This window comes from Molossus molossus, unplaced genomic scaffold, assembly GCF_014108415.1.
Source record: "Molossus molossus isolate mMolMol1 unplaced genomic scaffold, mMolMol1.p scaffold_m16_p_1, whole genome shotgun sequence".
NCBI lineage: Eukaryota > Metazoa > Chordata > Mammalia > Chiroptera > Molossidae > Molossus > Molossus molossus.
The window spans coordinates 67,276,258-67,348,346 of NW_023425344.1; the positions used below are offsets into that span (position 1 = coordinate 67,276,258).

The window sequence follows — 72,089 nt, forward strand, 5'->3', positions numbered from 1 at the left end:
ATGGAAGATCAATTTTTAATTTTTTGAGGTGACACGATATTGTTTTCCATAGTGGCTGCACCAGTCTGCATTCCCACCAGGAGTGTACTAGAGTCCCCTTTTCTCCACACCCTCGCCAACACTTGTTTGATGATTTGTTGATGGCGGCCATTCTGACAGGTGTGAGGTGATACCTCAGTGTTGTTTTGATTTGCATCTCTCTGATGATTAGTGATGATGAGCATTTCTTCATATGTTTCTTAGCCATTTGTATGTCCTGTTTGGAGAGGTGTCTATTTAGTTCCTCTGCCCATTTTTTAATTGGATTCTTTATCTTCTTTTTGTGGAGTAGTATGAGCACTCTCTATGTATTGGAAATTAACCCCTTATCTGATATATCATTGGCAATTATGCTCTCCCATACAGTGGGTAGCCTTTCTGTTTTGATGATTGTATCTTTCGCTGTGCAGAAGCTTTTGAGTTTGATGTAGTCCCATGTGTTCATTTTCTCCTTTGTTTCTATTGCCTTAGGTGATGTGTCAGTAAAAATTCTGCTGCGTATGATGTCTGAGATTTTGTTGCCCACAGTCTCCTCTAGGATTTTTATGGATTCATGAGTTACATTTAAGTCTTTTATCCATTTTGAGTTTATTTTGGTGTTGATGGTCTAGTTTCATTTTTCTGCAAGTAGCTGTCCAATTTTCCCAGCACCATTTATTAAAGAGGCTGTCCTTACTCCACTGAATGCTTTTGCCACCTTTGTCAAATATTAATTGAACATATTGCCTTGGGTCCATTTCTGGGTTCTCTATTCTGTTCCACTGGTCTATATTCCTGTTCTTGTGCCATTACCAGGCTGTTTTGATTATAGTGGCTTTGTAGTATAACCTGAAATCTGGTATTGTGATCCCTCCAACTTTGTTCTTCCTTTTCAAGATTGCTGTGGCTATTCGAGGCCTTTTTTGGTTCCATATGAACTTTTGAAGTAATTGTTCTAATTCTGTGAAGTATGCCGTTGGTATTTTGATGGGGATTGCGTTGAATCTATATATTGCTTTGGGTAATATGGACATTTTAATAATGTTAATTCTCCCAATCCATGAACAGGGTATGTGCTTCCACTTTTTTATATCTTGCTCTATTTCTTTTTTTATTCTATTTCTGCGAATAGGTCCTTTATTTCTTTGGTTAAGTTTATTCCTAGGTATCTTAATTTTTTTGCCACAATGGTAAATGGGATTGTTTGCTTAGTTTCTCTTTCTGTGAGTTCATCATTGGTGTATAAGAAATTTTTGCAAAATTTTACAGGTGAAATGAAAAGCAGTATAACAACTATCATAAAAGACTTTAGAAGCCATATTGAATGCATTTTAAAACTCCCTTAAAATGTTGTTTAAAATGAACATATTTGCTGGGTTAAAAGGTCAGTGCATACTATAAAATTTAGTAAGTAGCTCTTCCTAGATGAGTTGCAATATTATATTCAGTTGCATATAGTTGAGCCACATGGGAAAGAAATATATAGTAAGTCTTTGTACTAAACTAATTATTAGAAACAGTCAAACTAAGTGATAAGGCTCCTTCCAATTCTATGTTAAAATCAGAGATGACTTGCCCTGGCAAGCGTGGCTGAGTTGGTTGGGCAGTGTCCCATGCACCAAAAGGTTGCTGGGGGATTGATTCCCAGCTTTGGCTTGATCCTGGAAGGGGGTGTGTTGGAGGCAGCTGATCAATGATGTTTCTCTCTTCTCCCTTCCTCTCTCTCTAAAAATCAATGAACCATTCTTTAAAAAAGAAAAAAGATCAGAGATGTCATTTTAACTGATAATTGATCTTTGGTGGTTTCACAAAGCTCATTTTATTGAAAAATGATTACATTAAATAATTAATAGATTATTTAAATATGTTGTTGTTCAACTATACAGTAGAATTCCAAGCAAATACCAGAAATTATATTGTGAGCGAATATTTAATAAAGTAGTGATATTCACAATATATTTAGCAAACAAAGCAGTTAGAAAATAGTATCTTTACTTATGATCACAGTATTTGGCTTAAACCATATGTTATAGAAATAATTTAAAAATATAAATAGGAATCAATTGGGGCATTGATATCTTGCTTCCTGGCAATTGTCCTCAGTTTGGGCTCCAATAATCTCTTATAAAATTCTCTTTAAACAAAGGAGACAACTTCTGAAATGGTGGCCTCAGGACTCTGCAGGACCTCTCCCCAGTGAAACAACCGTTAACTCTTGAGAGTTATTTAAATTTTTTTTTTAATATCTGGAACGTTCCTAAGGGCATAGAGCAAATAAAGAAACATTTATTTAAGAAAATCCACTACACTTCAGTAAGAGTGAGAGTCTGTGACAGCTGAGCCTTCAGCTCCTCTCCTACTCTCAGCTCAGCGCAAGGGAAGCACCACTCAGGGCGGCTGGCAAACGGCTCCCTCAGCTCCCAGGGACGGGCAGGCTGCCAGCACTTCTCGTCCCTGTGCCTCCAGCCCAAATCCATGTTTCAGAGCCTCTAATCCAGGCAAGAGTGGCCGAGAGATATGAGGCTCTCTCCTCCCACCCAACTTCCAGTCGTAGGGTGGGGTGTTCATGCCACAAGAGAGAGGCTAAGGAGACCAAAGGCTGTCACCCCAGCCCAGTACCTTATTCATCAAGCAGAGCTGTCACTTTGAGAGAGATGGGCCACTGTCCTTGTCCCTAGCTCTGGAGCAGTGGCACAAACGTTTTGCCCAGGGGGAGTCTAGCTTCCCCCAAGTGAATTGGGTTTATTTGGGACAAAGTGCGGGGAAATTCAAGCCTAAGAGGTCTCCAGAAAACAATGCAGACGGTGGTGATAAGCAGTTAAGAGGAGGCTGGTGCCTCAGGAGATCAAGTGCAACTATTTATCAGCGAGAATCAGGGAAGAGAAGGCAGCTAAGAAGACAGGTCAAGATGGGCCTCAAGAGCGCCACCCAGCCCCCGTCGCCATGGAGACGCGTCCCCTGCGCACTGCCTGGCGGTCCGGGCGCGGAGGGCAGCGGGAGGCCGCGCGGACAGCTGGGGTCGCTCTCGGGTCCTCGAGGCGCCGCTCCGCCCAGCCCTGCTCCGCCCTGCAGCCCGACACCGCCTCCCGCGGGGCCGCCCGCCCGGGGCCGCCGGCCGTCCTCACCCGGACACGGAAGTGCGCGCGCGTCCTGAGGATGCGAACGAGAAACGGCTGCCCCGCTGCGCCAGGGGGTCCGCGCACCGGTCGTGCATCCGGGGACAGTTAGAAGGTGTGGGTGGGTTTCGGGGAGCCACAGGGGCTCTGCGGGAACCCTGGCCGATGACGTCGACAGGCTCCAAGGACGGGGGACGGGAGGTTCCGCACACTGGAAGGAGTCTATAGGGCACTGTGAGCTCTGGTGGAGGCATCGCCCGCCCAGGGGCCCAGCAGGAGCAGCGCCGAGAATAAATGCCTGGCCTCTCGGACCTCGGCCGGGGCTCTGGGCTGAGTTTGCCTCCCTTTGGCCCAGCGCGTTGCTGCGGTGGGAGGTGGAGAGGGTGGGAGGGGCCACTGGAGAGAGACCTGGACAGGGACAGAGAGGAGGGGCGGGGCGGGGGACGGACAGCAGAAGGGTCTCCTGACGCAGACGTCGTCAGCCCGCGAAAAGCAATGAAAATAATAAGCTCCGAAGTGTGCGAATGTGTAAAGGAAACTGTTCAGTGATGATCTCCAGGGGCGTATAATTGCAAACGATTTTTTTGGTTTGCTTTTACTTTGTGCTCTTCTGTGCATTCCACATATTTTCACTGATCTATGTAACTTTTGGAATGATCAAGTATAAACACTTTTACTGAGCTATGATTTATATTCAGTAAAAGGTACAGTTCAGCCTTGGGCCGTGTGTCTCGGTTGGGCGACCTCTCTTGCATCAAAAAGTCACCGGTTGGATTCTGCTCAGGACACATACTCAAGTTGCGAGTTCGATCCCCATTTGGGTGCATGTGGGAGACAGCTAAACGATGTTTCTCTCTCTCTCTCAAATCAATAAAAGCATATTTTAAAAAAGATTGTTTTTTAAATAAATAAATAAAAATAAAATGTATAGTTCCGTGCGTTTTGACAAATGCATATCCGACTGTAACCTCCACCAGAGGCAACCACTGCTCTCATTTCTATCCTCAGACCTCAGTTTTATCTGTTCTGGAACGTCATGAAAATGGAATCACCCCATACATGGCCTTCTGTGTGTGGCTCTTTCACTGAGCATCATGTTTCCAAGGCTCCTCTATGTTGCAGGACGAACCAGGGCTGTGCATCCCTTTTTATTGCTGACTATGATTCCATTAAATGAATATACCACTCTGTTCATCCATTGACATAATGGACACTGGAGTCATTTCTAAGTTATGGCGATTATGAATAAGCTGCCGAGAAACTAAAAAAAAAAAAAAAAGACTGGCCTCAAAACCTACCCCTTAAAGGGCCTGCATTAAATTGGATCAGACTGTAGAGAAATTTATATCTCAAGGCATTACTGAAAACAATAGGCCAGTCAACCAACAATTAGTGGAACCTCAAAGGTGGAAGAGGAGTGAACAGAGGCAGAGGTTTTACAGAATCAGACAAAGACCCCGAGAGCCCTGCTGGAACCACTGTCTTCAGGATGGCAGCCTGCAGGGCCTGCTCTGCCCTGGGAGAAGCAGCATCAGAGGCTTCACAAGGGAAAGAAGACAGGATGGCGTCACTACACATCAGACACACACACAGCAACAAAAACAAGAGGGGTGGGGTGGGGAAATGGAGAATTAGTTTCCAGAATTGCTATATTATTTAACATTTTCAGTTTTCAACAAAAAAATTATGAGACATGCAAATATGTCACAGGAAAATATGACTCACACACAAGGAAAAATTAAAAAGGGAACAGAAACTGCCTTTGACAAGGCCCAGAGAGACGTAGTAGACAGAGTTCAAAGTAGCTACTACACATGTATGCAAAAAAGTCAAGGGAATCATGCATAAAGAAATAAAGGATGGTACTGTGTCACTGTCTTACCAAATAGAGACTGTCAGTAAAGAGGTAGGGATTATGACTATAGCGGTGTTATTTAAATAAAATTGTGAAGCAGCTGCAGTTTGCCCTCTCCAGTTTCATTCATTTATTTATTTTTCAATTACACTTTACATTCAATATTATTCTGTATTAGTTTCAGGTGTACAGCAAAGTGGTTAGAAAGTCGTGTACCTTAGAGTGGTCCCAGCGCTCCTTCAAGCACTGTACCTGGCCCCTTTGCAGTTTCTTTCACCATCTCTTTTAGCATCAGCCCCATTTTCTCCTAGAGCACTTCCTGTGAGTAGCTTGCAGGCGGGGACCCTGCTTACTGAGTTTGAATCTCCATTGTTCAGCACCCTGCATAGAATCCGGAAGGTACTCAAGTGGACCCAACTGATCTTCACTGCCTACTCGTTCTCACCAAAGCTATTATAATTCATTTCTTGATTATCCTATAGCTGATTTAACAACATTATTAGTATATGGTATATGTTTCAATGAGTTATGAATCCTGCATGGATTTCAATTTTACATGAAATTCTAGTTTCAGTGTCCACCAATCATTTCATTGGAGCCCAGCCATGCTCATTTGTTTATGTTATGATGGCTGTTTTCTCTCTAAACTGGCAGTTTTCTCTCTAAACTGTGACAACCCAACACAAAGACCACATGGCAGCAAAGCCTAAAACATTCCCTATCTGGCCCTTTACAAGACAGGTTTGGCTGGAAGTGTATGGAAAAACCAAGCTAAACACCAACATCTGGTTTTCTTCTCCCACGGCCGAGGCACAGTCCTGGCAAAGTCTCACAGAACCCAGAATCAGGTTGACCTGATTCACAAAATCCACTCCAAAAGAATAAAAATTTACTCTTGGTTGATAGTACACAAAAGTGCTCATGTTCTGAAAGAAATGCCAAATAACAAGTACCAAAGATGTCTGGAGCAATTAGCAATACATCTCAAAGAGGGATCAAGACTCTCGGTATTTATACTCGGAAGGCCCAGTGCTGACTTACGACCATTATGGTGCAGGTGGTAAGAAGTCAGTGATGGTTCTTAGAGCCAACTACGTGCCATCTTTCAGCAGTCAGCAGAAATTCAATGATTGATAATACAACATAAATAGCCGTCTAAATTCGTTTTCTTAGAAAGAAACTGGAAAAATCAAAGGTTTTATAGGACAGAGAGCTTGAGAATAACAAAAAAAACCAGAAAGGAGCAATAACCAACAACTATCAAAGACAAAAAGAACGTTATTTCATCTCAATGAAGAGAAATTTAATAAGTCAGCCTTATTTAAGGACAGTCAAGCTTGCTTCCCACGTTTGTGCTCAGGGCAAATTGATCTAGGGGTCTAGTGCTCTCCTAGATTAGCATCCCTAGGGGCTGAAGGTCAATGATAAGGAACAGCATTTGCACACAGGCTCTTCCCTCAGTCAGCGGCCCCTCCCGCACTCAGGGGCACTCACTGACACCTAGGTGAAGGCTTCCCTGATCATCTGATGCAAATCAGCCCAGGCCAGTTTGGCTCAGAGGTTAGAGCATTGGCCAGTGGACCAGAGTCTCCTGGGTTTGGTTCCCGCTAAGGACATGTACCTCGTTTGCAAATTGTCCCTGTCCTGGTTGGGGTTGTGTGGGTGGCAACCAGTTGATGCATCTCTCTCACATCGATGTTTCTTTCTCTCTCTCTCTCTCTCTTTGGATTAAAAAAAAAAAAATTAAAGTGCAAATCAGAGCACATCAGTCCATCTGTGGGTGAGAAAGCTGCCTCTCCAGCTCCCTCTCTGACGGCAAACAATTCAGTTCTTTCCGTATGTCTCTGGTGCCTTTCAATCTGCTTCCCCCATGCTGGAGCCCAGAAGGAGCGAGTCCAGTGGATGTATCAGTAAATTCTGCTACCTGAGATGTCTGAGATTTTGCTGCCTCTGCACAGCAAAAGAAACCATGAACAAAATGAAAAGGGAACCTACTGTATTGGAGAATATATTTGCCATAATACATCTGATAAATGGTTAATTTCCAAAATATATAAAGTACTCATAGAACTCAATGAAAGACAAATAATCAGTTAAAAAATGGGTAGAGGACCTGAATAGACACTTCTCCAAACAGAACATATAAATGGCCAAGAGACATGAAAAAATGCTCAATGTCACTAATCATCAGAGAGATGCAAATTAAAACAACTATGAAGTATCACCTCACACCTGCCAGAATGGCTGCCATCAACAAATCATCAAACAACAAGTGCTGGCGAGGGTGTGGAGAAAAGGGGACTCTAGTACAGTGCTGGTGGGAATGCAGACTGGTGCAGCCACTGTGGAAAACAGTATGGTATTTCCTCAAAAAATTAGAAATGGAACTGCCATTTGACTTAGTTTTCCCACTTCTAGGAATATATCCTAAGACTTGAAACACCAATCAGAAAGACTTTCTGCACCTCTAAGCTCATAGCAGTGCTATTTGCAATAGCTAAGATCTGGAAAAGCCCAGGTGCCCATCAGTAGATGAGTGGATAAAAAGGCTGTAGTAGTCGCCCTGGCCGGTTTGGCTCAGCAGTTAGAGCGTCGACCTGCGGTCCTGAGAGACCCGGGTTCGGTTCCCGCTAAGGGCGCGTACCTCAGTTGCAGTTTGTCCCCGGCCCTGGTCGGTTGTGTGGGTGGCAGCCACTCGATGTGTTCCTTTCACATCGATGTTTCTCTCTCTCTCTCTGTTCCTCTCCCTCCCACTCTACCTGAACAAAAAATGGAAAAATGTCCTCTGGTGAGGATAAAAAAAAAAAAAAAGGCTGTAGTACATATACACAATGGAATACTATGCAGCTGTAAGGAAGAAAGATCTCTCACCCTCTGAGAGGACATGGAGGGACCTGGAAACCATTATGCTACACAAAATAAGCTGGTCAGAGAAAGACATATATCACATGATCTCACTTATATGTGGAATCTAATGAACAAATTAAACTGACAAACAAAATATATCCAGAGTCATGGAAGCAGGGAACAGATTGGTGAACCTCAGAGGAAAGGGGAAAGGGAGGGGGCGCGAAAAGATAAACCAAAAACTTGAATGCATATATGCAAAACCAATGGACACAAACAATAGTATGGTGAAGGCATGGGGTGGCGGGTCAGGAGAGGAGGCGGTCAATGGGGGAGAAATGGGGGAACATCAACAATAAAGATAAATTTTTTAAAAATTAAAAATAAGCCCTGGCCGGTTTGGCTCAGCAGTTAGAGAGTCGGCCTGCGGTCCAGAGAGACCTGGGTTCGGTTCCCCCTAAGGGTATGTACCTCGGTTGCAGTTTGTCCCCGGCCCTGAATGGGTCGTGCAGGTGGCAACCACTCGATGTGTCCCTTTCACGTCGATGTTTCTCTCTCTCTCTCTCTCTCTCTCTCTCTCTCCCTCCCTCCCACTCTATCTGAACAACAACAACAAAAATTTAAAAATAAAATGCAAACCAACCTCACTCTCCTCTCTCCCTCCTTTCCTCTTTTCTTTCCTTCTCTCCCCCCTTTTCCACTTCCCCGCTTAAACTTTCTCCATGGCCCATTTTTCCTTCTGCCACACCATATATGTTCATTTCTGTATGAATTTATCAGTCATCTCTCCTCAAAAGAAAGGATGCTCCAGGAGAGCAGGGATTTTTTTGTTTTATCCATTTTGTTCACTGCTCTGTACAAGCTCCCAAACACAGTGCACGATCAATAGGAATTTGGTGAATATTCCAGGACATGTTCCCAGAAGACCACAAATGTGACTAAATGATTCCTTTACTTCACCATTTTTTGAAAAAGAATTTTCTCTACAAACACGATCTATTACAGCTTGTCTAAATCAATAAAAATTCTGAATTAGGTAGTCCAAAAAACCACTTTCAACAGTTTTCTATCAGCAGAAACGTGATTGTGTTTAGCTTATAATACTGTGTTTCCATATGCCAAATGGAGTAAGGTGGAAGTGTGCACGGAGGATAACAGAGGCTTTATGAGAATCTATTGTCCCCACGTGAGTGTTTCACAGCAGAATTAGAAGAATCCATCAGGCTACCTCAGCTGTAGAAGCCTGGGGATTACCCAGTACGTTTTTGTTCTTTATCTTTTTTTATCCTCACCGAGGACATTTTTCCATTTTTTGTTCAGGTAGAGTGGGAGGGAGAGAGAGAGAGAGAAACATCGATGTGAAAGGAACACATCGAGTGGCTGCCACCCGCATAACCGACCAGGGCCAGGGACAAACTGCAACTGAGGTACGTGCCCTTAGCGGGAACCGAAGCCGGGTCTCTCAGGACCGCAGGCCGACGCTCTACCGCTGAGCCAAACTGTCCAGGGCCCCGGTACGTTTTTGAAGGAGCGCTTGGCAGTCCATCTGAGTTGATGACAGAAGGAGGTGGTATAGGTGATCTCCTTGAAGACTGAGCTCTTCTTCCTTTTATGAACCCCTAAGAGTTGATCCAACTCAACTTTCGTTTCTCTGAAGAAAGTGGAGTTGACATAAAACTCAGCTAATTTTTCTAGGAGTGGCTCATCTCTCTTGGGAGGCTCTTCAGTCTCCTTGGCTTTGGAATCAAAGTGGACAGTGAGAAACATTAACAAAATAACAGATTTAGCCCATTTTTCTGGAACCCCTTTCTTGGATTTTTCCCTAACACTTAATTCTAAGCTTGAATATAAAAAAAATTCTTAGATCTGTTGTTGCTTTACACATTAGAAAAATATAGATAATTGGCCTGACTACTTCCATAAATGTATAATACAGCAAAACCACTCACCATTTCCTAGCGATAATATTTGTACCCTGATTTTTTAAAAATAAACTTCTTTAAAAAAAAATATTTTTTCTCTATTGATTTTAGAGAGAGAGGAAGGGAGAGAGAGAGAGAAACATCGATGAGAGAGAACATCAATTGGCTGCCTCCTGCATGCCCCCCACTGGGGATTGGGCCCACAAACTGGGCATGTGCCTGACCTTAAATCAAACTGGTAACCTCTTGGTGCACGAGTTGATGGTTAGCCACTGAGCCACACCGGTAAAATAAACTTCTTACCTTAGTGAGTTGCAATTCTTCATAGAAAAATCTGCCTTTCTTTCTATTATGTACAAATGCATACATTGTAAAGTTTCTTATTTTATGATACGATATAAAAACAAGAATTTTTAAAAGGAGAACTCCCTTCAGAACTGACAGTATCCTGTAAATGATCATTTACTAATTAAAAATACAGCACTAATGGACAACAAAATCTGTACTGACTGATGCTATAAACTGAATGTTCATCCCCACTCCCCCCCCAAAAATTCATATGCTGCAAACCAATCCCCAGTGTAAAGATATTTGAAGGTGGGGTATTTGAGGAGTGATTAGGTCATGAGGTGGAGCCCACATGAATGGGATTTACCACCTTATAAAAGAGGCTCCAAGAGCCCCCCCCCCCCCACTGTCTTTCATGTGAAGAGGTGATGCGAAGATGGTGGTCCACCTATGAACCAGGAACCTCACAAACACCGATTGCTTGTGCCCTGGTCTTGGACTTCCCAGTCTCTAGAACTGAGAGAAATAAATGTTTGTTGTTTAAGCCACCTAGCCTATGGTATTCTTGTTATATCATCCTGAACAAACTAAGGCAACTGGTATCAGAGGGCAGCATTAGTAATATAAATTCACAAAGCCACATTTCATTGAGCTATCACACTGCTCAACAATTCAGGCAATTCAATTGGGTGATAATTTGTAACTCTCAACAGATTCACATACCTTCCCCATCTCTGTTCTCTCTGTTTAATACCACGGCAGAGGAGTCTCCATTGATAACATCCAGGAAGAAGTCTGCAGGGTTATTACAGGGTTCACAGTGGTGACCTACGAAAGAAGGCAACTCAGGTACGCAATCTTGATGGTCATGAAAAATAAAGACTTATTAGGGAATGAGGGAGTTGAAGCTGAAGAAGAAAAAATATAATGACTTCTCTTTCATCTTTCTGTCTTCTATCACTAAGTTATCTTTCCTTTTTATATATTTAATCACACAATATGTCAATGATTCTTTGTCTCCTGGCACAAAACCTACTCCGAATCAACTTGGGACTCCCAGACACCCTGAATATTTGTAATTCTTGACACCTGAAACACCCACCTAAAAATATGCTCGGTTCTTATCAGTGCTTTTTTAAAACACTCAATATAGGCCCAAAGGGGTGGGGGGAGAGAGAGACAGACAGAGAGAGAGAGCGCGCTACATCTAAGACTTATGATCAGCAAATCAAGGCAACAGGCAAAGCCAGCTAAGGCACAGCAGGACTGTATTTAGGAGAAGCCCAGGGTGCACTGTTCTCTGGGTTCACCTAGGGACTGCCAGAATGGTAGTCCTCAGTTTAGCAATGGTTCTTTCTCCACCTAGTAAGTTCAGGTGTAAATCATCATCTATTACGCCACTGTAAATCCAATATAGAGAACAAGTCGCCAGTCCAGCATTCTCAAGAAGACATTACCAGCACAGCACACCTGAACTCTTCCTTGACTTTTTGTACCTAATCCTCTGAACTCAACTTGGCCTGGAGTGTAATCTTAGAGTCATCTTTGCTATACACCCAGGCCTATGTATGCCTGGTGATTTTAATAAAAATTCAACAAAATCAATTTTTTTTTATCCTCACCAGAGGACATTTTTGCATTTATCTTCAGATAGAGCGGGAGGGAGCGAGGAGGGAAGAGAGAGAGAGAAACATCCATGTCAGAGAGACACATTGACTGGTTGCTACGCGCACGACCCAACCAGGGCCAGGGACAAACTGCAGCTGAGGTACATGCCGTTAATGGGAACCGAACCCGGGTCTCTGTGGACCGCAGGCTGACGCTCGACCCGCTTAGCCAAACCGGCCAGGGCCAGGATTCTATTAATGAAGGATCTCAGTGCATGAAAAGGTGACCATACCAGATGATGCAAAGTATTTCAAGGCCTCCTGAGCAGGCCCATGGACCATTAGTCTTCCTGAGGCCAGAAAGGTAAGGCTATCAACCAACTTGAAGATGAAATAACGAGGCTGATGAATAGAGAAGATGATGGTTCGTCCCTCTTTAGACATCCTAAGGTAAAAGTGAGAAAATGAGGAGTCATTCAACATCTGAACTTCGCACTTCCTGGCAAAAATCTTTATCCGTGCTTTTAGTTTGTTTTTTTCCCGGTTCAACTTGATTTTCCCTTACTAATATCATATCTCATATTATCTCGTTGGTAGTTAAGAGACCTAAACTCAACACTGTTATGAAAGTCTAAAGTTTCTTCAAGTATGTCCCATGAACAGTCTAGAATCCACTAGAACGTTAATTAAAAACTGCACATTGAATGACTGGAGAAAGTGATTGGTTACACTGAATGATTTAGTTGACTGGCCAAGTAAGCAAATATATTCAAATAATGGGAGCCAAGTTTCTGTCTGTCTAAAAAGTCCCTTACAAACATGGGAGGAGAAAGACTGAAAAAAACACTCAGGCTCCAGCCAGTTTGGCTCAGCAGTTAGAGCATCAGCCTGCAGACCTAAGGGTGACAGGTTTGATTCCCAATCAAGGGAATAACCCAATCATACCTGGGTTATAGGTTCAATCCCAGGCCCTGGTCTGCAGGAGGCAACCAGTCAATGTGTCTCTCTCACATGGATGTTCCTCTCTCTCTCTCCCCCCCCTCCCACCCTCCCTCCCACTCTATCTTAAATTAATGAAAAAATATCCTTGGTGAGGATTAACAACAACAACAAAAAAACCAAAAACATTCAGGTGTTACTTTAGAATTGAAAATATTATTATGGGACTTCCGGTCAAGATGGCGGCGTAGGTAAACACGGTATCACGTCCTCCCACAGCCACATCAAAGTTACAACTACACTACAGAAGAACCATCATTCAAAACCGCCTGAAATCAAGCTGAATGGAAGTCCTACAACTACGGAATGAAAGAAGCAGCCACACTGAGACTGGTAGGAGGGGCGGAGGGGATGGGCTGGTCCCACACACACGTGTGGAGGATATAAATCAGGAGGACACCTCGGCTGGGAAGGTCCTCCTTGAGGACTGAGGGGTCCCCGTCCCACACCAAGAGCCACGAACAGGGTTCCAGTGTCAGAAAAAGAATCCCTGTAACTTCTGGCTGGAAAAACCAGCGGGAACTGAGGCTCAGGGAGGCTGAGGCGGCTGGAGTCCCATGCAGCTCGGCTTCTTTTTTTTTTTTTTTTTAAATTAATTAATTAATTAATTTTTGTTACAGATGTTTCTCCCTTTCCCCCCACTGATTTCCCCCCTCCCCACACTCCTCGCTCTGTACCCAGCTTTGTTATCCATGTCCATTCTTCATAAATACATGCATATAAGTGCTGGGGTTTATCTCTCCCCCACCACCCCCTCTTCTGGGGATTGTCAGTCTGTACCCCACTTCCACGTCTCTGGGACTACCCCATTCCTCAGGCTGTTATGTTCATTTTATTCCACAAATAAGTGAGATCTAAGGGGTAGTTTGTGAGGCCAGTCTTTTTGTTTTGTTTTTGAGTTTCAGGGCAGCTTATTCTTCATTGCCAAAACTTAGAAATGACTCCAGTGTCCATTATGTGAATGGATGAACAGAGTGGTATATTCATTTAATGGAATCGTATTCAGCAATAAAAAGGGATGCACAGCCCTGGTTCGTGCTGCAACATAGAGGAGCCTTGGAAACATGATGCTCAGCGAAAGAGCCACACACAGAAGGCCCTGTATGGGGTGATTCCATTTCCATGAAGTTCCAGAACAGACAAAACTGAGGTATGAGGATAGAAATGAGAGCAGTGGTTGCCTCTGGTGGAGGTTACAGTGGGGTATGCATTTGTCAAACTCACTGAACTATACACTTTTTTTAAATCTATTTTTAAAACAATCTTTTTAAAAATTTTTTTTATTGATTTTAGAGAGAGAGAAACATCAATCGGCTGTCTCCCACATGGTCCCAACTGGGGATGGAACTCGCAACTTGGGTATGTGCCCTGAACAGAACCCAACCGGTGACCTTTCAGTGCACGAGAGGTCGCCCAACCTAGACATACCGGCAAGGGCTGAACTGTACCTTTTACTGAATATAAATCATAGCTCAGTAAAAGTGTTTGTACTTGATCATTCCAAAAGTTACATAGATCAGTGAAAATATGTGGAATGCACAGAAAAGCACAAAATAAAGGACACCAAAAAAATCGTTTGCAATTATACGCCCCTGGAGATCATCACTGAACAGTTTCCTTTACACGTTCGCACACTTCGGAGCTTATTATTTTCATTGCTTTTCGCGGGCTGACGACGTCTGCGTCAGGAGACCCTTCTGCTGTCCGTCCCCCGCCCCTCCTCTCTGTCCCTGTCCCGGTCTCTCTCCAGCGGCCCCTCACCCCTCCCCCCCTCTCCACCTCCCACCGCAGCAACGCGCTGGGCCAAAGGGAGGCAAACTCAGCCCAGAGCCCCGGCCGAGGTCAGAGAGGCCAGGCATTTATTCTCGGAGCTGCTCCTGCTGGGCCCCTGGGCGGGCGATGCCTCCACCAGAGCTCACAGTGCCCTACAGACTCCCTCCAGGGTGCGGAACCTCCCGTCCCCCGTCCTTGGAGCCTGTCGACGTCATCGGCCAGGGTTCCCGCAGAGCCCCTGTGGCTCCCCGACACCCACCCACACCTTCTAACTGTCCCCGGATGCACGACCGGTGCGCGGACCCCCTGACGCAGCGGGCCAGCCGTTTCTCGTTCGCATCCTCAGGACGCGCGCGCACTTCCGTGTCCGGGTGAGGACGGCGGGCGGCCCCGGGCGGGCGGCCCCGCGGGAGGCGGTGTCGGGCTGCAGGGCGGAGCAGGGCTGGACGGAGCGGCGCCTCGAGGACCCGAGAGCGACCCCAGCTGTCCGCGCGGCCTCCCGCTGCCCTCCGCGCCCGGACCGCCAGGCGTTGCGCAGGGGACGCGTCTCCATGGCGACGGGGGCTGGGCGGCGCTCTTGAGGCCCATCTTGACCTGTCTTCTTAGATTCTCGCTGTCTTTTCCCTGATTCTCGCTGGTAAATAGTTAAACTTGATGTCATGAGGCACCAGCCTCCTCCTAACTGCTTATCACCACCGTCTGCATTGTTTTCAGGAGCCCTGTTAGGCTTGAATTCCCCACACTTTGTCCCAAATAAACCCAATTCACTTGGGGGAAGCTAGACTCCCCCTGGGCAAAACGTTTGTGCCACTGCTCCAGAGCTAGGGACAAGGACAGTGGCCCATCTCTCTCAAAGTGACAGCTCTGCTTGATGAGTAAGGTACTGGGCTGGGGTGACAGCCTTTGGTCTCCTTAGCCTCTCTCTCGTGGCATCAACACCCCACCCTACAACTGGAAGTTGGGTGGGAGGAGAGCCTCATATCTCTCGGCCACTCTTGCCTGGATTAGAGGCTCTGAAAGGTGGATTTGGGGTGGAGGCACAGGGACGAGAAGTGCTGGCAGCCTGCCCGTCCCTGGGAGCTGAGGGAGCCGTTTGCCAGCCGCCCTGAGTGGTGCTTCCCTCGCACTGAGCTGGGAGTAGGAGAGGAGCTGAAGGTTCAGCTGTCACAGACTCTCACTCTTACTGAAGTGTAGTGGATTTTCTTAAATAAATGTTTCTTTATTTGCTCTATGCCCTTAGGAAAGTTCCAGATATTAAAAAAATTTTAAATAACTCTCAAGAGGTAACGATTGTTTCACTGGGGAGAGGTCCTGCAGAGTCCTGAGGCCACCATTTCAGAAGTTGTCTCCTTTGTTTAAAGAGAATTTTATAAGAGATTATTGGAGCCCAAACTGAGGACAGTTGCCAGGAAGCAAGATATCAATGCCCCAATTGATTCCTATTTATATTTTTAAATTATTTCTATAACATATGGTTTAAGCAAAATACTGTGATCATAAGTAAAGATACTATTTTCTAACTGCTTTGTTTGCTAAATATATTGTGAATATCACTACTTTATTAAATATTCGCTCACAATATAATTTCTGGTATTTGCTTGGAATTCTACTGTATAGTTGAACAACAACATATTTAAATAATCTATTAATTATTTAATGTAATCATTTTTCAATAAAATGAGCTTTGTGAAACCACCAAAGATCAGTTATCAGTTAAAATGACATCTCTGATCTTTTTTCTTTTTTAAAGAATGGTTCATTGATTTTTAGAGAGAGAGGAAGGGAGAAGAGAGAAACATCATTGATCAGCTGCCTCCAGCACACCCCCTACCAGGATCAAGCCAAAGCTGGGAATCAATCCCCCAGCAACCTTTTGGTGCATGGGACACTGCTCAACCAACTCAGCCACGCTTGCCAGGGCAAGTCATCTCTGATTTTAACATAGAATTGGAAGGAGCCTTATCACTCAGTTTGACTGTTTGTAATAATTAGTTTAGTATAAAGGCTTACTATATATTTCTTTCCCATGTGGCTCAACTATATGCAACTGAATATAATATTGCAACTTATCTAGGAAGAGCTACTTACTAAATTTTATAGTATGTACTGACCTTTTAACCCAGCAGATATGTTCATTTTAAACAAAATTTTAAGGGAGTTTTGAAATTCATTCAGTTATGGTTACTAAAGTCTTTTATGATATTTTTATTATACTGTTTTTTTTATTTCACCTGTCAGATTTAGCAAAATTGTTTTTTTACTCATAAATTACATTTTTGTTTCTTCTTTAGTCACAGAGAATTCCTTCCTCATTCCTCCCTTATCACTTTCCCCTCCCATATTAACATTATTAAAAAGATGTTACAGCCCTGGCCGGTTTGGCTCAGCGGTTAGAGCATCAGCCTGCAGTCCACAGAGACCCGGGTTCGGTTCCCGCTAAGGGCACGTACCTCGGTTACAGTTTGTCCCCGGCCCTGGTTGGTCGTGCGGGTGGCAGCCACTCGATGTGTCCCTTCACATCGATGTTTCTCTCTCTCTCTCTCTTCCTCTCTCTCCCTCCCGCTCTATCTGAACAAAAAATGGAAAAATGTCCTGGGTGAGGATAAAAAAAAAAGATGTTACAGCCCTGGCTCTTTTGGCTCAGCGGTTAGAGAGAGTCTCGGGTTCTGTTCCCGCTAAGGGCATGTACATTTGTTGCAGTTTGTCCCGGCCCTGGTTGAAGTTGTGTTGGTGGCAACCACTCAATGTGTCTCTGTCACGTTGATGTTTCTCTCTTTTCCTCCCTTTCTCCCTCCTGCTCTATCTGAAAATGAATGTGAAGAAATTTCCTTGGGTGAGGATAAAAAAAAAAAAATGTTACATAGCCCTAGCCTGTTTGGCTCAGTGGTAGAGTGTCGGCCCGAGGACCAAATAGTCGTGGGTTCGATTCCGGTCAAGGGCATGTACCTCGTTTGCAGTTCGGTCTGGGCCCTGGTCAGGGTCTTGCCGTAGGCAACCAATCGATGTGTCTCTCTCATGTTGATGTTTCTCTCTCTCTCTCCCCAACTCTATCTGAAGTTAAAAATGGAAAAAAGTATCCTCAGGTGAGGATTAAAGAAAAAAAGATGTTACATATGCAGGTATCTCTTAACCGTCAAAAATTTCATTAATCTGTAATACTGAGCACTTCCCTTCCTAATAAAGACTCGATATAAAAACAGATTTAAGACTTGTCAGATTTCTAAGAAGCAGCAGTTGGGTAATTTGCTTTGTATCATGAGCCTAGTAGTAAAGACTTAGACTTTGAAAAAGGCATTTTTTTTATCCTCACGGAGGATATTTTTCCATTTATCTTCAGAGAGTGGGAAGGGGGAGAGGGTGGGGGAGAGAGAGAGAGAGAGAGAGAGAGAGAGAGAGATCAATGAGAAAGAACATTGATTGGCTGCCTCCTGCATGCACCCCCCCAACACTGGGTTTCAGTCACACAACCTGGGCATGGGCCGTGACCGGGAATAGAACTGATGACCTCTTGGTGCATGGGTCAGTGCTCAACTACTGAGCCACACCGGCCGGGTGTCTTGTTTTATTATTTTTTGTTTCTGATCTTAATGGGAATGTGTTTTGTGTTTCTTTAAAAGAAAAGCCAAGGACTTGAGTTCAGGTAGTTTGTTTGGGAGGTGATACAAGGAATCTGGAATAGGAAACAGAGGCAGGACAGGGGGAAATGCCAACATACAGGTGTGTGATTTTAGTTGCCCTGTGGGCAACAAGAGCTCAGTTCTACCTCTGACAACACTATGAAATGCCTCCCATAATCTGTCGGAAGACCTAAGGTTGAGGCATTTGTCCATTGGCCTCAATCCCCACTAGTTGAGGGGTGTTCCTGGGGTGTTAACACCTGTACTTTCAGGTTATGCTTGCCCTCAGGCCGAGCAGGTTCTCCCAGTTTGGAGAAGGCCTTACAGCAGAAAAGTGAAGGGATTAATGTTGCTTGAGGTAGGCTGCTGTGAACATGATCTGAGCTCACATGGAACTTGACCACAGCTGCAGTCAAAGTCACAGGAGCTGAGGAGATATGACACAGAACACCAACAGTGTCTACTTCATTCACCCTTGCCCCACTCAGATCCACGCATACCCACAGTAAGTCCACTCTGGACTTTTGAGGGAGTCCAGCTACTCTAGAAAACTAGCTAGTACCATTGCCACTACTTGTCGCAAGGCCATAATTATATCACATCTCCCCTCTACCAGCCTTCCAGAGTTCCCCTGCTGTTGGCCACTACTGCAGCCTGGTGTGATCATTCACACCTGCTTAGCTGAGGGCTCAAAGTCCCTTGTCCTTTTCCCGGCCTGTGGTTGTGGGGATTGCCTGTTTAGTGTAAACTCAGGACAAGTTAACTCTGTGAATTCTGTCCCGGGCGCTGTAATGTCTACTTCTTGGCCTGGATTGGTGGATGCAGGAGTGTTTCTTTTATAATTCACTGAACTCTACGTTTCCCTACATTACCCTTTGATAAAAAAGAGGCTAAAAAACACTTCCCTATTACTAGTAAAGGTTAGAATGAAGAAACGATGTGTAAATAAATGAGATGTATATGAGGGAAGAAGAAAACCTGTACAGGACCAGTTAGAACTGTTATTGTATCATAAATCTACCATGTGCAGAGCTGGGATGGCTCTTGGAAGTTACGAATTCCTGGCATGGACAGTTCTTCATGGAGGTGCCCTGGAGGTACTGACGCGTCAGGGCTCACAGGACCGACACCTGTATTTCAGCAACGTTCCCAGGTGACATGCACATAACCGCTGAACGACCACAGGACGGGTGAGCCACCAGGTCCTGGTTCTCTGCACCTACAGCCCAAAGCCCAGCCAAGACGCCTGAGATATTCTGATTCCATCACAGAGAAATCTCAGTAAGTTGTACTAACCTTTCCAGACTTACCACAGCTTTCCCATCATAATGGCTTTTTTACCCAATAAATAACACTGGATTTTTCCAACAGTTTAGATTTCATATTACTACTAAAGCAGTAATGCATTTGTTTTTTAAATCCTCATCCCAGTACATTTTTTCATTTGTCTTCAGATAGAATAGGAGGGAGAAAGAGAGAAACATCGATTTGAGAGAAACTCATCGATTGGTTGCCTCCTGCACGACCCTGACCAGGGTTGAGGCCTGCAACCATGGTACATGCCCTTTTTGACAGGGATCAAATCCATGACTCTTCAGTCCATGAGCTGACACTCTAACCGTTGACCCAAACCGTCCAGGGCTGTTATTTCTTGTTTATTAGATAATGGCAGACCATAGGTTCATATCATATGGGAGCTGGAGGGCAACTGGCACATCTATTCCACTTAAAGATGAGGAAACTAACAGATGGTAGTGACTTGTCGTGAGTTTCTACAATCTGAATTTTTTAGGTCAATTAATTAACAAACAGTACATAATGTCACTAATTTACGACTTGGGTTCTTTCATAGTTCAGTTCATTGTGATTTCTACGAAGGGTTCTATTGAAAGAAGTTCTGGCTGAAAAATACGATGGCAAATTAAAAGAAGGCAACGAAATACTTCATTGAATACTGACTCAAGATGCTCCTTTTGTATTTTATTTTTATTGACTGATTTGAGAGAGAGAGGTCTATTGTTCCACTCATTTATACATTCAGTGGTTGCTTCTTGTATGTGCCCTGACCAGAGAGCAAACCTACAACCTTGGCGTATCAGAATGACACTCTAACCAACTGAGCCACCTGGCCGGGTGCTCCCTTTTTACTATGTAGATCAATCATGTACATTAAAGAGGAATTTAAGAATATTTGTTAAGAAATAACCATTTTAGGTCAGCACTGTAAGGAAGATAACAGTCATGCTTGCCAAGGCTATGTGATGCTGCCACAGGCCCCAGGTGAGAGATCGATGCCCTGGTCCATCAAGTATTCTTCTCCAGTGCATCTGAAATTCAACAGAAAGAGACTATGACTGCATTCTTCGCATCTGTCCAATTTTACTCAATATAGGCACTGTTCCTTAAAGAAGCCTATGGATTACTAAGACTGAAATAACTATCCCATCATATAGTAACACTTACAGTCAGTTAGTACTTACACTTCTGCTACAGGCCATGCTAAGCAACCTGCATATAACAGTTAACCCCTAAAACAACTCAGTGGGATACTGATTATACACATTTAAAAGATGAAGAGACTAAGGTTTAAGGAACTTGGCCAAGTTCACAGAGTCACACTTTGAACCAAGTTGCTCTCCTCTCCAGATCCATTTGGCTCCTAATCTATGAAGCTGCTCTCTTCAAAGGGCAGAAATGTTTGTCAAGGAAGTTTTCACTTACTCCTGAAGGGCCAAACCTCTGCTTTAACAGAAGACAGCTAGGCCCTTACCAACATGCTGAAAACTCTTTCTAGAACTCATTACCCCAAATCAGCCGTACAAAGAATGCAGGCAGAGAACTCTGAACCCAGGAGAGGGGTGCGGAAGGCCTTCCCGACAGTGGCACCCCGTCAGCTCTGGCACCAAGGCCGGAATGAGCGTGGCAGGTGCTGGGCTACGAGGCGTCACCAGCAGACCCAGTGACCAGGTGGAGCCTTGGGGGGAGCTGGGGTAGAGCAGGAGGAGCCCCGCCACGGGTTAGATTAGCACCCGGCACGGCCACAGTTGTTGTCTGGTACCACTGTCGCACGACGCTTGGGATTTAGCCGTCTCCCTGCCCCCACCTAAAATGTCATTCTCAGGTCAAAAAGAGGGGTAGTGGTCGGATAAGGAAACCTTCTCTTCCTAGAGGTTTCCTGACTGTACAGTTCACTCCTTTTCCAATGCTGCTGCCCTTTCAGCTCATAGTCCGGGCCATGGGTTGGACTCGCAGGAAGCTGTAAGGTTGGACCCATACTCGTCACGGACCCCACACAGGGCAGGCACTGTGAGGCCTTGCCGAAATAGCAAAGCAGCTCATTTCAAAAGCAAATGATCTGAAAATCAAATCTCACACTCACAGTCAAATCAGCAAAGAAAATCTTTTAAAAGGATCAAAGCGAATGGCACATAAAAAAAACAGTTCTCCAAACTAAATACAATTTTAGAATATCTCAGAGTTGCACCAAACGTTCATATGCATTAGTGGACAACAGCTCACTTTGCAGATAAGAAAACTTCGTCTCCAAGAAGTCAGTATCCCTGAAAGGCTCACACCAGCTAAACCAAGTCCCCCCCCCCCCCCCCCCCCCCCGGACAAACCCATTATGACACTGAATGCAGACTTACATTGCAAAGCTACAGGTAATGTTTGCTGTTACATTGAATCCCGGTAGAAGTTCTGTCCCAGAAATTCATTATGCTGCAAAGCCTACAACACAAGGGCAAGTGGGCAAGGTTGTGTGAAACTTCAGTTTCCATATAATTATCGCAGTCGCATCCTCCTAGTTTGATCTTTATTGTTATTTCTGAAAACAAACCAAGCCTCACATTCAGTCTTTCCCACAGGAGAGCAACTAAAATGACTGCTCCTGTTAATTAAGAGGCCTAAGGGTGAAATTTTGGCTTCTAATACAAAGGAAAAAAAGTATTTGGCCAAGCGACCACACCTCTGCTTATATGACCCCATAGCACAGTCTTCCTTCTCTCTCCAATGTTACAACCTCATAAACACTGTAATTAAAATGATACAGTGACACTAAATGGCTGTTTTTTATTTATGTAATAATCTTTTGCATTGTTCTTATTTTTTTGTTATCAAAATCAAGTACAATTCTTGGGAGTTAGAAACTCAGTTATACTATATTTGGACAGTTTTTTTTTTTGAGTTGATTAATTGGATTCTATAGGCAATAGTGGCTATGAACATTACATAGTCTTCATTTTTCTTCTAATTTCCCTTTCAATATAGAACTCATTCTAGCATCTCATCCTCTTAACTATTTCCTTATTTATAGAACTGAAATACAAGTACATTGTTTTTACATGAATTTGTCGATCTTTCTTCTTAACTCTGAGTGAGCCCCCCCCCTTCACCTCCCTCACACAACAGGGTGACCCAAGGCTCACGAGTAAATGCTCCCTCACTGCTCCTAAAAGAAAGTTCCTGGCAACCTCCACGGTGCACATCTGGGGACATGAAATAATCAGGCTTTATTCTGCTTCTTCTTAGCTTGGGAACAATCGACTAGTCACAGGGACAGAAGGGGAAAACTTACCGCACAGCCATACCGAGGGATGCTCCAGTACTGAAGCCATGACAGCCAAGGCACAACGGTCCTGAGATTGACCAACAGCCCTGAAAAAATCTACAGAGAACAAATCCCAACAGTCAGAACTGGTGAAGTGATTCCATGAGGAGTTCTAGACAACAACCTCTTTAAGTCTTCTATAACCTTGTGGACATTTCTGCTAAGACCAAGGCTTCTTGAAATTCCTTCCATTACTCACTTACCATGTCCTCTTTGCCTGTGTATTCCTCTCTTAGCTGAGGCTGTCTGTAGTTTTAAAGGAATGATAATGTATCTGTATTTCATTTAATTGGAAGATCCTTAATTGTCAAGGCTTTTACTTTCTCTGCAACTGCACACAATCGAAGGTATCGTCCTGACCTAATGATACAACCAGTGTATATTCCCACCAATAGAAACACCAGCACAGCCCGGTTGGTGTGGCTCAGTGGTTGAGCATTGACTCATGCACCAAAAGGCTGTGTGGGTTCTGTTCCTGGTCAGGGCACATGCCCAGGTTTTGTGCTAAATCCCTGGTGGGGGGCATGCAGGAGACAGCCAATCGATGTTCTCCCTCATTGATGTTTCCATCTCCCTCTCCTTCTCTCTTCTTCTCTCTCTAAAATAAAAAAAGAAACATTAGCACATATCCTGAGCACCTCATGCCTTTTATATTTCCTTAACACTGTAAGCTTTGTGATTTACAAGGGTATCCCCAAATGACTTTAGGAAATATTTGGGGTTCAAATGCATGCCTAACATAACCCAAGGCCTAGAACTAGTGCAGCATAATGTGAAGTGCAGCACAAAATGTAACCCATACCTTCATTCAAGCTACCAAAAAGCAGTATTGCCATGGAGACCCCAGACGGACCACTCCAGCAAGAGATGGCTACATAAAAAGTTCATACAAAACTTCTAACTGGCACTTCCCAGCGGGATGGGCATAACAAGGAGAGTCATGTTGGTGGGAATACATGTGTTTCAACTTGATTGAAGCAAGTGCTTAACATATAACATCTCTCAGTAAAATACAGTTGTGAGTGGTTTTTCAAATTCTTTATATAATCAACAACAATAATCATAATAAATCAATGTATCCTATATATAAAACAAACATTTTATATACTAAAGGGCATTTTATTTATTAGATGACACTATAGGAAATACACACAGTTTATTTGTTTTTAATTATATTTAGATTGATAGTTTTCAAACTCAGAAATGGAAAATTAAACTTTGGAAAGACTTTGGGCTAACTATAAAATTTAAATGACATCCACTCCTACTGCAGCAGAAAGGACACACGTATTCAGTAACTAGGCTTAGCGTTCCTGGTTACTTGATGCAGTACGGAGAAAGGTGCTAACAGTCCCCCTTCACCATCATCTATGTCTGTAAAAAATACAGGGGAATACAAATTTGTTTAAAAGGTATTATATAAAAGGATGTCAGGAACTCAGAATGGAGAAGAACTTGTACTGTATGGACTTTGGAATTATTCAATATTTTTAAAGCACACCTTTTCAAACTACAGGAGCAACCCAAGACAGACTGACTACCCATGCCATACCCTGTTCTGTTTTCATGGAGCTTAGCTGTTCCCTTGGAAACTATTTGATCCAAACAAACCATATGAGCTGCTGGAGAATACGCCAGCAGCTTTTTAACACCAGCACAGAGGTTTGGCAATGAACCTGACATTGTTTAGACAGACAGAGAGAGAGAAACATCTATGTGAGAGAAAAACATCAGTCGTTTGCCCCAAACCAGCAACTTTTTTTTTTTTTTTTATCCTCACCTGAGGACATTTTTCCATTTTTTGTACAGAGTGGGAGGGAGAGAGAGGAAGGGAGAGAGAGAGGGAAACATCGATGTGAAAGGGACACATCGAGTGGCCGCCACCCGCACGACCAACCAGGGCCGGGGACAAACTGCAACCGAGGTACATGCCCTTAGCGGGAATCGAACCCGGGTCTCTCAGGACCGCAGGCCGACGCTCTAACCGCTGAGCCAAACTGGCCAGGGCCCAAACCAGCAACATTTAGATGCACAGGATGATGCTCAACCAACTGATCCACTCTGTCTGGGTGCAAAAAGCATCTTTTAAACTCTCACTTGTAACAACATGCTAACTAAAATTATAGTAACTATATTAGATTAGCAGCAAAAAAAAAAAAAAAAGGCTAAATAAGCTGGTACATCCTCTAGTATAAGCCATATATTTTTAAAATGTGTTTTTTATTGATTTTTCAGAGAGAGAGAGGATGGGAGAGAGTGATAGAAATGACAATGTGAGAGAGAAACATTGACTGGCTGTCTCCTGCATGCCCCCCACTGGGGTTGGAGCCCACAGCCCAGGCCTGTGCCCTGACCAGGAATCCAACAGGCACCTCTCAGAGTGTGGGATGATGTTCAATCCACTGAGCCACACTGGCCGGGCTCTAGACTATATTTTGATATATGCCTTCCTGAAAGCTAAGAGTCCCATTGACAAACTCCTCAAAACATGTTTTCCAAGACAGGTAAATTTGAAGGAAGGAACGAGGAAAAATAACTAGTTCTCAAAGAAGCACCGTTCCTCCTCACCATCATAAATACAAAGGAGATATCCATGACAGGTGTTGCTATGGATACCACACTCTGACCTGCTGCTATGGCCAGTGCCATAGAACTGGCCGTGTACGCCACCATTATAAGGGTAAACATCATCATGAAGAAGGTCTTCACTGTTGGTTTCAATCCTTCAGAAGGAAAGATGGGGTTAGTCCAACCATCTAGGTCACTGTGTGTTCAGAATTGTTTATTATACAAACAACACTATAATATTTTGAGAACTGAACATCAGAATCCTCTATCCACCCACTCCGAGTGACCAATTTTATTGCCTCCTGTATAAGTGTACAAAATTATCATACAGTTTTTTGTTTTGTTTTTTAAATTCAGATAGAGCAGGAGGGAACGAGGGAGGAAGAGAGAGATAGAAACATCAATGTGAGGACACATCTACTGGCTGCCACCCACACAACCCCAATCTGGGCCGAAGACAAACTGCAACCAAGGTACATGCCCTTAGCAGGAACTGAACCCAGGACTCTTTGATCCATGGGCCGAAGCTCTAACTGCTGAGCCAAACCGGCCAGGGCATACAGCTTTGTTTTGTATACTATTGCATAAGCACTTTCATGTGGCACCTTTGCCCCTTCTTGTGTAATTAACAATTTCTGAGAGTCTATGGAGAGCTGGAGGCAGCACACCTGGCGAGGATTCTGCTGCCTCCTCTCTAGGAAGGAAGCTTGGCAAGAGCACACTCCTTCCACCCAGACATCACCTTACTCACTGCTGCAACTGTCAGTGAAGAAATGGGAAGATCTGTATCATGTGACCTCCCAGTGGTTTCACCATCTGAGGGGTGATCCCAGAACCCCAGTCTCTGAGACAAAGTACCACGGAGCTTGGGGTTGAGGATGGGTTAAATGAAGTGTCACAGATGACCTAATAAGCTATAATGGGGCAATATTGTGGGTCACATACTCTGAAGATTTTGGAGCAGCTGTAAGAACACAGTAAGGAGCTGAGGATCTAGGTTCTATTTCTAATTTTTGTTTTAAAGCTTATCTGAGGATATTTTTCCATTTATTTTCAGATAGAGTGTGAGGGAGAAGGGGGGGGGGGGGAGAGACATCGATTGGTTGCCTCCCACACAACCCCGACCAGGTCTGGGGATGAACTGCAGCTGAGGTATGTGCCTTTGACTTGAATCAAACCCATGACTCTTTAATCAACAGGCCAATGCTGTAACCGCTGAACCAAACTGGCCAGGCCCTACTTCTAATTCTTTTAGACACACCCCTTATTTATAAAATGAAAGTTTAAACTCAATCAGTGGATATTCTCCTATAGTGCTTTGTCAAAATATATGTAGATTTTTGCTGTGTGTATGTATATAGTGAAACGTGGATGTTCCAAGGCAATGAGCCAGGGGAGAAACCTAAACATGATACACAAGTGAATCTTTCAACATCTATTACCACCTCACAACAAAAGATTCACAGACCTGGCTGGTTTGGCTCAGCGTTTAGAGCGTTGGCCTGCTTGTCCCGAGAAACCCGGGTTCAGTTCCCGCTAAGAGCATGTACCTCAGTTGCAGTTTGTCCCTGACCCTGGTTGGGTTGTGCAGCTGGCAGGCACTCGATGTGTCCCTTTAACACTGATGTTTCTCTCTCTCTCTCTTTCTCTCTCTCTCTCTCTCTCGCTCTTTCTCCTCCTCCCACTCTATCTGAAAAAAAAAAAAAGGGATAAATGTCCTCAGGTAAGGATAAAAAGTAAAATAAAATTAAAAAGATTCACATAGGTTGAAAGTTAAGGGATGGAAAAAAAAAAAAAAATTCCAAGCAAAAGGAAAGGAAAAGAAAGCTGTGGTAGCAATACTCATATCCGATAAAACAGACTTCAAAACGAAGGCCATGAATAGAGACAAAGAAAGCCACTACATAATATTAAAAGGATCTAGCCAACAGGAGGATATAACCTTGGTAAACATATATGCACCCAATTAAAAATCCATTAAAAAACTTCTGGAGGGATCTTCTGTCTCTCTCCCATTATTTTGGGGGGAGGCAACCAAATTTTTGGTGGCCTTGTTTCAACAAGGCTGATTAAAAATAAAAAAAAGGGACAACATAACTCACGTGTATTTTGTTTGCAAGAGAATCATCTAGCAACAAAAAGCTCACAGATTGAAACTGAGTGGATAAAAAATATCTTCTCAAAACTAGAGACAGGGAAGGGCCATTACATAATATTGACAGGATTCATTTAACAAACAAATATAAGCTCCATAAACATGTGTGCAGTAAAATATAGGAACAATAAAATACATTTTAAAACTTCTGGAGGTTTGCAAAAGAGAAATCACAGCAATACAATCACAGCAGTGGACTTCAACATTCCACTGATATCACTGAACAAGATCCGGCAGACAAAAAGGAAACAGAGACTTTGAATAACGCACAGACAACCACCCCCAACAACTACAGATTTTACAGACACTATATGGAAATAGAATACCATGTTACTAAATTATAAATAGGTAACTCTTAAGATACAAAAGAGACTATATTCTTCCCTTAAGTGACTTCCCATACTGATATAGAAGATGAGTTTTTTTATCACTTACAAACGTAAGATAACAAAACCCTTAAAAATAACTTGATTAAAACCCAACCAAAACTACTGCAGCAGCGAAAGAACTCCTCAGTCTTTTTTTTTCACATTTATAATCTGCCTCGCCGAAGCAAGGCCACCAAAAATTTTTGGTTGCCTCCCACACGAAAAAAATGGGAGAGAGAGAGAACATACCAACTGATTGGCTTCGGCACTCCTCGGGTAAAAGCAACTTCTATTACATTTATGGTGGCTACGTCACGACAGATTTAGTGCTTGAGTATAAATTCACAGGTTATTCTTAAAATAAAAGTCTCACTTTCACAAAATATAAGGGGCAGGAATTTTACGTTTTTTCTTTTAAAACTTGGATTTGGTGCAGTGCATTGTGGGTATGCAAATGAAGACACGTACATGTTTACCAAGGTTTCATTCTCGTTTTAGTTAGATCCTTTCACTATTATCTTTCTCTCCAGATATGGCCTTTATTTTGACATCTATTTTATCGGATATGATTATTGCTACCCCAGCTTTTTTTCCTTTCCATTTGCTTGGAAATTTTTTCTTCTAGCCTTCACTTTCAACCTATGTGAGTCTTTTGTTCTGAGGTAGGTCTCTTGTAAGCAAGATATATATGAGTCCTGCTTTCTTATCAATCAGCTACTTTGTGACATTTGATTGGAGCATTTAAGCCATTTACATTTAAGGTTATTATTGATATGTACTTATTTATTTGACATTTTTATTTGTTGTGGTTATGTTTTTCTTCCTATTTCTTCTGCTTATTGCAGCAGTCCTTTTAACATTTCTTGCAGTGCTTGCTTGATGCTAATTTATTCCCTTAGTCTTTTTTTTCTTTTTATCTGGGAAGCTCTTTATTTCACCTTCTATTTTGAATGATAGCCTTGCTGGATAAAGTAGTCTTGGATTCACATCCTTGTTTCCATTACCTTGATTACTTCATGCCATTCCCTTCTGGTCTGTAATGTCTCTGTTGAGATGTCAGATGATGGCCTTATGAGGGTTCCTTTGTAGGTAACCTGTTGCTTATCTTTTGCTGCCTTTAGGATTCTCTTCTTGTCTTTAATTTTTTGCGTTGTAATTACTAGGTGTCTTGGTGTGGCCCTGTTTGGGTTCTTCTTACTTGGGGCTCTCTGTGCTTCTTCAACTTGAATACCTTTTTCCTTCACCATTTAGGGAAGTTTTCTGTCACTATTTCTTCAAATTTATTCTTTAATCCTTGCTCATTTTCTTCTTCTGGAACTCCTATGACACGAATGTTATGTTTCGTTTGTTCCACAGTTCTCTTACACTGTCTTTCTGTTTTTTCATAGTTTTTTTTCTGTTTGGTGCTCTGATTGGGCGATTTTTCTACCCTGTCTTCTAATCCACTGATCCTGTCCTCGGCCTCCTCTACTCTGCTGGTTATTCTTTCCAATGTGATCTTTATTTCTGCTGTGTCATTCTTCATTTTTGTTTGGTGGGTTTTCATTTCCAGTTGGTTGATTTTCAATGTTTCTGTATCTTTCCTCATGCTGTTGAGCTCTTTACACATGCTGTTGAGCTTCCTCATTATAATTACTCTGAACACATGTGATAACTTGCTTAATTGCATTTCACTGATTTCTTCTTTTGTAGAATTCTCTTGTTCTTTCATTTGGGATTTGTTTCTTTGTTTCACCATTTTGGCTGTCTCAGTGGGTTTTGGAGTCTGCCAAATTTTTCCTGTGGGTGTTGGTGTTATGCTGATTGTGGCTCCCTCTACTGGGTTTGTATGAATGAGGAAGGACCCATATTAAACACCACTGTCAAGTCTTACTTTCCTGGGTAGATTTGCAGGCCATCAAAGGTTCAGTTTCTCTCTAGCTTTTGCCTGCAGGCTATTGGTCTCAATTGTTTGATGAGCCTTGGGTTGTAGCCCTCAGTAAATGAAAAAATCCCTTAGGTGTTCAGGGTAAGAAGATTTCCAGAAGGTGGGACAGATGCTTGCTGGCAATCTCTTGCTGTTAATGAGCCTCAATTTGTATTTCTCTGGCCTGGCTGGGTGGTGTTAAATTCTTGAGGGAGGGGCTTTTGCTTCTGCCTGGGGGTCTGTGAGTAAATGGCTACTGTCTTATGAAAGAGCAATTAAGCATAAAAACCCCAGTGCCCTCTCGAAAAAAAAAAACTTCTGGAGGACTTCAAAGGAGAAATCAACAGCAATACAATCATAGCAGGGACTTCAACACCCTGCTAACATCACTGGATAGATCCTCTAGACAAAAAAAAAATTAACAAGGAAACAGAGACTCTAAATGATGCACTACATCAAATGGATTTAACAGATATCTACAAAGAATTACACCCCAAAACTGCAGAATTCACATTCTTCTCAAGTGCACGTGGGACAATCTTCAAGGTAGACCACATGTTAGGATACAAACTAAGTCTCCATAAGTTCAAAAAGACTGAAATCATATCAAGCATCGTCTCAGATCACAATGGCATGAAATTAGAAATCAATTACAACAGAAACACCCAAAGATATTTGAACACCTGGAGTCTAAATAGCATGTTATTAAACAATTAATGTATTACCACGGAAATCAAGAAAGAAATGCAAAACTTCCTGGAAACCCATCAAAATGAACACACAACAACACAAAATCTATAGGGCACAGCGAAAGCAGGCCTGAGAGGGAAGATCATAGCACTACAGGCCTACCTCAAGAGACAAGAAAAATTTCTAACTGACTTTCTACTCCTAAAACTTAAAGAACTAGAAAGTAAACAAGAAAAACCCAAAACAGAAAAAGTCAGAGCAGAAATAAATGACATAGAAACTAAAAAAACAATTCAAGTGGTCAATGAAACAAAGCTGGTTCTTTGAAAAGATAAACAAGATTAATGGACCCTTAGCCAGACTCACCAAGAAACAAAAAGAGAGGACCCAAATAAAATCAGAAACAAAAGAGGAGAAGTGAAAACTGACACCAAAGGAATACAAAGGATCGTTAAAAAATACTATGAACAATTATACAACAAATTGGACAATCTAGGCAAAATTGACATATTTCTAGAAACACGCAGTCTCCCAAAACTGAACCAGGAAGAGAGAGAAATCTTGAACACACCAATAACAACTAAAGAAACTGAAGATGTAATCAAGAAACTCCCAGCAAACAAACGCCCAGGCCTGGACTGCTTCACTGGGGAGTTTTCTCAGTTATTCACGTAATTGTATCATTAGAACACTCAGGCCTATGGACCTCACACTCAGGACTATGGACCTCGTATTTTGTGCAGTAGCAGAGAAAGTAAAAACCTTGACAATTAAGGTTCTTCCAATTAAATAAAATATAGATACATTGTCATTCTTTTAAAACCACAAACAGCCTCAGCTAAGAAGCAAAGAGGACATGGTAAAATGTTTGAGTAATGGAAGGAATTTCAAGAAAGCGTTGGCCTTAGAAGAAATAATTCTTGGAAATAAAAAACTCAATTAGCCCTGGCCAGTTTGGCTAAGAGGTTGAGCGTCGGACATGCAGAACAGAGAGTCCCAGGTTCGGCCCCTGCTAGGGGCACATACCACAAAATAAATAAATAAGAAAGATTAAAAAAAAAAAAGAAACTCAATGATACTATATTAAGACACAGACAGTTTTCTTAATAGTTGATTAGCTTCTAAAGCCAATTGTGCCCTGGCCGGTTTTGCTCAGTGGTTAGAGCGTCTGCCTGTGGACCAAAGAGTCGTGAGCTGAATTTCAGTCAAGGGCACATACCTTGGTTGTGGTTCATCCCGACCCCAGTCGATGTTTCGCTCTCTATTCTTCTCTCTCCTTCCCTCCCACTCTATCTGAATAAATGAAAAAATAACCTCAGGTGAGGATAAAACTACAACAAAAAGATAAAGCCATTAAGTAGCTGTGAATATTATATGGTCTTGGTTTTCTTCTGATTTCACTTTCAATATAAAACATGTAGCCCAGGTTCTCATCCTTTTGTGTATTTCCACATGGAACTGAAAACCAACTACATTTTTTACATGAATTGGTCAATCTTTCTGCTTCACTATGAGTTATCTCCCCACCCTTCACCTCCCTCACACAACAGGGTGCCTGGGAGAACCAGGTGAGCATCAAGGTGACCCAAGGCTCACGAGGAAACGCTCCCTCACTGCTCCTAAAAGAAAGTTCCTGGCAACCTCCACAGTGCACATCTGCGGACATGAGATAATCAGGCTTTATTCTGCTTGTTCCAGCTTGGGAACAATAGACTAGTCACAGGGAGGGAAGAGGAAAACTTACCGCACAGCCATACCGAGTGATGCTCAAGTACTGAAGCCATGACAGCCAAGGCACAACGGTCCCGAGATTGACCAACAGCCCTGAAAAAATCTACAGAGAGCAAATCCCAACAGTCAGATCTGGTGAAGTGATTCCATGAGGAGTTCTAGACAATAACCTCTTTAGGTCTCCTACAACCTTGTGAACATTTCTGCTAAGACCAAGGCTTCTTGAAATTCCTTCCATTACTCACTTACCATGTCCTCTTTGCCTCTTAGCTGAGGCTGTTTGTAATTTTAAAGGAATGACAATGTATCTATATTTCATTTAATTGGAAGATCCTTAATTGTCAAGGTTTTTACTTTCTCTGCTACTGCCCACAATCCGAGGTCCATAGTCCTGACTGTTCTAATGATACAACCACTGTATATTCCCACCAATAGAAACACCAGCACATACCCTGAGCACCCCATGCCTCTCTATGCTTCCTTAACACAGTAAGCTTTGTGATTTACAAGGGTTTGCATTCTATCTCCAATGACTTTAGGAATAATTCAGGGTTCGGAATGCATGCCTAAAATAACCCAAAGCCTAGAACTAGTGCAGCACAATGTGAAGTGCAGCATAAAATATAATTCATACCTTTATTTCGAGCTACCAAAAAGCGCTATTGCCATGGAGACCCCAGGAAGAACTGCTCCAGCAAGAGATGGCTACATAAGAAGTTCATACAGCCCTGGCCGGTTTGGCTCAGCGGTTAGAGCATCGGCCTGCGGTCCGGAGAGACCCGGGTTCGGTTCCCGCTAAGGGTACGTACCTCGGTTGCAGTTTGTCCCCGGCCCTGGTTGGTCGTGCAGGTGGCAGCCACTCGATGTGTCCCTTCATGTCGATGTTTCTCTCTCTCTCTCCCTTCCTCTCTCTCCCTCCCACTCTATCTGTACAAAAAATGGAAAAATATCCTCGGGTGAGGATAAAAAAAAAAAAAAAGAAGAAGTTCATACAAAACCTCTCCTAACTGGCACTTCCCAAGTGGGATGAGCATAACAAGGACAATGGTGCTGGTGGGAATACATATTTTTTCACTTGATCTAAAAAAGTGCTTAATATACATCCCCCAGTAAAATATGGTTTTATGTGTGATTTTAAAAGCTCTCTATATAGCCCTGGCCGGTTTGGCTCAGCGGTTAGAGTGTCGGCCCATGGACCAGAGAGTCCCAGGTTCAGTTCCTGCTAGAGGCACATTCCAAAAATAAATAAATAAATAAATAAATACTCTCTATATAAACCATTAAATAATAATAAATTATAGCATCTAATATATCAAACTATTTTATATATTGAAGGATATTTTATTTATTGGATGATATAGGAAATTTACATAAGGTTTATTTATCACTTTTTCAATAATGTTTAGATTGGTAGTTTTCAATGGTTCCTCCTATATTTTGAAAAGAAGTATGCTACTTAACAAGCTTTTAAAGACATCTACTCCTACTCTAGCAGAAAAGACTCATGTTTAAGTAACTGGGCTAAGCATTCCTGTTTACTTGCTGTAGTACGGGGAACTGTGCTAACTGGCCCCCTTCACCTGTTCATTCATCTATGTGTATGTAAAATTTAGGGACATGTAAGGATAAGATTAAGTAACCATTAAAATAAAAAAGGTAAACAGAAATATATTGATGATATAAGTGAATGCCAGGAACCCAGAAAGGAGGGGACATAGAACTGTGTAGACTTGGGAATATTTCAAAAATTTTTTTCTTTTATTATCCTCCACTGGGGACTTTTTTTTTTTTTTTTTTATCCTCATTCGAGGACATTTTTCCATTTTTTGTACAGACAGAGTGGGAGGGAGAGAGAGGAAGAGAGAGAGAGGGAAACATCATCGAGTGGCTGCCACCCGCACGACCAACCAGGGCCGGGGACAAACTGCAACCGAGGTACATGCCCTTAGCGGGAACCGAACCCGGGTCTCTCCGGGCTCTAACCGCTGAGCCAAACTGGCCAGGGCTCCACTGGGGACATTTTTGCATTTATCTTCAGATAGAGCAGGAGGGAGAGAGGGAGGAAGAGAGAGAGAGAAACATCGACATGAGAGAGACACATCGAGTGGTTGCCACCCACACAACCCCAACCAGGGCTGGGGACAAACTGCAACCGAGGTACATGCCTTTGGCAGGAACCAAACCCAGGACTCTGGTCCGTGGGCTGATGCTCTAACCGCTAAGCCAAACCAGCCAGGGCATATTTTAATATTTTTAAATACTCCTTTTCAAAACATAGGAGGAGCCATTTTAGACCACCCATGCCACACACTGCTCTGTTTCTCCTGGAGCTGAGCATTTCCCTTGGAAAATATTTGACCCAACCCAACCATCTCAGCTGCTGGGGAATAAGCCAGCGGTTCTTAACACCAGCACAGAAGTCTGGCAACGAACCTGGCATTTTTAGGCGGGAATCTTCCAGTTGAAATATTTGTTTTGAAGTTCTCAGTCATCACAGTTTCACTGTATTTTACCAAGAAGCATCCTTTATTATTTTTTTTTTACTTTAAAAAAAATATGTTTTTATTGAGTTTAGAGTGGTAGGGAGAGAGACAGAAACATTGATGTGAGAGAGAAACATCTATCAGCTCCTTCCTGCATGCACCCCAACAGAGTATAAAGCCTGAAACCTGGGCATGTCGCCCTGACTGGGAACCAGCGATCTTGCAGTGCACAGGACGGCACTCAATCAACTGAGCCACACTGGCCAGGGGAAAAAAATCTTTTAAAATCTCATTTGTAACAACATGCTAACTAAAATTATAGCAAATATATTAGAACAGTAGCCAAAAAATGCTGACTAAGGTCGAGAAAAGGCTGGTACATTCTCTAATACAAGATATATATATATATATATATATATATATATATATATATATATATATATATAATTGATTTTAGAAAGAGAGGGCAAGAGCGGGAGAGAGAGATAGAAACATCTATGAGAGAGAACATCGATTGGCTGCCTCTTGCGTGCCCCCCACTGGGGATTTGGCCCTCAACCTGGGCATGTGCCCTGACTGGGAATTGAACCAGTGACCTATTGGCGCATGGGTTGACGCTCAACCACTGAGCCACACTAGCCAGGCCAAGCTATATTGTAATATATAACTTCCTTAAAGCTAAGAGTCCCATCGACATAATCCTCAAAACCGTTTTTTTCAAGACAGGTAAATTTGTAGGAAGAAATGAGGGAAAATAATTACTTCTCAGAGAAGCGCAGTTCCTACTCACCACCATTAACACAAAAGAGACAGTAATGAGAAGTGTTGCTATGGATACCACACTCTGACCTGCTGCTATGGCCAGTGCCATAGAATTGGCCGTATAAAATTGGCCGTATACGCCACCATCCAAAGGGTAAACATCATGGTGAAGAAGGCCTTCACCACTGGTTTCAATCCGTAGGAAGAAAAGACGGGGTAAATCCAACCACCTGGGTCAATGTGCAAATATTTTGAGAAATAAATATCAGAATGAAAAAATTATTCTCTAACCCACCACCCTGAGTGACCAATTTCATTGCCCCCCATATAACTGTATAAAATTATCATAGAGCTTTCTTTTGTATACTACTGCATAAACACTTTCATGTAACACCTTTGCCCCTTCTTGTGTAATTATTAACAATTTCTGAAAGTCTGTGGAGAGCTGGAGGCAGCACGCCTGGCGAGGATTCTGCTGCCTCCTCTCTAAGAAGGAAGCCTGGCAAGAGCACACTCCTTCCACCCAGACATCACCTTACTCACTGCTGCAACTGTATCAGTAAAGAAATGGGAAGATCTGGATCACGTGACCTCCCAGTAGTTTCACCATCTGAGGGGTGATCCCAGAACCTCCAGTCTTTGAGACAAAGTACCACGGAGCTTGGGGTTGAGGATGGGTTAAATGAAGTGTCACAAATGATCTTATAAGCTACAACTGGATGCTATTATGGGTCATACACTCTGAAGATTTTGGAGCAGCCATTAGAACACAATCAGGAGCTGAGGACCAGGTTCTATTTTTAATTCTTTATGACACACCCCTTATTTGTAAAATGAAAGTTTAAATTCATTTATTGGATCTTCTATGGTGCTTTGTAAAAAATATATAAATTTCTGGTGTGTGTATGTGTGTACAGTGACATATATGGGCATTCCAAGGCAGTGAGCCTCGGGAGAAGCCTACACACGATGCACAAATGAATCTGTTTACATCTACTTAAAAAGTATCCTTATTAAATCAATAAACCCCCAAGTCGCTATCTTTCACTACCTGTATATGCACATACACACACACATAAGAATATAGATAGGTAATAAATACCCCAGCTCCAGCTGCTCCAGCAGTCTCAAATATATTATGAATTCTTTCCATGTCTCTACATGACACATATCATGAGTAAAATATAGTTTTACAAATAGGTGCAAAAGTTAGTTTGGGAAAAGTCTTGACATAAATGACCTCAGAGAACAGTTGTTTCAGAGTGTGAACAACAGATAGATGCTTCCTTATCTTGTGGCTGGGTTTATAGTTTTGTGAACCAAAGACATGCTTTCAAAAATAAATGACTTCCCCTTCCATCTGAGAGGACAGAGACCCTCTTTATGTCTTGTTGCTTACCTATCAAGAAGTAGGTCATACATGTGAATAGAATACTTGCTAACATCCTCATTGGTAGTACATCAGATAGCAGTTTGCTAAAGAAATAAGAGGACACTCTGTAGTATCCACTGGCATATTCACGCCTAAAAAGCAAAAATGCACACCATGCACCCCACATTAGTTTAAGGAGGCACAGACCAGATGATTGAACCATTCTGCTGCCAGCAGGAGTCTAACTACAGCTTCTCACATCCTCCAGGTTAACCCACCTCCTTCACACAGTCAGCATCAGGCACCATCTGAGTGAGGTACAGGCCTCCCCTGAGACGTCCTTCCCCAGAGCTGTGTGTGAGGGCCCCTCTTCTCATCACAGAACCCCCCTAGTGCCGCCCATTTTGCCCTGGGAGCCCCACTCCAGGTGAACACATTCTGCATCTCCTCCCGCTCTTCCGACTCGGGGTTTCCTGGAAAGACAGCAGTTGGGCAGCTGATCTCAGTGGTCACACAGGCTTTGCTTTCTCCCCACTTCTGGGTATGAAGGAGGTGGTGCCCTGTTCTCCACGCCCCACTGCAGCTTCGGGTCACTAAACCTCTCACTCCTTCCGTTCTCGTGATGAAAAACCACAGGGCACTTCTTCCTTCAGGATCGTGCCCCCCAATCATACCTCCCTGTCAGCGTCAAACCTGACACGGGACAGCCCCCTTCACAAAACAGACACATACGCACATGAAGAGCTGCTTCCCCCCACCAGGCGCTCCGCGGAGGGCACACCCCTGGAACACTGGGGGTTGGTGGGAAGAAGAGACCCCAGCTCTGCCGGGAGAGAAGGGGAACGAGCACGGCAGTCCATTAAACATTCTTAGATCAAACCGACCTGCTAACTCTTTCCTCAAATGATACATGTCAAACAACTGTTCAGGTTAAAAGTGAGGGAAAGATGTGAGCCCCCTCGGGCCTCTCCCGTCCCAGTATCTCCACAGTGGTGCCCCTGGGACTCCATACTGATGACATTCTCAGTCCTGCATGGCCATGGATTGAAATATGTCTTCGCCAAATCCCTATTTTGAAGCCCTAGCTCTCGAGATGACATTTAGATGGAGCATCTTTGGAAGGTAATTCAGTTTCCATGAAACTCTGGGGGGCGCATGACAAGATTAGTGCTCTTAGAAGAAAAGGGGGAGCCGCCAGAGCCCCCCTGTGCCATGGGAGGACACTGCAGGAAGGCAGGAAGCCAGAAGGGGGCCCTCATCAGAACTCGATGTGCTGGCACCCAAATCTTCAGACTACAAGAATTAAATTTCTGTTGTTTAATCCATCCAGTCTGTGGTTCTTTGTTATGGCAGCCAAAGTGATGATTACATAGGTCATAAATATGCTACCACCATTGATATTAACTATTAAAAACACAAGTACCATCCTAATGAGTGAACAGAGAAATAGTTAAAGCCCACAACGGTTAAAAACCTTTATTAGCCATTTTTTGAAATTTGAGTAAAGACGAAAGTAAGACATGAGGAGGCAAAATGAGAGAGTGGAGGGAACCTTGTACTGATACCTTGTTATATACATTCCCCACCCAATCCTCAGAAGAACCTTCACATGAACCTGGACAACCCACTGCCAACATGGTTCCAAGGTGCTCCAAATGAAAGCAAATCATGCGTCTAAAGAAAAAGTTAAAATGTGCACATGTAAGAAACGAAGGACTAATAATGCTTCTCTCTCAGTAAAATAACTAAGGTCTGAAGGAAAAAGCGCTCAGTTCAGCTGCGCGTTGGTAGACCCCTACACTGTATGAGAGCATGCCAGCGTGCCCGGGGCTGCGGTGCACTTCCCTGGGTAACCAAACAGTTTCATTGGCACTGAGGATGCCAGTGGAAACTAACAGAGATGAAGTGGTACATTATTTAAATGACACGAAATTCAGAGAGCATTTTAAGAAATGTAAACCCCAGTGTACAACCCCCAAAACAAAGAGTCTATAGATACTAAGAATAAAAATAATACAAATAATAATAAATAACTCAGGCAACAGGCTAAGTAAATGTTTAAAAAGAAGCAATCTTAAAAACAAACAAACAAACAAATATTTATACAATAATGAATAAGTGAAAAATAGCCAGGCCAAGTACACAAGCAGATATACAGCTTTTTGGACACAAAAAAAGCCTGATATCATCAGCCCTGGCTGCTTTGGCTCAGTGGTTGGAGTATCGGTCCAAGGACCAAAGAGTCGCGGGGTTTGTTTCCGGCCAAGGGTAGGTAGCTTGGTTTCGGTTCGTCCCTGGCCCTGGTTGAGGTCACGCAGAAGGCAATCAGTCGATGTGTCTCTCTCTCCCTCCCTCCTACTCTATCTGAGATAAATGGAAAAATATCCTCGGGTGAGGATTTAAAACAAGACTAAAATCAAAGTATTAGCTAATTTCAGAAACACAGGGCACAGCAACATTCAGCTCAATGTTTTGTCTTACATCTAACAATGTTCAATTACATCTAACAAATTGGTAGATGTTGAAATTTAATTTAAATTATAAGGATTTATTTTATAAACTAAATACTTCTTGTTAAAGAATTGAATGCATTCTAATTTTTTTCAAGCTAGTAGGTACTCCATGTTAGAGTTAGAAAAACTCAGTCCCATCTACCTTCCCAAGTCAAACAAATAAAAAAAATAGAAAGGAAATTAACTCATAGGCAACAAAAGAAAAAAAATATATACTGGACAATGTCTATCAAAGAACCCTTTCAAAAAGAGTGAAAAGACAACCCACAGAATGGCAGAAAATATCTGTAAATTTGTATCTGATGAGAGGTTAGTATTCAATATATATAAAGAATTCTTACACCTCAATACAAAAATCCAATTACAAAATGGGCAAATAACTTGAATAGACATTTCTCTAAGGAAGACATACAAAAAGCCAATAACCACATGTAAAGATGCGCAGCATTGCTAATTACTAGGGAAATGCAAATCAATACCACAAAGAGATACCGAGTCACACCAGTTAGGGTGGCTATGACAATGGAAGACAATAAGTGTTGCCCAGGTCAGGGAGAAACTGAGCCCCGTGCACAGCTGGTGGGAATGCAAAACAGTGTAGCTGTTGTAGGAAAACAGGATGGAAGTTTCTAAAAAAAAAAAAAAAAAGAACATAATTATCAAACGATCATGTAACTCTGCTTCTGGGTAAATATCCAAAAGAATTTAAAGTGAGACTCAAACACATATTTATTTATACACCCATGTTCATAGCAGCATCATTCATAACAGCCAAAAGGGGAAAACTTTCCAAGTGTCCATGGACAAATACATGGATAAACAAACGTGGTGTATCCATACCATGGAATATTATTCAGCCTTTAAAAGGAAGAAATTCTGCTGCAACATGGATGATTCTTGAAGATATTACACTAAGGAAAATAAGCCAGTCACCAAGGACAAATACTGTATGATCCACTTTTTTTTTAAAAATTATTTATTTATTTTTTTTTTATATCCTCATTCGAGGACATTTTTCCATTTTTTGTACAGACATAGTGGGAGGGAGAGAGAGGAAGAGAGAGAGAGGGAAACATCGATGTGAAAGAGACACATCGAGTGGCTGCCACCCGCACGACCAACCAGGGCCGGGGACAAACTGCAACCGAGGTACATGCCCTTAGCGGGAACCGAACCCGGGTCTCTCTGGACCGCAGGCGGACGCTCTAACCGCTGAGCCAAACCGGCCAGGGCTTTTTTTTTAATCTTGAGATAGAGCAGGAGGGAGAGAGGGAGGAAGAAAGAGAGAGAAACACTGACGTGAGAGAGATACATCGAGTGGTTGCCACCCACACAACCCCAACTAGGGTCGGGGACATACTGCAACTGAGGTACGTGCCCTTAGCAGGAACCAAACCCGGGACTCTCCAGTCCGCGAGCCCACACTCTAACTGCTGAGCCAAACCGGTCAGGGCTGTATGATCTACTTTTATGAGGTACCTACAGTAGTTAAATTCAGAGACAGAAAATTAATGGTGGTTTCCAGGGCCTGGGAAAAGGGGGAATATGGAGTTACTGTTCAGTGGTTACAGAGGTTCAGTTTGGAAATATGAAAAATGTTCTGGAGTGTATGTTGGTGGCAATTGCTCAACAATGTGATTGTAATTAATGCCACTGAACTGCACAGCTAAAACTGAATAGGAGGGTAAATTTTATGTTCTGTGCATTTTACCACTATATATATATATGTGAAAATCAACTCTTCCATTCAGCCTTCAGTTTGCTGGCTTATCCTACTCCTCAGTTTGTCCTGTACTTGTCTAAATTCAAATTTTTAATAAATTCTCATAACCATGGAAAATGTAACAGTACTTTCTCAGAGTCAAAATCCAAATGTACTTACCTATTCTGGATTCCAGCAGGGTTACTTTTTAGACCATAGAAAATGGCACCTATAACCAGTGCTAGGAAGATTGTTATAATTATCTTTTCAAAAAGAAAAAGACATGAAGTAAAAGAGTTTTAATTAAAGGTAAATACTTAACATACCATTTATTATTATACTATATATGACTATAATCAAATCTCTCCATCGAAATACGTCATGTCAATGGCTTGTCCAAAGTCCTTGGGAAAATATAAAACAGTGTATGTTACTAGACTGCCTTCAAAATTGAAATAAAAATGCTGCTGAGCCCTAGCCGATTTGGCTCAGCGGTTGGAGCATCGGCCTGTGGTACAGAGAGGCCCGGGTTCGGTTCCCGCTAAGGGCACGTATCTCGGTTGCAGTTTGTCCCCGGCCCTGGTCGGTCGTGCGGGTGGCAGCCACTTGATGTGTCCCTTCACATCGATGTTTCTCTCTCTCCCTCTTCCTCTCTCTCCCTCCCGCTCTGTCTGAACAAAAAATGGAAAAATGTCCTTGGGTGAGGATGGAAAAAAAAAAAAAATGCTGCTGAGCCTAGGAATGCCACAGAGAGTTGAACAGTGCCAACATCTGGCAAAGTCATGGGGGATCAAAATAAAATTCAAGTGGCTAAGAGTTCTGGCCTGAACTCCTAATGCTTGTGCTAGTGAACATGCATAGTTTTATGATATTTCAAGGTTTCAAGTAAAAACAGGATAGGTTTTTTTTTTTCTTTATTGATTTTTTTTAGAGATAAAGGGAAAGGGTGAGAGAGAGAAACATCGATGAGAGGGAGCATCGATTGGCCGCCTCCTGCATGCCTCCCACTGGGGATCGGGCCTACAACCTGGGCATGTGCCCTGACCGGGATTCGAACCGGTGACCTCTTGGTGCATGGGTCGATGCTCAACCACTAAGCCACACCAGCTGGGCACAGGATAGTTTTGAAGAAAAATAAAATATCCCATCATGTACCTTGGAACCTTCAAAATTAAAAAAAAAAAAATCTTAGTACTACAACCATGCAACAATGGTATCAGACTTTAAGTAACTTGTCAAACACAGTTTTGGCATGAAGCAAACCAAGTTGGAAAACAGGACCATGATCTGTGAAGGCTAGTTTATGAAAACCACAATCTGGAAAGAATATGACTTGAGATGGCCTTTAATAATTCCTTTGCTGCCCTGGCTAGTTTGGCTCAGTGGTCAGAGCATTGGCTTGTAGACCAAGGGGTTGAGGGTTTAATTCCAGTCAAGGGCATGTACCTGGGTTGCAGGTTCAATTCCCGGCCCTGGTATGGTTCGTGCGGGAGGCAATCAATCAATGTGTTTCTCTCTCATCGATGTTTCTATCTCTCTCTCCCTCTCCTGTCCTCTCTCTCTAAATCAATAAAAATATATATTTTTAAAAATTCCTTTGCTAATCAGACACTATGGAATTTCAAAAAAAACCAAAACAAACTATTACCCTGGTATAGTTTAATTAGCCTCAGAAAATACCGTACTTCACGACAAAGATCAAGCTTCTAAACAGGTGAGGATGACTCCATCAACATGTATGCAAATCTGTAGTTTCACACAGATAACTCTAAGAATATTCAGAATTTTAAAACTGGATACTCCACATGCTTTGTTTCTTTTGCATTCAAACTTGGTATTTTATTCTAACAGATTATCATTAGGATGTTTCCTAAAAATAAAAGTTTTAAAAATATTTTCAAAGTCACCATTCAAACATATTGATAAAATGATTAATCCTGCAATATTGTTATGTTTTTTACAAGGTGCATCTATGTTATTCTTTCTTATATCAAAAAACAAACAAATAAACAGACAACCACTGTACAAAGGGGAGCAGAAAAGGAGACCCTGTCCATGTGTGTGTATCTGGCCTCTGGTCTAAACAGAAAAAAAAAAAGTAAAAACGTCCCTAAATATGTTATTGCGTCTTTGTTCAAAAGGGTTTACCAACATTTCGCAAGGTGAGTTCTGAGGACTATTCATGGCCATCACTACAAAAATTAATCTATAGTCAAATGTTTAATATGCTAACAGAAACAATGAATCTCCAACAGATGTATCGATGTTTTCCAAAAGGGTTTGATCAGGAAACCCTTGACACATTAAGTGAACATTAAATCTCCTTATACAGACAATCTATTCAGTCCAAGATCTTCCAAACACAACCTCTGGTTAAATGCATTGTCAGAGGCAAAGTCTGAATCATGTAAATACTAGTTCAAATCTAAGTACAGCTGGAAGACTACAGATACAAACTTTATCAGCAGGAAGCCAGGAAACATTTTTTATAGCTCACATTCAAACACTTAGAGAAGCAAATGACGTACATGCAAGTTTAAACACCCCAAACCGGGGTCAGTAAGCTCTCGCTCACAGGCCAATCAGGGCCCTTTACCTATTTCTGTTCAGCCCACAAGATAAGAATTTTTTTACCACTTTTTTAGTGGTTGAAAAAAATAAACTTTTGTGATATTCAAATACTGACAGATTATTTGACATTTATATGAAATTCTAATTTCAGTATTCATCAATAGTTTAATTGGAGCCCAGCCATGCTCATTTGTTTATGTATTATGAGGGCTGTTTTCTCATTAAAATGGCAGAGTTGACAACCTGACACAAAGACCACATGGCAGCAAAGCCTAAAACATTCCCTATCTGGCCCTTTACAAGATAGGTTGGCTTACTCCTGCCCTCAGCTAATATTCCAGTTTTTACAAATCTGAACAAGAGCTGACTCCCTCAATCAGATGCTCAGAGATGCAAGGTTCCAACCTTGTTCTATCAGTCTGCAGGGCCCTGGATGTTGCTGGAATTCCTTTTGTGGAACTGAGTTCACTGAGGAGGCTGAACATGTGACCTGGAGGTACTCGGCCTGGGGTTTGCAGCTGAGGGAAGCCCAGCATCACAATGCAGAATCGTGGAGATGTAGAAATAGTTCCTCATGCCAATCACACCCCACCCAGAGCTACCATATATGTGACTTGGACAAGACACTTATAAGCCCCCTTTAGAAAAAAGAGAAATTGAAGTTACTTCTCAAGTAAAATTCTAATGTGTAACTCACACTAAAGAATGAACTCCAGCCCTGGCCGGTTTGGCTCAGTGGTTAGAGTGTCAGCCTGTGGTCTAGAGAGACCCGCATTTGGTTTCCGCTAAGGGCACGTACCTCCATTGCAGTTTGTCCCCGGCCCTGGTTGGGTCATGTGGGGGCAACCACTCGATGTGTCCCTTTCACATCGATGCTTCTCTCTCACTCACTCTCTCTCTCTCTTCCTCCCACTCTGTCTGAAGATAAATGTAAAAATATCTTCAGTGAGGATTAAAAAAAAAATTAAGAATGAACTCTTTTACATTGTCTCACTGTTGACCAATGGGTAACCAGGCTGACCCGATTCACCAAATCCACTCCAAAAGAATAAAAATTTACTCTTGGTTGATAGTACACAAAAGTGCTCATGTTCTGAAAGAAATGCCAAATAACAAGTACCAAAGATGTCTGGAGCAATTAGCAGTTCATCTCAAAGAGGGATCAGGACTCTCGGTATTAATACTCGGAAGGCCCAATACTGAGGTATAACCATTATGATGCACGTGGTAAGAAGTCAGTGATGGTTCCTTAGAGCCAACTATGTGCCATCTTTCAGGAGTCAGCAGAAATTCAATGATTGATAATACAATTAATAACTGCAAAAATAACTGGCTAATACCCTTAGAAATGATGGACCAATGAACTGGAAATACAAGGGATTTGTATGATAAAGAGCTTGAGAATAACAGAAAAACCATAGAGGAACAATAATCAATGAGTATCAACAGCATCAGCCCAAACATGAAAAGAAGATTATTTCATCTTAATGAAGAGAAATTTTATCTGACAGTGAATAGCATCATTTAAAGGAAGTCAAATTTGCTTACCACCTTTGTGCTCATGGCAGATTGATCTAGGGGTCTAGTGCTCTCCTACATTAGAATCCCTCGGGGCTGAAGGTCAATGATAAGGAACAGCATTTGCACACAGGCTCTTCCCTCAGTCAGCGGCCCCTCCCGCACTCAGGGGCACTCACTGACACCTAGGTGAAGGCTTCCCTGATCAGCTGATTTAAAACCAACCCCTCTTCCCTCTCTCCATCTTTTCCCTCTCTTTTCCTTCTCTCTTTCTCTCCCTTTTTCCACGTCCCTGCTTAAACTTTCTCCGTGGCACTTTTTTTCCTTCTGCCACACTGTGTATTTTATTTTTGTATGAATTTATCAGCTGTCTCTTCTCATAAAAAAGTATGCTCCAAGAGAGCAGGGATTTTTATTTTTCCCCATTTTGTTCACTGCTCTGTACAAGCTCCCAAACATAGCGCATGATCAAGAGCAAGTTGGTGTGTAAATCAGGACATGCTCCCAGAAGACCACAAATGTGACTAAATGATTCCTTTACTTCACAATTTTTGAAAAAGAATTTTGTCTGCAAAGATGATCCACTACAGCTTGTCTAAATCAATAAAAATTCTGAATTAAATAGTCTAAAAAACCACACTAAATTTTTTTCTACTTATTTGTGGCCCGGCTGGCGTGGCTCAATGGATAGAGTGTGTCCCATGCACCAAGAGGTCACTGGTTTGATTCCTGGTCAGGACACATGCCCAGGTTGCCAGGTCGATCCCCAGTAGGGGGCCTGCAGGAGGCAGTGATCAATGTTTCTATCTATCTCCCTTCCTCTCTCTAAAATCAATTTTAAAATAATTTAAAAAAACCTTATGTTTTATTTGTTCTATTGACTGTTTCTATATCCGAAATATAGTGGGGATAAATAAATGGAAAAGTGGGTAGGAGATAACTATAATTCTAAAATAGATTATATCAGAATATAATGTCCCCACATGAGTATTTCACAGCATAATTAGAAGACTCTGTCAGGTTACCTGAACTATAGAGGCATGGGGATTACCCAGTAAGTTTTTGAAGGAGCACCTGGCAATCCATGTGACCCGATGACAGCGCAGGTGGTATAGGTGATCTCCTTGAAGACTGTACTCTTCCTTTTCTGAACCCCTGGTTGTTGATCCAACACAACTTTCGTTGCTCTGAAGAAGGTGGAGTTGACATAAAACTCAGCTAATTTTTCTGAGTGGCTCATCTCTCTTGGGAGGCTCTTCAGTCTCCTTGGCTTTGGAATCAAAGTGGACAGAGAGAAACATTAACAAAAGAAATTATTTAGCCCATTTTTCTGTAACCCCCTTTCTTGGATTCTTCCCTAACACCTTAATACTAAAGCTTGAGTTTGAAAATTATTAGATCTGTCACTGCTTTATGTCATAAGAAAGATAAGTTAATTGGCCTGACTTTTTTCATACACTTATGGATACAGCAAACCCACTGATCTTTCCCTAATTATAATATTTTTTCCCTGATTTGTTTAAAATAAGCTTACCATTGGACCCCGGCCAGGTGGCTTGGCTGGTTGGAAGGTCATCCCATACACCAAAAAGGTTGCCTCCTGAGGGAGGCAAGTGACGAATATCTTCCCCTCCCCTCTTTCTAAAGATCAATAAACATATCCTTGGGTGAATATTACAAAATAAAATAAAATAAAATAAAATAAACTTACCACACTGATGTCGCTCTCTCTCAAATCAATAAACATGGTCTCAGTGAAGATTGAAAGAAAGAAAGAAAGAAAGAAAGAAAGAAAGAAAGAAAGAAAGAAAGAAAGCCAGCCAGCCCTGGTCTGTTTGGCTCATTTTGGATCAATGAGTCTCGGGTTTGATTCTGGTCAAGTGCACGTACCTCGGTTGTGGTTTGTCCCCCACCCTGGTCAGGTTGTGCAGGAGGCAACCAGTCGATGTGGCTCTATCACACTGATGTTTCTCTCTGTCTCTCTCTCTCTCCCTCCCCGTCCCTCCCACTCTATCTAATGATAAATGGAAAAATATCCTTGGGTGATGAATAAGAAAAAACAATTTCTATCATTTACAGAAAATAAAAATACATGCAAAAGTGTTGTTGTTTTTTTTAAAGAAAGAAAGAAAGAAAGAAAGAAAGAAAGAAAGAAAGAAAGAAAGAAAGAAAGAAGTAGAGAGAAAGGAGGAGAGCAAGAGAGAGGAAGGGAGAAAAACATCAATGTGAGAGAGAAACACTGATCAATTGCCTCCCGTATGCACTCTGAATGGGGATTGAACCTGAAACCTAGGTATATGCCTTGATGGGGAATCAAACTGGTCACCTTTCGGTGTCCAGGACTAGATGCTCTAACCAATCAAACCACCCAGCCAGGTCTTTTTTTTTTTTTTTTTTTTAAATTTTACAGAGAGAGAGGAAGGAAGAGAGAAACATTGATTTATTGTTCCACTTATTGATGCATTCATTGGTTGCTTCTTATATACACTCTGACCAGGGATCAAACCCGCAACCTTGGAGTATCAAGACAACCATTCCAACCAACTGAGCTACCTAGCTAGGGTAGAAGTTGTAATTCTTTTTTTTTTATCCTCACCCGAGGACATTTTTGAATATAACTTCAGCTAGAGCAAGAGAGAGGGAGGAAGAGAGAGAAACATCCATGTGAGAGAGACACATCGACTGGTTGCCACCCACACAACCCCAACCAGAGCCGGGGACAAACTGCAACTGAGGTACCTGCCCTTAGCAGGAGCTGAACCCGGGGCTCTCTGGTCCAGAGGCTGACGCTCTAACCACTGAGCAAAAACGGCCAGGGCATAATTCTTTTATTTTTAATCCTCACCCGAGAATATTCTTCCATTTATCTTCAGATAGAGTGGGAGGGAGGGAGAGAGAAAAACATTGATGAGAGAGAGAGACACATCTACTGGTTGCCTCCCACACAATCCAAACCAGGGCTGGGAACCAAACCACAACAGTGGCATGTGCCCTTGACCAGAATTGGACCCGAGACTCTTTGATTCACAGGCGGATGCTCTAACCGCTGAGTCAAACCGACCAGGGTGGAAGTTGTAATTCTTTTATTTATTTATTTATTTATTTATTTATTATCCTCCCCCGAGGACATTTTTCCCATTTTTTTGTTCAGATAGAGTGGGACGGAGAGAAAGGAAGGGGGAGAGGGAGAGAAACATCGACGTGAAAGGGACACATCGAGTGGCTGCCTCCTGCACAACCGACCAGGGCTGGGAACAAACTGCAACTGAGGTACGTGCCCTTAGCGGGAACCGAACCTGGGTCTCTCTGGACCACAGGCCGACGCTCTAACCGCTGAGCTAAACTGGTCAGGGCGGAAGTTGTAATTCTTAATAAAAAAAACCTCGTCCTTGCTGTCTACTATGTTCAAATGCATACATGGCTAAGTTTATTATTTCAAAACTCTATATAAACCATGAGCATATTTTTTAATGGAAACTCCCCTTAGAACAGACACTCATATACACGATCATTTATAAATTATATACAAAATACAGCACTCATGGACAACAAAATTTGTGCTGTGTTACAGACTTATCCCCCTCTCCCAAATTCATATGCTGAAACCCCGTCCTCAGTGTGACAGTACTTGAAGGTGGGGCCTTTGTGGAGTGGTTAGGTTGTGAGGGTGGAGTCCCTGTGAATGAGATTAGTGCTCTTATAAAAGAGGCCCCAAGAGCCCTCCCCCCACTTCCACCATGTGAGGGGACAAGAAGAATACTGTGGTCCACCTATGAACCAGGAAGTGGGGCCTCCAGATATAAATGTTTGTTGTTTAAGTCACCTAGCCTGTGGTATTTTTGTTACAGCAGCCCGAACAAACTAAGACAACTGGTATCAGAGGGCAGCATTAGTAATATAAATTCACAAAGCCACATTTCAATGAGCTATCACACTACTACACTTAGGCCAATTCTATGAGGTGATAATCTGAGGCTCTCTGACAGATTCACATACCTTCATCATCTTTGTCTTCTCTGTTTAATACCACGGCAGAGGAGTCTCTGTTAATGACATCCAGGACAAAGTCTGCAGGGTTATTATAGGGTCACAGCAGTGACCTAGAGAAGAAAGTAACTCAGGTACACAGACATGATGGTCTTAGAAAATAAAGACTCCCTTTCAGGGCGTGAGGGAGGTGAGGCTGAGAGAGACTCTAATGACTTCTTCCTCTCTTCTCCCCTCACTAATTTACTCATTCTTTTTTATATATGCAGTCACAATTGGTCAACAATTCTGTCTCCTGGCACAAATCATACTCCAAACCAACTTTGAACTCTCAGAAAGCCTTACCCAACATACTCTATGAGACCCAAAACAACTATCAATATGCTCTGGTGCTTAGCAGTATGCATTTTAAAAAATAGATATTAGTCTAAGACTCCTCAAAGCAAGGTAACAAGCAAAGCCAGCCAGGGTGTGTTCTGTTCTCTGGGTTCACCTAGCGACTGCCACAATGCCAGAATCCACTTTAGCAATGGTTACTTCTCTATATACTAAATTCAGGTCCAAATTATCATCTCCTATGCTGCTATAATTCCAATAGAGCACAAAGCACCAGAGCAGCACTCCGAAGAGAAGGTGACCAGCATGACACACCTGAATGCTTTGCCTTCACTGCTTGTAACTGACCATCTGAACTCCACTTGGCTTGTAGTCTTCTCTTAGATTCATCTCCACTGGACTCCCCAGACCCATGTATGTTACATGATAGACATTAAACAAAAACAAATTGTCAAACATAGCTAGAAAATAGTTAAAATTATATTTGTGGTCATGGAATATCATCTATAATAATATCCATATATCTCTAAAATAAAGCAAACTACATCACACACACACACACACACACACACACACACACACACCCCTTTTCATCTAAAATAAAACTAGGTAGGCAGCCCAGAACTGTCAGAAATGTTGGACAATTGAAGTCAGACTCAGGAGTAGCCATTCTATTCACTGCTAAGTCACTCATATCCACTCAAAGACTAAATCTTCAATCTAATGTTACTATAAAATTAATCAGCATCTCCATGAACCCTCATCAAGGCAAACCAACTCCCCATGCTAGGGAGAAAAATGATCCAGCCTGATCTGTTATATGGTCAAGAAGACAAATGATTTTGGGGGGAATGGCAGTATTAGGCCTTTCCAAAAATGTTTAGTTAGACTAACTGATTATGAGGCCAATATCTTTATTGAACTATTAGGAAAAGGGCACCAGAACTGGGAAGCAGAACAGTGCAGGTCCAGTAGAAATAGTCCTCCACATACACAGAGTATGCATGCATACTCACACTGGACAAAGTGACCTAAATAACAAGCCAGTGCTGCAAAATAAAGACAATTTCTAGCACCAAACTGACCAAAGATGGTCTGGGGTGGTGGAACCCATGCTCTCTCTACTCAAAGATCAAGCAGCACTCCCGTCCACCTCCTCTGCCCTTCCAGGATTCTAGTAATGAAGGATCTCAGTGCATGAAAAGGCGACCATACCAGCTGATGCAAAGTATCCTAAGGCCTCCTGAGCAGGCCCATGGAACATTAGTCTTCCTGAAGCCAATAAGGTGAGGCTATCAAACAGCTTGAAGGTGGAATAACAAGGTTGATGAATGGAGAAGATGATGGTTCATCCCTGTTTAGCCACCCTTAGGTAAAAGTGAGAAAATGATGAGTCATTAAACATCTGAATCTTGTACTTCTTAGCAAAAACCTTATTTCTGCCTTTAGTTCATGTATTCCTGGTTCAACTTGATTTTCTCTTACTAATTTCTCATCCTATATTACCTCTCAGAGAGTTAGGGGACCTAAATTTAATGCTCTTATGAAAAAGACTAAGGTTTTTTTTTTAAAAGAATGGCTCATGAACAGTCTAGAACAGTAATTAAAAACACAGATTCCTGGACAGTCTCCCCAGACCTATTGGGTCTAGGGAATCCATGTTATAAAAAGGCACTCAGGTAACTTGCAAGTACAATCAAGTTTGAGAACTTACAGACTAAATGTTAAAATAATGGTTATAGTCCCATTTTCATTGACCATTGAAGTCTTCAAGTCTTTAGAAATTGGTATTCATTTTTCTGTCCTAATAATACAATTAACATTACTGAGTATTTATTATGTCTTTGTTAAATATTTATAGATAACCGCATCTGAATTCTCACAACATTGTTACGAGACAATAAGGCAATGCTGACAGTACCAACAGTATTATTACCTTCATTTTACAGAGAAGGTCTGCTGGTTAAGCAACTGGCCCAAGGTGTCACAGCTGGTAAGGGGCAGGGCTGGGATTGTTGGCCCACAGCCAAAACATTGTAAACTACATTTATGTGGGATTTATTACTTATGGGACAAAGAAACAAAGGCCAAAAGCACTATTCAAAACTGTAATGATTAAAAGTATTTTATTAATAGAATCACTTCAACTGAAGCATGTTCTAAGTACCTACTATATGCTAGCAGTGTGTACAAGTTTGTTCTGCCTCAAAGAGGATTGAGCCAGAAAATCAATCATTTCAATACAATGTGGAATAAAAGTAGCTGAGGGTTCCTTGTAAGTAAAACAGGAGGCTACAGCTCAGTCTGAAGATGATATAAGATAGTGGCAAGGGTGTGTAAGGCAATGAAGTAAAAGGAATGTCATTATTTTTTGGAGTGACTTTCCCGAGAATTTAGAGGTGATGGGGATTAATGTCAAGAAGAAAACTGACATAGGTGTGGAGGAGGAAGAGGACAGAGGAAGAGCAAAAGCAGTTAAACACTAAGAGTTGGGGAATCTAAGCCAGGGGACATGGGATTTCCTAATACAAATCTTATAACTTTTCTCTAAGACTGAAACTTAAAAAAAAAAAATGTATCTTGGCTTGAGTGGCTCAGCGGATTGAGTGTTGTCCCATGCACAGAGAGGTCGCTGATTCAATTCCTGGTCAGGGCACATGCCCAGGCTGTGGGCTCAATCCCCAGTATGGGGCGTGCAAGAGGCGGCCAATCGATGTTTCTCTCTCATTGATGTTTCAATCGCTTTCCCTCTCTTACTTCCTCTCTATCTAAAAAAACTCAATAAAAACATTGTAAATTGTATGTGAGTTTATTCCGCACACGGATGGACTCACGCAAAGGTTAACAAGGTTATTCTGCACACAGATGCCTTGGGGTGCTGCTCAACTCTTAAGAACAATTCAGAGCCTGTCCTGCACACAGGCTCGCTCCTCCTTGCCTGCAAACAGGAAGGACCAGTTGTTCTTAAGAACAGTGCTGACCTTTGAATGGGGGTTGATAAGAACCAGCAGGGGTGCTAATCAGATTAGTTATCTTGAAAGAAACTGGGACCAAGGTGGCCTATCTCCTTGGCTATAAAAATAAATGGCTGCAGGACTTCGGGGCTGCAGTCTTGCCTGTCTTTGTGTGTGTTTGTGTTTTTTGTTCACTTCGCAGACACTCACCGCAACAAGTGGCGTCCCAGCAGGGACCTGAAATACGGGACTAGAGAAATTCCCTGCGGTTGGAAAGAAGGGACAGTGAAACCGGAAGGGTAAGTACCCTGGAACGAAATTTAATACAGGGGAACTTTCGGGATAAAAATGGGGAATTCCCCGTCAATGGAACAGGAGTATTTAAAGCTCCTCAAAGGATTGTTGCACTCCACTGGAGTTGAAGCAACTGACAAATGCTTTAAGAAATTATTTAAGCATATAAATCAGAAATGTTATTGGTTTGCTAGCCAGCATAAAGTGCAACTTAATTTAAAAGAATGGAAGCAGGTAGTGAGAACTTTACGAAAGTATCACCAACAAGGGCAGACTGTGGACTTAAAATTATGGACACTTTGTAGTGCATCACTCAGGCCCTTCAGCTGTTAGAATCCCCTAGAGAAGGAGGATCCACAAATAAGCCGGAGCCAGAGGAGGAGAAGATATATGAGGACGTTCCTCCTTCCTTACCTCCTCCTCCATCTCCTGAACATCCTGAGGACACTGATTCAGAGTCTTCCTCTACAAGCTCAGAGGACTCTGATAATAATGATACCAAAGTGTTAATTACATTAATGAAAAAAATGTTAAAAGGACAGGAGGCTTTATCTACCATCCAGCCTACTGCCCTTCCTCTAGCCACGTATCCGGCCACCATAAGTTACCCTCCACCACCACCTCCTGTACCCGGGGCTTCTGCGGCCCCTCCTATAGGGCCTCAGAACTATGTCTTTGGGTTTTCCGGTCCCCCCCCCCCCATATTCCCATTCCCCTGGCTGGCATGAGGAGGATCCGCCCTTACTGTTTCCTATTCAGAGGCAGAGATTTCCTACCAATGCTCAATTTCCGCAAGGAGGCGTGAATGTTCAATATAGCGCCTTGCAGTATAAGATTCTGAAAGAATTAAAATTCGCCGTCGCTCAATATGGACCTCAATCTCCTTTTGTGATGGGACTGTTAGATTCATATGCATCGGGAACTCTCCTCGTACCTGTAGATTGGGAAACAACTGGAAAGACTGTTCTCGAAGGTTCTCAGTGGTTACAGTGACAAGTTGGTGGCTCGAGGAGGCTCGAATGCAGGTGCGGCTGAATGAGTCTCAATCCCCCCGGGCCAACCTACGATGAGTTAGCAGGACAGGGAGCTTTTTCTACTATTGTGCAACAAGCAGGCCTTACAGATGCCGCGTTAGGACAAATCAAAAACATATTTTTAAAGGCATGGCAAAAAATTGAGTCTACTGGACATACTGCTCCCTCTTTTGTAAGGACTATACAAGATCCTATGGAGCCATATACTACTTTTTTATCTCGGTTAAAAAATGCTGTGATGAAAGGAATCGGTCAAGGAGAAGCTGCTAGAATAGTTTTGTAGTCTCTAGCTTTCGAGATCACAAATTCAGAATGTAGGCTTATACTAAGTCCCTTAAAGGGGCAGGACGCCTCCTTAGATGATTATATATGGGCCTGTGCAGGAGTAGGTGGCCCAGAGCATCACGCTAATGTTTTTGCTGCTGCCTTAGCCTCAGCCCTTAATAATAAAAGAACATGTTACAATTGTGGAAAGCAAGGACATTTCAAAAAGGATTGTAGAAGAAAGAAAAAGGTGGAGATTAAAGATACTAAGAAAGAACCTCCAGGCTTTTGTCCTAAGTGTAAGAAAGGCCGTCACTGGGCTAATGAATGTTTTTCTAAGAAAGACAAAGACGGAATTGGATTAACCCTGCTGCTCCCAAAAACGCCCCGCAGTCGGGGAAACACCCAGAGGGGCCCACAACCCTGGGGCCCCCAGCAGAATACAGGGTCTCTGCAATTCCCTGTCAGCAATGGCCTGCAACACCAGCAATCATTAGGGAAAAGGATCTAAGGGCAGCTACGAGGGGCAGTGCAGATGGGCAGTGCAGCGGCAGATTTGCCTGTAAACCAACCTTATACTCTCTCCCCCTCTGGAGGAGTTTATAAATTATCTACTGGGGTTTTTGGGTGATTTCCCAGAGAAACATTTGCATTGCTACTAGGGAGGAGTAGTTCTATTCTCCGAGGCCTTCAAGTCCATCCAGGGATTATTGATTCGGATTACAAGGGAGAGATAAAAATTATGGCTCAAGTATCACAAACTTGAGTTTAGCCGCTGGGATCACATTGCTCAACTGTTCCTTTTACCTTATCATTCCTTTATAACTCAGAATGTTGACTGACAGGGTGGTTTTGGGAGTACAGGAAAACAGGTTTTTTGGGAAACATTAATCAGTGACTCTCGCCCATCTCTGAAGTTAACTATTCAAAACAGCATATTTGAGGGCCTCGTGGACTCGGGGTGCTGATGTTTCTATCATAGCTCTTAAGTTTTGGCCACCCTCATGGCCTCATCAAGCCGTGTCTGTCACTTTGGAATAGGATTCACTAATCAGTTATTTCAAAGTGCACACAAATTATTGTGTTATGGCCCTGATGGGCAAACTGCCCAAACTCAATTTTACATAGTTGATGTCCCTATAAATATCTGGGGCCGAGATTTACTACAACAATTTGGGGCATTTTTACAGATACCACATTTGCCTCAATCAGTAAAAAACATGATGCTTAATCCTGTGCTTTAGGAAAACTTGTAGCCACTGTTTCACAACCTGGAGCCCTACCTCTTAAATGGTTAACTGAAGAACCACAGTGGGTGGAGCAGTGGCCCCTGACTAAAGATAAGCTCAAGGCTTTAAAACTTTTAAACAACAGTTAGAGGATGGTCATATAGAGCCTACTTATGTCTCCGTGGAACTCTCCTGTTTTTGTTATTAAGAAAAAGAGTGGCAGCCCTGGCCAGTTTGGCTCAGCGGTTAGAATATCGGCCTGCGGTCCTGAGAGACCCGGGTTCGGTTCCCGCTAAGGGCATGTACCTCGGTTGCAGTTTGTCCCCAGCCCTGGTCGGTTGTGTGGGTGGCAACCACTCGATGTGTCCCTTCACATCGATGTTTCTCTCTGTTCCTCTCTCTCCCTCCCACTCTACCTGAACAAAAAATGGAAAAATGTCCTCGGGTGAGGATAAAAAAAAAAAAAAAAGAAAGAAAAAGAGTGGCAAATGGAGATTCCTAATAGATTAAAGAGAAGTTAACAAATGTGTAGAACCTATGGGTCCTCTTCAGCCTGGCCTTCCATTGCCATCCATGATTCCTGAGTCCTACAAAACCTTAGTCATAGATTTGAAAGATTGTTTTTTTATGATTCCTTTGCAAGAGCAAGACAAAGCTAAATTTGCTTTTACTATCCCTGAGTATAAAAATAGAAGGCCTACTGAACGTTATCAATGGAGGGTTTTACCCCGAGGAATGATTAACAGTCCTACTTTGTGTCAAGAATTTGTGGACAGAGCTTTACAGCGCTTACGAGAGAAGTATCCTCAAATTATCCTGTATCATTACATGGATGATATACTGCTAGCAGCTCCTACTTTAACTGAAAGAAATCTTTACTATGAGGAGCTTAAAGAAGTCTTACAGCAATTAATTTATGTATAGCTCCTGAAAAGGTACACTTAGAACCTCCCTTTAATTATTTGGGCTATACTCTTGGGGAGTGACAGATAAAACCACAAAAGATCACTATCAGAACAGATTAATTAACTACTCTAAATGATTTCCAAAATTACTAGGAGACATTAACCGGCGGAGGCCTGCTTTAGGAATCCCTACTAGTGCTTTGCAAAATCTCTTTGCAACATTAGAAGGAGATGCTGGCGGGAACTTTGACTCCAAAAGCTCTCAAAGAGCTCGAGTTTATAGAACAAAGAATTTTGGAAGCACAGCTAGACTTTTATGACCCTACTAAGCCAAAGCAGATTTATATCTTTCACACCTCTCATTCTCCCACCGCCCGCTTAGGGCAAGATGCCAAAGTTTTAGAGTGGTTGTTTTTGCCTAACAAATTCAACAAAGGGTTAACTACCTACCCAGACAAGATTGCTTATCTTATCTACAAAGGCCGGAGGCGTTTAGGACAACTGGCTGGGTTGGAGCCAAATTCTGTAATCACGCGCCTCCAGCACAAACAGATTCAAAAAGCAATAGAAAACAATGAAAACCGGCAGCTGGCCCTAGAGGGATATCCAGGTCAATTTGACAATCATTATCCTGCCACAAAGCTATTCAGTTCTTCTTAAGGAACATGCCATTTTACCTTATAACCCAATTTCTGACACTCCTGTAGAAGGACGTACGATTTTTACAGATGCCACCAGCAAAGGATATGCTGGCTATTGGACTAAAAATCAAACAAATGTTCAGAAATCACCGTGGGATTCAGTACAAAAGTCAGAATCGTGGGCTATTTGTTTAGTTTTACAAGACTATGCCCTGATACCTGTTAATATTATCTCTGACTCTCAATATGCAGCACTGACCATGCAGTTAATTTCACAAGTGTCTCTTCCTTTAGTGCCCTCTTCCTCCTTAGAAAAGTTATTTTCTATATTGTTCCAATGTATTACCCAAAGACAGATGCCAGTGTTTATTACTCATATTCAATCTCATTCAGACTTGCCAGGTCCCCTAAGCCAGGGGAATCTATATTGATAATTACTTATTGGTTCTGTTCAAAAGGCTATTGAAGAACATGCTTTACACACCACACTAATGCTCTGGGACTCAGAAAAAGATATAATCTAACCTGTAAACAAGCAAAACAAATCTTTCACAACTGTGATGTTTGTGCTCCTTACAATTTATGTGCTCTACTCCCCGGAGTAAATCCTCGGGGTCGAGACATTAATCAAATTTGGCAAATGGACGTTGTCCAATATATGCCTTTTGGGAAATTAAAATATATCCATCATACCATTGGGAGTGTCATTTGGGCGTTTGCTATGTCTAATGAAAAAACTGACTTGGTTATTTCTCATTTATTAATCTGCTTCACAATCATGGGGAAGCCAAAACACATTAAAATAGATAATGGCCCAGCTTATTGTTCTAAAAAATTTGCTGACTTTTTGAACCAATACAGAATCTCACATAGTACAGGTATCCCTTTTAACAGTCAAGGACAAGCCATCATCGAACGTGCAAATCGCACTCTGAGATCTTATTTACAAAAACAAAAAGGGGGAATACGAGGTATGAGACCTAAAGATATTCTCCATAAAGTATTATATACTCTCGATTTTTTAAATTATTGGGATCAAATTGGCATGACTGCAGCAAAAAAACATTTTGCAGAGGAGCAAACAATGCTCACAGATAAAGGCTTGGCTTGCCCTAACTGGTACTAGACCCTAGATGGAGCCTGGAGAGAGGGAGAACTTCTGCATTTGGGGTGAGGGTTTGCTTATGTTTCCACAGGAGAAGCATGTGACTGGCTACCCACCCAACAGCTAAGGTGAAGATAATGAGCAACTCTCAGTCCATGGATGACATGCTGTTTGGGTCAAGCCATCGGATTGATTACAGCTTCCCTTCTTGGACTTGCTGCTGTAACTGCTACCACTACTGTTGCCGGAGTGGCTCTACATCAGGGCATCCAAACTGCAGAGTTCGTTCAGAACTGGCATTGGGATTCACATCTATTATGGCAACAACAACAAGAATTTTACTTTCAAATGGCAGTGGACATTCAAAACTTAAAACAAACTATTGAGCGATTGGGAGATCAGATTTCTGTGCTTTCCACAAAATCTATGTTAAAATGCGACTGGAACTCTTCCCATATTTGTGTCACTCCCTTGCCTTACAATGTATCAGAGGGTTGGGATAAGATTACGAGAACATTAATAGGTCATGCTAATCTGACCAATGAAATTCTAGCTCTAGAGAAAGAAATTGAAAATACTTATAGCAACAACTTGCCATCTCTCACGGGAGGTGATATTTTAGAAAGCTTGGCTGATGGAATAGCAAATTTAAATCCTTTTGGACAAATCAAGACTCTTGTAAGCACTACACTTAGTAATACCATTGTTTTGCTTATAATTTTGTTTATTGCTTTTCTAGTCTTCCGCCGATGGTCCCAGCAGCGAGCAGTAGATAACAACAATCAAAATATGCTGTCAACCTTACAGCATGTAACATCTCAAATAAAATAAAAAAGGGGGAAATGTAGATTGTATGTGAGTTTATTCCGCACACGGATGGACTCACGCAAAGGTTAACAAGGTTATTCTGCACACAGATGCCTTGGGGTGCTGCTCAACTCTTAAGAACAATTCAGAGCCTGTCCTGCACACAGGCTCGCTCCTCCTTGCCTGCAAACAGGAAGGACCAGTTATTCTTAAGAACAGCGCTAACCTTTGAATGGGGGTTGATAAGAACCAGCAGGGGGCCCTGGCCAGTTTGGCTCAGCGGTTAGAGCGTCGGCCTGTGGTCCAGAGGGACCCGGGTTCGGTTCCCGCTAAGGGCATGTACCTCGGTTGCAGTTTGTCCCCGGCCCTGGTTGGTCGTGCGGGTGGCAGCCACTCGATGTGTCCCTTCACGTCGATGTTTCTCACTCTCTCTCCCTTCCTCTCTCTCCCTCCATTCTATCTGTACAAAAAATGGAAAAATATCCTCGAGTGAGGATAAAAAAAAAAGAACCAGCAGGGGCACTAATCAGATTAGTTATCTTGAAAGGAACTGGGACCAAGGTGGCCTATCTCCTTGGCTATAAAAATAAACAGCTGCAGGACTTCGGGGCTGCAGTCTTGTCTGTCTTTGTGTTTTTTGTTCATTTCGCAGACCCTCACCACAACAAACATACTTTAAAAAACATAATGATGTTAAAAAGATGTTGAAGAATTTAACTTTTGAAAGTTTTCCTATTAACATGATCCCCCCCCAGTCTTCTTTCTTGAAAGAAGGAAATGCTCTTCCTTTTACTCCATTCTTCCATTTTTCAGGCCCCAAATCTTGGAAGTCATCCTCTGCATACTCACACCTCACATACAATTCATGAGCTGGTCCTATTGGTTCTATTTTCAAAATAAATCCAGAATCCACTCACTTCTTACACCTCATCCTGACCATCCTAGTCAAAGCCATAATCATATCTCAATGGAGCTATAAGTTTCCTGACAGCTTTCTTTGTACTCACCCTTGCTCAACTGTACCATCTCAGTAATTTTTCCAGTGATGTTGAAAGTAAGCATGAAAAAAAGAAAGATTGGCCCTGGCCAGTGTGGCTCATAAGTTGGAGCATTGTCCCATACACCAAAAGGTTGTGGGTTCGATTCCCAGCTGGGATGCACATGGGAGGAAACGGATCGATCTCTCTCTCCCTCCCTTCCCCTTTCTCTGAAACCAATAAAATCATGTCCCTGGTTGAGGGAGGAAGGGAGGAAGGAAGGAAGGAAGGAAGGAAGGAAGGAAGGAAGGAAGGAAGGAAGGAAGGAAGGAAGGAAGGAAGACTGTATGTGTTTGAAGCGTCAGGCTTGTGTTAAAAGGCTGTTTTGCCTGAAAGATTTCAAATGCTGTATACATCACTAAAGTGCACTGTGTCCTGAAATGTCTATTATTTTTTATTTCAGAGAATTCATTGGTAATGTGACATGAGGCCAGTGTGTGGCACATTCAGACTTGGTGCCTTATGTCAGGACACAGTGATACGTCCTCACTACTGCTCAGGGCTGCTGGAGCGTGTGCGAGTGAAATGACACTGCGGGAATGTGAGTCTTCGAACCTTCACCACATCAGTTTGTTTTCATTAGATTGGTCACGCAGTTGTAATTTGAACATAAATGACTACTTTATAAAACTTTAAGGACGGTTTTATGTTTAAGTTTTCTGAAATACAGCGTGAATAAGACTGCTTTGCAATAGGTTTATCTATTCCTTTCCTTTCGTGCAATTTTCTTATACAGCGTTTGGTAGGTTAACGTCACCATTCCCATTGACAAACCACTGGTTGTTACTTTTAAATGGCAAATTTTTCATTATTTAAGTTTGGGTCTGGAAAGGATGTGACTTCTGCAGCTGCCACGGTTGGGTTTTAAAAGGTGAAGTTCTAAAAGCCGGTCTGCAAACCTGCTCCGCGGGGCTCGAACCAGGCAGCGGGAAGTGCCGGGAAGACGCCTGATCTCCCGTGTATCGCAATGTGAAACCCCGATTCGTGTGGCTGCTGACGCACGTGTTTTTGTAAATCATTTTGAGGCACACACAGCATCGTCGTAGGATTGAAGAGAAACACCGCATTTCCTCATATGGAATGCTCTGAAAATGTCCACACCGTACATATGAATATAGTTTGGTTTTTTGTTTTGGGGTTTGTTGTTTTATTCAGACTGAAACATGAAAATAAATCTTACTATATAAAAAGAAACAAAAGCACCTCTCTAAAAGCTAGGGGCAGTATAACCAGAGTTCTTACTTTTTTAGTGGCCTACATAATCCCGCCCACTCAATTCCACACATGCCCTATTCTAACTGTTAAGGAATGAATTATGTCTCCCCAAAACTCTTCTGTTGAATTCCTCAGCCCCAGTATCTCCGAATGTGACTATATTTGAAGACAGAATCTTTAATGAGGTAATGAAGGCTAAAGAAAGTCACATGGGTGAGCCTTAATCCAATAAAGAGTAGAACTCTCACAGGGGGCTGGAGAGGGGGCTTTCTCCGGGACAAACGTGCTGCCAGAGGCCTTTGTTCCTTTGGTGAGCCCTTCCCTGGGGCGGCAGACAGATGCCATATCTGGGACTCCAGCAACCTGGCTCACACTGGTAGCCCCGCCCTGGTGATTCCCTGAGGCCCCGCCCCACCCAACTTTCAGGCCCACCCAAACTGTTGCCAGTTCCTTAACCATAAGATTGGCCTGTCTTGGATTCTGCTTCAAGTTTTCCTAAATTCTTTCAAACAAGCAGCATCTGGTCTCAACTAGCCCCATACCTCTCGTTAAGCAATACATAGACACAAACACAGGGAGGCAGCCAAAATGCGGAGACAAAGAAAGAACAGAACAAAACCCCAGGAAAAGAACTAAGCGAAATGGAGTTAAGCAATCTAACAGATGCTGAGTTCAAAATACTGCTTATAAGGATGCTCAATGAACTTAGTGAGAACCTCAGCAAACTTAGTGAGGGCCTCAAGAGCATAAAAATGGAGCAGTCAGAAATGAAGGATGCACAGTCAGAAATGAAGGAGGCACTAACTGAAATAAAGAATAATTTACACAGATTCAATAGTAGAGTAGGTAAAGCCAAGAAACAAACCATCGATTTGGAATATAAGGAAGTAAAAAACACCCCATCAGAATAGCAAAACAAAATAAATAAATAAATAAATAAATAAATAAACAAAGGATCCAAAAAAATGAGGATAGTGTAAGGAGCCTCTGGGACAACTTCAAGCATGCCAACATTTGCATCATGGGGATGCCAGAAGGAGAAGAGAGAGAACAAGAAATCGAAACCTATTTGAAATAATAATACCAGAAAACTTCCCTAACTTGGTGAAGGAAACAGACATACAAGTCCAGGAAGCACACACAGTCCCAAACAAGATGAACCTAAAGAGGCCCACACCAAGACACATCATCATCAAAATGCAATAGGTTCAAGACAAAGAGAGAATCTTAAAAGCAGAAAGAGAAAAGCAGTTAGTTATCTACAAGGGAGTTCCCATAAGGCTGTCAGCTGATTTCTCAAAAGAAACTGCAAGCCAGAAGGGAGTGGCAAGAAATATTCAGAGTGATGAAGAGCAAGAACCTACAACCAAGATTACTCTATCCTGCAAAGCTGTCATTAGAATCAATGGCCATATAAAGAGTTTCCCAGACAAGGAAAATCTAAAGAAGTTCATCACCACCAAACCATTATTATATTAAATGTTGAAGGGTCTTTTTGAAGAAAAAGATAAAAAATATGAACAAACAAAATGGCAATGAATACATATCTATCAACAATTGAATCGACAAACAAAATGAACAAGCAGAACAGAAACATTCTCATAGATACAGAGAACATTTTGTTGGTTGCCAGATGGGAGGGGAGTTAGGGGAATGTGTGAAAAGGTGAAGGGAATAAGAAGTACAAATTGGTTGCCAGACTGACAAACCTCAAAGGGAAATGGGGTTGGGGGGTGGGAAGAAATAAACCAAAGAACTTATATGCATATATGCATAACCAATGGACACAGACAACAGTGTGGGAAAGGGCAGGAGGGAGGCAGGAGTCGGGAGGAGGGGCTCGATGGGGAAAAATGACGAACATCTGTAATATATTCAACAATAAAGATAAAAAAAGATTAATTTTGTTAGTTGGTAATGATATGGTAATAATGAAGACAAATGTCCCTTTTTTATAAAATAAAACATGTTGTCAGAGGTGAAAAATGATACTTATAACTTTTTAAAAAATACTTCAGAAAGAAAAACCTGGAGCCATTATTGAATAACACATGAACAACTAGGAAATATAGGTGAATATTATTAGCAATCATACCATTGTATTAATTATACTATAATCATGTCATTACTACAGTAATCACACCATTTTCTCTAAATTTCTCTTGTGTTTAAAATTTCATAACAGCCCTGGCCGGTTTGGTTCAGCGGTTAGAGCGTCGGCCTGTGGTCCTGAGAGACCCGGGTTCGGTTCCCGCTAAGGGCGCGTACCTCGGTTGCAGTTTGTCCCCGGCCCTGGTCGGTTGTGCGGGTGGCAGCCACTCGATGTATTCCTTTCACATCGATGTTTCTCTCTCTCTCTCTGTTCCTCTCTCTCCCTCCTACTCTACCTGAATAAAAAATGGAAAAATGTCCTCAGGTGAGGATAAAAAATAAATAAATAAATAAAATAAAATAAAATAAAATTTCATAACAGGTAAAACACCTTTAATGTATTGTTTCAATCAATTAGATAAACTTATTCTAGGAAGTCAACAACTGCCTTCAGCTTATTTTCCCTGGAAATCCATGCAAGGAACTCAGGTGATGAGGGCCTAAAGGTAGAGACAGGAAAGCACCTTAGTGGAAAGACAGACTCACATAAAAAGAAGCTTCAGCAGGAGGGAACCCAATCACTCATAAAGTGAATATAAGTGGTAAATGGTAGCAGCTCAGACTCATCCTTCCAAATAAAATACAACAAAATACACTTTACATAAAAGACTGTATCATATGAAGCAGTGGCCAACAGAACACCCCATCTTCATCCCCTCTAAGTAAGGGGTAGCACAGGGAGATTAAACTACAGCCATGACAACACAAAAGTCATCTTCACCCAAAACTTCACAGGTCTTCCCAGCAAATCTTCCATGTCTACTCATCACTCTAAATCATTTGCTCACTCATCTCATTTCTCCTTCCTGATCCTGCACAACCCACAGAGAGAGCTACGTTGGCCTCCCTTGCCCACAGCTATTGTCTATAAACCCAAGGGCGCTCAGCACATGACAGTCTGCAAGTAACACTGGCAGGAGGACGGGAGAGAGGAAGAGGGGGGAGGGATGGGAGACAAAGTGCCCTCAGGAAGGCTACAGGAAAACAACATGGATTCTACACACATTAGAAATAAGGGCTAATTTGACTGAAAATAATTTTGGAAGCCAAATTACAGCAAAGTGAAATCTATAGAACAAGAGCCCTGGGATTTTTATCATTTATGAATTCCAGAAATACACCTCCAAGGCAACAGAACAAAGTCCCTGGAGGAAAAGAGGAAGAAAAGCAAAAAAGGAAAGAGAAAACAGAAGCAGGAAGAGGAGGAAAAATGGCAGCAGAGTGAATGGAAGCTACACAGACTGTCTCCCAGGACCAAACTGGAATTACAAGTAAAATAAAGACAAATCGTTGGGAAAAACCAACTGAAAAGCTGCTGGAGGAACCTGTATAACCAGGGACAGAAAGAGGACGCCAAACAGAGCCTGGTGGGAACTGTGGCTTGAGAGGATGGCTGAGAGCCCACGGACAGCAGCGGAGAGCTGTTTTTTTTTTTTTTAATTTTTTTTTTTTTTATCCTCACCCGAGGACATTTTTCCATTTTTTGTACAGATAGAGTGGGAGGGAGAGAGAGGAAGAGAGAGAGAGGGAAACATCGATGTGAAAGGGACACATCGAGTGGCTGCCACCCGCACGACCAATCATGGCCGGGGACAAACCGCAACCGAGGTACATGCCCTTAGCGGGAACCGAACCCGGGTCTCTCCGGACCGCAGGTGGACGCTCTAACCGCTGAGCCAAACTGGCCAGGGCCGGAGAGCTGTTTTGATTGGAGTGGTCCCCACTGAGAAAGCAGGGGTTTTAAAAAGCATCAAATCAGCTACAGCCACCCACCTCGGGCTCTGGCGGAGGGAGGGCTGACTGGACTGGAACTCTGTGGAGAGAATCCAGGGCTTCTGGCTCAGGAGAGAGCTGGAGGGGAGGACACTGGGAGTTTTATGCTGAATCATTCTGTCATAGGACAGTAGCCATGTTACTCAAAGAGCCCCTTCCCAGAGCCTCAGGCAGGACCAAGGGCCCTTCCCTCAGGATTTCAATACCAACAGGCCCACCAGAGAAATGCAAATTGAGGCTCATTAACATCTAGAATCTGATGGCAAGCAAGTGCCCCACCGGCTGGAAATCCCCTTACACCTGAGGGATTTTTCATTCAGTTGAGGGTTACAAATCCAGGTTCAGCAAGTACAGGGACTAATAGCCTCCAATAGAGGATAACGGAACCTTTCCTTGGCTTGCAAATCTACTCAGGAAAGTAAGACTTGACAGTGGTGTTTAAAGTGGGTCCTCCCACAGTCATCCAAACCCAGTAGAGGGAGCCACCACCAGCAGAACACCAACACCCACAGGAAAAATTTGGCAGGCTCCAAAACCCACCGAGACAGCCAAAATCGTGAAACAAAGAAATAAATCCCAAATGAAAGAACGGACAAAAGATAAAGAAAATGGAATTCAGCAAGATATCAGAGGTAGAGTTCAGAGTAAAGATTATGAGGAAGCTCAATAGCATGAGTAAAGAGCTCAACAATGTGAGTAAAGATATAGAAACAATAGAAACACAAGTTCAAGAAGCACAGACAGCCCCAAGTAAAAAGCACCCAAAGAGGCCCACATCAAGACACATAATAATTAAAATGCCAAAAATTAAAGACAAAGAATCTTAAAAGCAGCATGAGATAAGCAACAGGTTACCTACAAAGGAACCCCCATAAGGCTCTCAGCTGACTTTTCAATAGTAACACTACAAACCAGAAGGGAATGGCATGAAGTATTCAAGGTAATGGAAAACAAGGATGTGAATTCAAGACTACTTTATCCAGCAAGGCTATCATTCGAAATAGAAGGTGAAATAAAGAGCTTCCCAGATAAAAAGAGAAAAAAGGCTAAGGGAATATTTTAGCACCAAACAAGCGCTGAAAGAAATGTTAAAAGGAGTGCTGTAATAAGCAGAAAAAAATAGGAAGAGAAACATAACCAAAATAAACAAAAATAGCAATAAATAAGTACATATCAATAATAACTTTAAATGTAAAGAGATCAAATGCTCCAATCAAAAGACACAGAGTAGCTGAATGAATAAAAAGACAAGATGCACATATATGTTGTTTATGAGAGGCCCACTTCACAACAAAAGATTCAAACAGGTTGAAAGTAAAGAGATGGAAAAAAAAATTCCAAGCAAATGTAAGGGAAAAAAGAAGAGCTGGGATACCAATACTCAAATCCGATAAAACAGACTTCAAAATGAAGGCCATAACTAGAGACAAATACATAATATTGAAAGGATCTATCCAACAGGAAGATATAACCTTGATAAACATATATGCACCCAATATAGGAGCACCAAAATATATTAAAAATCTTCTGGAAGACTTCAAAGGAGAAATCAGCAGCAATACAATCATAGCAGGGGACTTCAACACCTCGCTGACATCACTGGATAGATCCTCTAGACTAAAAATTAGCAAGGAAACAGAGACTCTAAATGAAGCACTAGACCAAATGGATTTAATAGATATCTACAGAGAATTACACCCCAAAACTGCAGAATTCACATTCTTAAGCGCAACATGGAACATTCTCAAAAAAAGACCACATACTAGGACACAACCTAAGTCTCTACAAGTTCAAAAAGATTAAAATCAAATCAAGCATCTTCAGATCACAGTGGCATGAAATCAGAAATCAATTATAATAAAATCAAACGCATGGAGGCTAAAAGGCATGTTACTAAAGAATTAATGGGTTACCCAGGAGACCAAGAAATTAAAAACTTCCTGGGAGCAATAAAAGTAAATACACACAACCACAACCAGCTTCTATGTGGCACAGCAAAAGCAATTTCGAGAGGAAACTGGATAGCACTACAGACCTACCCTTTAGAAAGGAAAACTGTCAATACAGTAACACTATGAACTACAAAAGTAAAGCACCAAACAATTAAAGATAAATAAAGCAAAAAGTGTAAAGAAAACTCACGCCATAATAAAATACATTTCCCAAGTTAAAACGGAAAGCAAGGAATCTACACCTAAAAGAAAACCCAACCTCCCACCGTACCTTACAAGAAATCTCAAGTAAGCAATGCTGTAAATAAAACAAAAAAATTTAAATGTTTAAGTCTTCTTTTTGTTTGTAATTTATAGTCTGCCTTGTCGAGACAAGGCCACCAAAAATTTGGTTGCCTCCCACAAAAAAAAATGGGAGAGAGAGAGAACATACCACATTACCACATCAGGAAAACCTCGGATAAAAACAACTTTTATTACACTGACGGTGGCTGCTTAATTACAAGATTTCGTGCCTAAGTAAAAATTACAACGTTATTCTTAAAATAGAAATCTAATTTCAGAAAGTATAAGTGGAAGAAATTTAATATTTTCCTTTTTAAACTTGGATTTGGTGCAGTGCATTGTGGGTATGCAAATAAGGGCGCATGTACGTTTACCAAGGTTACCTCCTCCTTTAATATTATCTTTGTCTCTACATAAGGCCTTTATTTTGAAGACTGTTTATCGGATATGAGTATAGCTACCCCAGCTTTTTTTCCCCTTTCTATTTGCTTGGGGATTTTTTTTTTATTTTTCATCCTCACCTGAGGACATTTCTCCATTTTTTATTCAGTTAGAGTGGGAGGGAGAGAGAGGAAGAGACAGAAACCTGACATGAAAGGGACACACCGAGTGGCTGCCTTCGCAGGACCCAACCAGGGCCGGAAACCGCAACCGAGGCCCACGCCCTTAGCGGGAACCAAACCTGGGTCTCTCGGTACCGCAGGCCGAGGCTCTAACTGCTGAGCCTAACCAGCTAGGGAGGGAATTTTTTTTTTTAAAGGGAAAAATATTTTTTTCCCGAACAAGCAGACAGAATTTTTCACATGATAATCAAAAAGAATCAAATCAGCCCTACAAGTTTGGCTCAGCGATTAGATCGTCAGCCCGCAGACCAGGGAGGCCCGGGTTGGGCTCCTGCTAAGGGCACGTACCTCCCTTGCGGTTGTCCCCGGCCCCAGATGCCTCCTGAGGGTGCCAACCAGTCGATTTGTCTCTCCCAGGAGGGTGTTTCTCTTTCTCTCTTCCTCCCACTCTCCTTCCTGCTCTATCTGAAGACAAAATGCAAAAATATCCTCAGGTGACCATAAAAAAAAAAAAAAAAGTTAAAAAAAAAAAGAATCAAATCAAGATAATCAGATTAGGAAGAAATAAGGGATAAAAAGTATTTTACACATAGATTTAAAGAACTAGCCAATATGCTACCCCACCCCCCAAGCCCCCCCAAATTCTCTGAATATATGGACACACATCCATCAAGATGCTTACCCTTAAAATACTAGGATTTGATTTTGGAAAATTCAGTTTACAAATACATTGTTAATTTCATCGTTATAATGAAATTAGTTCATTAAATGTGAAGACATCAAACAGCACCAGTACCAGAAAGTTAAGAAAGTAAATACACTGTTACTTAAAATAATATATAATCACTGATTGGGACAGAAGTGAACTATAGCCATTAGCTAAATTATTTAAGCTACTGTTTGACATAAAGGCAGTATTTCCAGACCAGTATATATGCCCTTTTCTCCGTGACAGCCCTGTGTCCAGGCATACCAGCAGTGGGTTAACAAAGAAAATATTATTAGATAGCATGGATTTTTTTTCCATTTCTCAACCTTAAACCCAAATTTTGCCAATATAAGCCAATGGCAGCATTTTTAGTATTCTAACTACTCTTACCTGTCCCAATTAAAACAAAACAAAACAAAACAAAACAAAACAAAACACAACTCCCTTATTAAGCATTAGATTAGATGTGTCTTTGAGGCAGCAGCAAGGCATTTACAAATGGGCTACTAAAAGGGTATCAAAATGCTACTAATGAAAAGACAGCAGCAAATACTCTAATAAGATCACATTATTCCACATGAAATCCCAAGTTATTATCTCTAGTTCCTTAAATTCTGGGAAGACTAGAGATGAACAAGTGTATGTATAAATGGGGCCAGGGAGAAAGAAGCTTTAAATGTCATATAGTGTTCATATTTTCAATTACCCATGATAATTTTAATGCTTGCAGATATCTCCACTATTATCTAAATTTTTGAAGCATGTAGAACTAAAAGGCCAGCAAAACTTTGTTGTTAACCTAAAAAATAGCATCGTGTTTTAGTGAAAATGAAATAGGCATGGCTTGCGAAGTTTTTATAATGTTCACACCACCCTCTCCCTATTCCCTGCTCCTTTCATCAGGTAATCTACAGACTACCTGGTTTAAAATATTTGGTAATTCAGTGCAGAAAATTAAGGTCACAAAGTACAACAATTTTTAATACACCATTAATACTAATGATTAAAAATTATTGCACAGTCGTATGCATTTACCCTAAAACATTTTCTGAAAGTAAATTCTGAAAGAATTATATAAAAGACAAATAACCCTTTAAAATGTGAATGGCCTTTACTACCTCGATCTTCTATCCTTTTTTGTCTTTTCAGTACTTTTGTCCATTGTTTTCTCATTATCTGCCCTGCACTTTGGGCAGTACCATTTCCCCTTTGGTTTATAGGTAAGTGAAACACACGAAAAGTGAAACCACTCAGTTGGATGCTCTTCATTATCACATCCGATCATCTCCCCGTAAGACACTTGGTTACATAAACAGTATGTAGGTTCACTGGGATCTATTGCAAACTCAACAGGTGAAGCTTCCCTTTCCTGCTCGGCCTTGGAGCATTTCTTTTTCTTGGCTGACTTGCATTTCTTTTCTTTAGGTGGCTGATCATCACAGTCTTCAATGCCATTTAGTAATGTGACATAGATCATGGCTTTCACTGGTTTGCTGTCTTCGTGGTCTCCTTGATGATCTTTCCGGTTGGCTAGAATCCATTTTTGCTTTATCTGAGGCTCGTTCACATTCAGCAGGATCTTAAGGACACTGTGAATGTAGCTCCATTTGCCTTGCCTGATTTTCTACCAATTTGAGCATTTGTGTGACAATCTGAATTTTTTCATCTCCCAATTCTTGATTGATTAATGCTCTCTGGAGATGCTGCTGTAAGCGTTTTTTTCTGGTTTGAATCATCTTCTTTCTTGTATTTTTCATAGACATCATCGATTTCCTTTAATGTTTAGCAATCAGCCATTTTCTAGGCGGGCAGGAGGGTGCTTCTGTGCTCCTCCCATGTCTACATCAGGCCCCTCCATCCCTTCACTTTCAACCTAAGTGAGTCTTTTGTTGTGAGATGGGTCTCTTGCAAGCAAGATTACATGAGTCCTGCTTTCTTATTGATCAGCTACTTTGTGCCTTTTGATTGGAGTGTTTAACCCATTTATGTTATTATTGATATGCATTTATTTATTGCTATTTTTATTTGTTGTGGTTATGTTTTTCTTCCTATTTCTTCTGCTTATTACAGCAGTCCTTTTAACATTTTTTGCAGTGCTTGTTTGGTACTAATATATTCCCTTAGCCTTTTTTGGTCTGGGAAGCTCTTTATTTTACCTTCTATTTTGAGTGATAGCCTTGCTGCATATCCACCTGGATGAGTAAGACTTGACAGTGGTGTTGAACGTGGGTCCTCCCACACTCATCCAACCCCCATAGAGGGAGCCACAAACAGCAGAACACCAACACCCACAGGGAAAATTTGGCAGCCTCCAAAACCCACTGAGATAGCCAAAATGGTGAAACAAAAAAACAAACCCCAAATAAAAAAACAAGAGAACTCTACTGAAGATGAGATAAATGAAATGCAGTTAAGCAAGTTAACAGAGCTAGAATTCAGAGCTCAACAGCATGAGTAAGAACATCAACACCATGAGTAAAGACATAGAAACACTGAAAATCAATGAACTGGAAACGAAAAAACAACAACAAAAAACAGGAACAAATGAAGAATGACAGCAGAATTAAAGAATACATTGGAAGGACTAACCAGCAGATTAGAGGAAGCTGAAGACTGGATCAGTGCATTAGAAGACAGGGTAGAAAAAAATCAAGCAATCAGAAAACCAAAAGGAAAAAACCATTAAAAAACAGGAAGACAGCTTAAGAGAACTGTGGGACAACTGGAAACATAACAACATTCACATCATAGGAGTTCCAGAAAAAGAAGACAAGGAGCAAGGGTTAGAGAATATATTTGAAGAAATAGTGACAGAAAACTTCCCTAATTTGGTGAAGAAAGAAGGCATTCAAGTTCAAGAAACACAGAGAGCCTCAAGTAAGACAACACAAACAGGCCCACACCAAGACACATAGTAATTAAAATACCAAAAATTAAAGACAAAGAGAGAATCCTAAAGGCAGCAAGAGATAAGCAACAGGTTACCTACAAAGAAACCCCCATTAGGCTATCAGCTGACTTCTCAACAGAAACACTACAGACCAGAAGGGAATGGCATGAAGTAATCAAAGTCATGAAAAACAAGAATCTGTATCCAAGACTACTCTACCCAGCAAGGCTATCATTCAAATAGAAGGTCAAATAAAGAGCTCCCCAGACAAAAAAGGCTAAGGGAATACATTGGCACCAAACCAGCACTGTTAGAAATGTTAAAAAGACTGCTATAATTAGTAGAAATAGGAAGAAAAATATAACCACAATAAACCAAAATGGCAATAAATAAATACATATCAATAATAACCTTAAATGTAAATGGACTGAATGCCCTGATCAAAAGACACAGAGTAGCTGATTGAATAAGAAAGCATGACTCATCTATATGTTGTTTCCAAGAGACCCACCTCACAACAAAAGACTCACATAGGTTGAAAGTGAAGGGATGGATAAAAAAATCTTCCAAGCAAATGAAAAGGAAAAAAAAAAGCTGAGGTAGCAATATTCATATCTGATAAAATAGATTTCAAAATGAAGGCCATAACTAGAGACAGAGAAGGCCACTACATAATATTTAAAGGATCTATGCAACAGAAAGATACAATCTTGGTAAACATATATGCACCCAGTATAGGAGCACCAAAATATATTAAAAATCTTCTGGAGGATTTCAAAGGAAAAATTGACAGCAATACAATCATAGCAGGGGATTTCTACACCCTGCTGACATCACTGGATAGATTCTCTAGACAAAAAGTTAACAAGGAAACAGAGACTCTAAATGAAGCACTAGAGCAAATGGATTACACCCCAAAGATTACACTACAGAGAATTACACCCCCAAACTGCAGAATTCACATTTTT

At 42.0% G+C, this 72,089-nt stretch overlaps 2 pseudogenes; both read right to left on the bottom strand.

Annotated features, from left to right (window-relative positions):
- Positions 1–20,080: 20,080 nt before the first annotated feature.
- On the bottom strand, positions 20,081–53,477 carry LOC118628373 (annotated as a pseudogene).
- A 15,795-nt stretch (positions 53,478–69,272) lies between these two features.
- On the bottom strand, positions 69,273–70,010 carry LOC118628433 (annotated as a pseudogene).
- Between the last annotated feature and the right edge of the window lie 2,079 nt (positions 70,011–72,089).